At 47.4% G+C, this 71917-nt stretch overlaps 2 protein-coding genes and 2 non-coding genes across 5 annotated transcripts in view; 2 read left to right on the top strand and 2 right to left on the bottom strand.

Annotated features, from left to right (window-relative positions):
• The window catches only part of Blimp-1 (PR domain zinc finger protein 1), a 159645-nt gene extending 149741 nt beyond the window's left edge, over positions 1-9904 (top strand). For both annotated transcript variants that reach the window (XM_089569161.1, XM_089569160.1), the window contains 2 exons: positions 4738-5110; positions 5763-9904. In XM_089569161.1, the coding sequence (XP_089425287.1) occupies positions 4738-5110; positions 5763-7753 (2364 nt within the window). In that variant the 3' untranslated portion in view covers positions 7754-9904. The remainder of the gene's footprint in view (positions 1-4737; positions 5111-5762) is intronic.
• Positions 9905-23900: 13996 nt separating this feature from the next.
• TRNAW-CCA (transfer RNA tryptophan (anticodon CCA)) lies at positions 23901-23972 on the bottom strand. Its single transcript has one exon. It is a non-coding gene; the product is annotated as a tRNA-Trp (tRNA).
• Positions 23973-24951: 979 nt separating this feature from the next.
• TRNAY-GUA (transfer RNA tyrosine (anticodon GUA)) lies at positions 24952-25041 on the top strand. Its single transcript is given in 2 exon segments — positions 24952-24988; positions 25006-25041. It is a non-coding gene; the product is annotated as a tRNA-Tyr (tRNA).
• Positions 25042-48978: 23937 nt separating this feature from the next.
• Positions 48979-59238, bottom strand: LOC149359921 (protein lin-28 homolog). The gene is made up of 2 exons (XM_089572041.1): positions 59069-59238; positions 48979-54192 (listed from the first exon to the last, which is right to left on the bottom strand). Exons 1-2 carry the CDS (start codon positions 59227-59229, stop codon positions 53874-53876), a joined length of 480 nt encoding a protein of 159 aa, XP_089428167.1. The 5' UTR covers positions 59230-59238; the 3' UTR covers positions 48979-53873.
• Between the last annotated feature and the right edge of the window lie 12679 nt (positions 59239-71917).

Raw genomic sequence — 71917 nt, 5'->3', positions numbered from 1 at the left:
GATGGAAACAACTTTATTACACACACACAAAAAAAAAATCTTCCAGGGTGGTCCCCTACTGGTCCAGGAGTCCACGGGCTTGTGCTTCACGTAAAGCCCGATCCATAACCTGTGGCGTGCCCAGATCCAGACTTTTCCACTACCTTTGGGAATGTCCTTCCCCAAAGGCAGTACCCCTCATCCCCAATCCCACTCATTCTTCCTGGGAGGCTGCTTTACGGACGGCATAGTGAATATTGTCACAGAATGGTCGGAAAAGCGTTTGATTTGTGTCAAATTAGGTGAAAAAATGTGTAATTAAGCACTTAAGATCCCCGAAAGATGTATAATTTAGGTATCGATATAGCCACGGGAATGGTGTTACGTCACATCCACCGGAAGTCGTCACGGCATGGTGTCCTCAGCTTTCGCCTCTCAACACTTTACTTGCCAAAGTGTCCTCTCAATTTTTATAGTATATGTGAAAGAATAACACTGTAATGGCTTTTATAGGCCCACATTAAAGCCATGGTGTTCGGCTTCTGAGCTTAAAGGGAAACAACGAGCTTAAGTTGAATTTGTGAAAGTTGCAGGTAAAGCATGCGAAGTATTTTTGGGCTAGGATTTGAAATATTGACGTAATTGCCGATTAAAATCGCGGCGCCCTTCAAACTTCTCCGCAGAGCACAACGCCAAGTGGGGGGGTCGCATGATGACGCAATCGAAGGCATCTGTACATTTCCAACGTACAATAAATGCCACCAAAGACAAATCCGGCCGAGTGTTGTTTGGCAGCGTCCAACGAGGCACGTCAAGGTGTGGCTGACGACAGCGGTAATTTGAAATAAAAAATTCCGTGACGTCACGCTGGACATCCCCGCGCTCATATGGTGCGTTGAGGAGAAACGCAAAATTCAATCGTTGATTACAACACTATTTTAAATGGCAGTGCAAAAACACTTGGCATGCTTTACCTACAACCTATATAGATTTTAATCCTTGAATATCGCGAAATTCTCAGAAAGTGGTGCAGTTGCCCTTTAAGGCCGAGGGTTAGATCCCGGCTTCGGCGGTGGCATTTCTATGCAGGCGAGATGCAAAACCGTCTGTGTATCGAGATTTCGGTGTAGGTCAGAGAACTTCGAGCTGGCCTTTATACATTTGAGAGGTTGCACTATAGGGTGCCTTGAAGCTCACAGGGTCGCCTTGGCTCGTTAACATTTATTTATTCAAATTCTCAGGAAGTCCATAGTCCTTTCCAATGCCTGAAAAATCTGATGCTTGTGACGTAACATTTACACGGCCCCCTAAATGAAATAAAATTACAAATCTATCAGGGACGGAATGATGCCAACCATGTGATAACTCGTCGGAAGAAAGCGCCAGGGAGAGATAACTATAAAATAGAAAAGAAAGCAGGAACTGTGAAGAGCATACAAAAGTCAGAACATTGCTTGGTGCAAAGTTCAGCGACTGTAAGTTAATGATCTGTCATGGGCACCAGTCACTGAACGGAGAAAACAACGGCGCACAATTCTAGGCGAGGTTGTTGCAGAAGGAGTGTGGTTTCAGGATCTCTAGCCATACCAGCAAACTGTATCCACCGTGATCAACAGCGTCAAAGTTATGACTTTTTGGGGCTGTGCTGTCATCAGCGCTTTGTTTCGTGATTAGCATTGTTAAATGAACGAATGTCATCCGGTTTCTTTGTCTTATCTTTTTGTTCACCTTCTGTTCTATCACTTATCTCCGCCGATCACTCAGTCAAGCTTAGATAAACTGACCCTTGCTACAAAAAGCCCCCCCCCCCCCCCCCCTCCCAACCGACTTCCAAGGCAGGGTAAATATACGACTAATTATATAACTCCCTCTGATCAGATACAGGTCAGGTAACGTTACGAAATATACGTTATTGAGAGTGTAACAAGGTCTTCTCCTCTTGTTAAGACCAAGCTCTCTACCCGAAATTTCAACTTTACAGACGTCCTTCGTAATCATCCACGGAGTCTTTGTTTTCTTGTTCCATTAGTGTAAGAAGAACATCTTCATATAGCACATTATGCTCAGACAAGATGAGCCGTCAGATAACTCAAACCTTTAGTTCCCGCCCTTGTCATTAGGACCACCCGACCAAAACTTTAATAGCGCTTTTCCCAGCGTAGTTGGCAGGGCGTCCCCTTCTACGTTTATAAGAGGAGTTATCCTCGGATTTGCCAAAACCTTTTTGCACCTCTTTGGCCGCGTATGACGGAGAAAGAGAAAGCCGCGGACATGTCGGTACATGAATTACGCGTCCAGCATGTAGTGGAACTGAACGGCGCAGAAATATAGAGCAGCCAAACGAGATACGAAAATAACGTACGATACCGGCCATGAACTCGCGCTAGTCTCACAAATGCGATACGCGCGAGAGCAAACAACTGGATGACGAGCTGGCAGAGGTGTGTTCTCTTTGCGTCCGTGGACTAAAATACACGGCATGTTTGTCTTCAGTGATAGAAAATAAACAGAACAGAAGAGCACACACAGCGTTGAGAGAAATCCAGACACATAGAGCACAGGGCGTGGCACACCCGAGCTTTGGGCCAGAGAGGGGAAAACCGGCCTGAAAGAAAAAAATAAAAGCATCAAAAAAGCTCCGTGCCGGCGGCTTGCAGGGCCGCTATAGCAGTGCCGGCGCTGATAGTGTTTGGAGTGACACAATTCCACGATAACCGCTGCCGGCGCGGAGTCAGTGACACGCTTATCGCTCTTCAAGGGCAGCGCCGTGAAACGACGCAAGGTTACGTCAACAAAGCGCGGCGACCGTGAACCCCGATTTCGGCCGCTGCCAGCTTTCCGTCCGGTTGCGACAGCGACGCCGGCGTCGTGTTTAAGCGTCTAACGACTTAGTGACACATAGTCGGAGCGAATGTCGGTCAGGCCGCGCGTTGAGGGGAAGCATGTGGTAGGCCTCGGATTGCCTGGGGAAATGCGCCGGCGTGGAACCAAGCTGGGCCGTCGTGTTTGGTGAGAGGAGCGCCGATCATCTCGCGATCAATTCACCGGCGGCCCTGACTTCGGAGAACGCATCGAAAGCTGTAGGCCTCCATCGCTGCTTCGCGGTTTCTTCTCGCAGTTTCCCTTTCCTTCTCTCTCTCTCTGTCCTTCTCTCTGTCCTTCTCTCTGTTCTTCCTTCTCTCTTCTTTCGCTTTATCTTTCGCTCTCTTTCCTCTCACATCTTTCGAGTCTCAAGACGCTGCTGGCAGAGTAGACTGATTTTTTTTTACCCGATTCACGTTTGATGACGATGGACATGCTGCTTGCTCGTTTGCTCGTCCTTTCCTCATTTCTAGAGAGAGGCTGCGCTCACAAAGTCGTGAAGATTACGCTCACAGAATAGTGAAGATTGCACCGTTGTGCCCTGTCCAACATTCGCCTCGAGCGAACAATACTGCAGCGGCACCCAATTTTCTCTTAGGCTCCTGCACTTTCTTTATTCCTCGCTTAAAATCTTAAGCCACCATCCCTAGTATGCGGCCTAATATTATTCCACTTCCTTGGTACCTGGTGCCTCAAGGAAAACCGTGAAGACTCAGCAGATGGAAAAGTTGGAACGTTGGGTGTCAGAGCTGCTATCGCATTTCTGCAGTGTGTCTCGTTGGCCTTACGCCCGTGTTTAAGCATATTTGCGTCGTCATGGATTGGTAAACAAACTTTCCTGGTAGCTTCAATCAACAGTGCACTGCGATGAATAGACTCAAGTCTGTACTAAACCTCACTGCTCGCTGCCTTCGGATATCGAATGCGCCCGCTTCGAAAGTCGGCTTCAGTAATGTCTTCAATGGGCCAATTCGCTTACGTCTGGCCCAGCTAAGAACCTCGGGCATGGCAAAAGGAGTAAGGTAATTTAATCAGGTTAGATAGGCTTGACGCCTGGTCCACGCTTCTCCCTGACAACGTCTTTTGATAAATTTGCAGAAGAATATACAAAAGAAACATTTGGTCACTAGGCATACGGAAAAATGTCGGCTCCGGTGTTGAAAGCCTTCCTGACACATTGAGCTCAGTGAATGTGCGCAGTCGCTAATAGCGATCTTTTCATCAGAGGCGAGCTGGCTTCTCGAAGGCAGTGACACGATTTATCTTAGTGGCAACACAGCCATAAGAATCAGGACTACTTGTAAAGAAGGCCTTGTTAAGATTTCATCATCATCATAATTTATTGGATCCTTAAGGACCCTTTACAGGGCATTGCATAAGGGGGGATGGCAACGTATATGGAACAATACACGGAAAACAAAGTAAAAGAGTCAAGTCGAAGGGGCACGCGGATCCTATATGCACCCTATGAAATTGCTTAGGCTTTTTGACTTCTGGGATTTTGAGTTCTGTGACTGTGCACGCGGGGTGTGTCTTCTGTGGCATGTGACTTCTGTTCGTGTGTATGACTTTATCCTTATCATTCTGCTCTGGAGTAGCATTCCAGGTGAATTACAAGGCTAACATATCGAGTTACCTATCTCCCTGCCTTTCCTCTTCTATATCCTCCTCCTATATGGAGTGCGTCATCCTCCCACTTCTTTTACTGTAGCAGTGGAAACAATGTCTTACGGATTGGTTGAAGGAAAACCCTATGAGCAAACCGCCCACTACATCCCGCCTCCCTGCTGATGTCCTTTTAACTACATGCTTGAACTTTTCCGTTATGGTCACCTCTACGACGCCCACCAGCACCGTCACGAGAGTAACTTGACTCCATGTTCATTCGCTTCGCAGGTTCTGGGCGTCTGGAGCACGGACTACATCCCGCGGGGCACACGGTTCGGCCCGTTGATGGGCGAGGTGTACCGCAAGGATGAGGTTCCGGCGAACGCGAACCGCAAGTACTTCTGGCGGGTGTACGACGGACCAGATTCGTTCCACTACGTGGACGGCTTCGACGTGTCCAAGGCCAACTGGATGCGCTATGTCAACCCCGCCTACTCGAGCGAGAACCAGAATCTGGTCGCCTGCCAGGTCAAGCAGGACATATACTTCTACACCATCAAGCCTATCTACCCCAACCAGGAGCTCCTGGTCTGGTACTGCCGGGAGTTTGCGGAACGACTCAGCTACCCCGTCACCGGAGAGCTCATGCTCCAGAGGATACGTGAGTTCTCTATCTCTACCTTCCTGCATGCGAAAACTTTATTTTCACCGAAGCTGTGCTTAGCAATCAGAGGAGGTCCAGCCCCATCCTTTATGCGGCAATCACTTTCAGCTAGCCCCACTCGTACGACATTATGCACTTAGATTTTAGCAAAGAAAGTATCTTTTACAAGTACAAAGCTTTTGGAACGCTCTTAAGACACTATACGAATTTGTGTGCTTAGTCAATGAATTGGGTAATTGGGGTTCTCTTGCGTTGCTAATGCGTAGGAGGTTCTAGACCACCTTATGACGGCCTGAAGACGTTCACAGAAACGCGTGAAGTGCCGTGGAGACTTTTTGACTTCCTCTAAGTGCAATGTGTTGCCATGCCTGCTTTACTGAGACGAGGCACAGACGAAAAGTAAAACAATTTTTCTTGAACACTATATTAAAGCACACACATTGGACGCCTCAGAGCGGGAGCAGCGTATTATTTGCCTTGCTTGCATCAGTCCCGTGGATGCAATTAAACCATGAATTTACTAAATAAAAGAATTGCATTAGAACGAGCCGTACCCTGAAAAGTGCACGTGTGTAGAGCCTAGTTTCGGAAGTGCGCCCTAAGGGCTGGAGCCCCGGTTAAGCCCGCCTCCTTCGCTTGTGTCGCGCAGGGGAGCAACTGCAGCCTGCGGACAAGGAGGACGCCTACTTCTCCCGGCCGCACCAGCTGACTCCGCCCGAGGGCAGCACTCGCAGCGACGAGGGCTACCACAGCAACGGCGGTCCCGAGGACGGCCTCACGCCTCCCGAGGACAGCAGTGACAGCGACAGCGACAACTATGTGCTCGACTTCAGCGTCAAGGCGAAGCGCAAGCAGCCGCCCACCGGCGGCGACAAGGCGGAGAAGCGAGACGAAAAGTGCGAGTCGGTCGCCGTCGTCGCTGCCGAGCAGCAGCCGGACAAGTCGCCGCAGAATGAGTTCCGGAAGGTCAAGATCAAGATGCCCAAGGCGTACCACTACCGCAGCGGGCCCAGCACGCCGCCGCCCGCTGTCACCACCAGCGACGAGAACCCGAGGCCCAACAGCTCCAGCTCGCCGGACGCCCCATCGCGGCGCGACGACGACAAGCGGCAGGGCGCGCTGCACGAGCCAGCGAGTCCCAAGTACGCCAGCGCGCCCCGGTTCACTGAGGACGTGCTGGAGCGCAGCGCGAGCTCGGCCTTCTCCACCTACGAGGGCATGGGCCAGAGGATCTCGCCGCAGAGCCCCAAGGGTCCTCCGGCTCCTGGCATTCTCGAGAACCTCCTTCTGCAGCGCTACCAGGAACGCGCTGCCGCTGCTGCCGGTCCCGAGGCGCCCGCGCTGCGACGCGAGTCGCTCAAGGAGCCCGTGCGGGTCATCGTGTCCAGTGAGGTGTCCCCGCCCGCCGCACCCGACACCTCGGGTGAGGGCCACCAGCCGCCGCCGCCGCCGATGGTCTACCCTCACAAGAAGAGCATCCGCTTCCACCCCAGCAGCGGCGGCAGCCCCGAGATGCACAGTCCCGACTCGACGGACAAGGCGCACCAGCAACCGGCCGTGTCGTCTGCCGTGAGCCCCGGTTACGGCGTGCCGGGTTCGGCGCCGGCGAACTACCTCTACATGAACGGCATCGCGCCCATGTTCTCGCCGGCGCACTTCAATATGTACGCGTACTCCGTGCCCGAGACTGTGCACTCGTCCCTTGCCTCCCCTTCGGCGGCCATGGCGCCCTACCCGAAGTTGCCCGAGTTCGGCGGACACCACAGCCCTCACCACGCGATGCTTCCGATGTCGGCGGAGAGCGGCAAGCTTCCGCCTTCCGGTGGCAACTCCCCGGGCGCCAACAGACCTTACTCCCCAGGCTCCAACCCGAGGGGCTACAGGTCCTTGCCGTACCCTCTGAAGAAGAAGGACGGCAAGATGCACTACGAGTGCAACATCTGCTACAAGACCTTCGGCCAGCTGTCCAACCTCAAGGTGCACCTGCGCACCCACTCGGGGGAGCGACCGTTCACGTGCTCCGTGTGCGGCAAGACGTTCACGCAGCTGGCCCACCTGCAGAAACACCACCTGGTGCACACGGGCGAGAAACCGCACCAGTGCGACGTCTGCAAGAAGCGCTTCAGCAGCACCAGCAACCTCAAGACGCACCTGCGACTCCACTCGGGACAGAAACCGTACGCGTGCGACCTCTGCCCAGCCAAGTTCACCCAGTTCGTGCACCTCAAGCTGCACAAGCGGCTGCACACGAACGAGAGGCCGTACACCTGCCAGACGTGCAAGAAGAAGTACATCAGCGCCTCCGGCCTGCGGACGCACTGGAAGACCACCTCGTGCCAGCCCAACATGGTCCTGGACATGGAGCTCGACAAGGGTCCCAACGGCTACGACTACGGTCCCATGGAGCTGTCCCCTCCGCCCCCCGGCATGGAGAGGCACCCCGCAGGCATGGGCCACCTCGGCCCGGCCAGTCCCGGCGACGAGTACCCCACGTTACACCACGCGCCCCCCAAGGAGAGCGACTACCCCTTCCACCGGCCAGACCCCAAGCCGGCGGTTGTCAGCAGTGGCGGCCCGGCGTCGCCCGACGACGACCTCTCCAAGAAGTGCCACCCGACGCCCGACAGGGACAAAGAGTGACTATGCGTGCGTGCGTGCGTGATCTTCACCGCGCAGTTCGTGGCGCGAACTCTGTACAAAGCTGAACACAAGTCATGGGCCCGGGTGGCCGCTCTCACATCACACGCACTGCGACGTCGGGCGCGTTCCCGCTCGGTATCGCTCTCTTTCCCTCACCGGTCTGTACAAGACCGTATTTATTGTATCGCGCGGCCGAGAGGCGGGGGGCTGCGGGACGGTCGGCTTCTTTCCATACACACATTCCAGGGGCGCGCGTCTCCTCTCCCCTTCCCAATGACCCCGGTCCTCTCTCTCCCTTTCACTGCCTTTCGTACAACATCCACACCCATCCGGATCATTCTCCTGGGCACCTGCGTGCACGCCCCTCGTGACACCTCGTGTCCAGCTTCATCGCAAAGTGCGGCTTGGTTCAAATCAAAAAGCGCTGTCCCTGCAGCGGTTCTAGAAGAGCCAATATCGTAGGAAATAGCGAACAGACAGACGAGGGTTTCTTCACAGGCCTTTAGGGACACGGCGGTGACACAAACGCACCTCCTCTCACTCCCGGTTCCCCGTCTCTTTGCCCTTCCCTTTCCTTTCCGAGTATCCCTCGAGGCTCACAGCCTGGGAAGTCGCTGGCTGCCGGTCAGTTGGCGCATGCGCACGAACATTCCGCTCTCTACCCATTTTGGAATTCCCACCGAGAAAAAAAATATATATGTAAACGTTGCTCTCTACCTGCGCTGTCAAGGGGGTGTTAAGTCTGTCCGCACGTTCATGGGTCATCGCGTTCCGCTTCGAGGAAAAAGCAGAATACAGGGCGCGAAAAATGAATCTTAATAGTCTTCTCGTGGAATGGTCACTTTCATTTTCGGAAGTTCCAACTGGCAAGGAGAAAAAAACAAACTAAAAGATAGTGTTGGACGTACAAGGATAAAAGTGTTAATTTACTAAAGAGGAATTAATAGAATGGTGACGCAGTTACTGGTGTTTACTGTAAATTAAATGTTTAGAATTAATTTCAAGTATTTTTTGTTTTGTCTCCTGCCAACTCATTGGCAATGAAAAAACTTCACTCACCAGTTTTTCACGAATGTGAGCGAACCAATTCTGCTCGAATGTGCATTCTGCCAGACTCCTGATCTCCCGTAAAAAATCATCAGTTTCAGCTTGAAGCACCGTACTTGCTTTGTCCAGATCAGAACCGCGAAAAAAAAAAATGTCGGATGAAAAAGCCACGCTGTTTACCTCCTATGATGGGTGGGCATTTTTCCGTACTTTCCTCGTTCGTGTCACACTGTGTTTTTTTTTAGTGATTTATTCAGCGCGTTATTGCATTTCACAGCCTGAGAGGGAGGAAGAAGACCCGCAAGATATTTATTGTCTCATGTCGCTTGTACATAAGCTAGCTGAACGAAGGCACACGGATGTCGCGTGTTGGGCAGGTGTAAATCTCGGTGCGGACAGACTCACAGACGCAATCAGGACCTGAGGAAACACATCGTGCACACACATCTCACAACTCTGCGCGTTTCCAAAATAAACAGACAAACAATTAAAGAACAACCCCATGTTTCTACCCCGTGTGTCCTTAGTCTCTCTCTGTCTTCTGGACACATTGGTTGATATATACTAGTAACCGTCGTACGTTGGAGATAAGATGGGTTATTTATCGTCTTCGAGAACGACAACTCGGTGGAACAAGTATACACTCTCTGTCTACGTCCTGCCCTTTCCCTTCCCCCTTTTAAGATCATAGATTATATAATATAAAATAATTTCTTATGCTATGTGTAACCGTGTTCGACACAAGTTCCGTTCACGCCACTACTGTGTCAAAATCGCTCTTATTCCTCTCTTCTCATAACATCGCAAGTGACAGATTGTGAAGCGCTCTGAAGCATTATGAAGCAACGATTTCAAATGATATCAGTAAAAAATTTGCGGAGAAAGCAGTCTTCGCTCCGTGCAAATGCTCGATTAGAAATAAACTATTGTCTAATTCAAAGTCGCGCAGTTTTTCAACACGCTCACCATGCCTCATAGTTTGCCTGGACATTACAAATCCGCTAATCACGCCAAGCTGCTTATAGCTTAAAATAGCTACATTTAAAAAAAATACACTGAATTAGCTAAAAACCGTCACTGGGATCGATCTCATGACAACGCTAACTGAAAGCGTTCGTCATCCTTTCAGTTAGTTTTTTTTTACGTTAAGAACTGCCCCAAGAATGAAGTGTCATTTGGTGGGCTTTTCCGATAAAATCGGCCTAAGTCCGTTGCCTCCAAGTAAACTGCTCGCATGGTAAGCTGCTGGTTCAGCACAATGCATCTGAACACGATTCGATACGATGGATATTAGAAATACGCCGGCAATGCCAACCGGTCGCGCGAACTAAGTTCTCGGCTACATACAGAAGCATCTTGCGTAGTTTGGCCTTCCCTATCGACATCGCTACCGAACTGTATCCGACTGGTAAGCACTTGCGCTCAGTCCCGAGCGTCACCTCACCTGTGTTCCACACAAGTATCTCGCAAAGCTTCGATGACACCTGCTTGGGAAGGTCAAAGCAAGCACCCAATTTCAGGGGTAAAGCTCACAGATCTCGTATGTACATTCCTGGGCTGTAGTTTTTCAAAACGTGCAATCGAAAATTCGTCACCGTCTTGTATACCTTCTGTGGTTCTTTCTTGTTATTGTCTTGTCTTTTGTTAATACACAGTAAAAAGACGGGAAAAAACTTCGAATCTTTCAATCAGATGGAAACCGTATAATATACGTGTCCTTGTTCTGACGCGACCCTTCCTACCAAGAGCCTGTTAGCCTTTTCCCCTCTGGCGTTTACTCTAACAGGAAACACGTCCTTGATGATCACCAAGTAATGAGTTGCCAAACCGCTCGGTAAAATGGACGCATTAGAGCCACTATAAGTGGAAGACCACTGAAAATTGCTGCCCAGGCTTCAGCATCAATGCTCTACCTCTTTAACCAGATAAAACTTGCGTACAACAATAGGTTTAACATGGATGCAGATTTACGTGCCTAGCTGTGATTCCTGCTGGAATAAACGTCACTGGGGCGCCCGACGACTATACATCTCCAACAGAACCACACACGGTAGCAATTTGTTTATGCAGTAGACGTCACGTGTTCATGGTATTCTTGTGGACATGGATGCGAGGGGGGCTTGGTTAAGTCGTCAAAACGTCACCTGTCATTGAACAAACGCAGCCGAATATCGTAGACTTATGTCATATTTCAGCAGATAAAGTCCCGTATAAGCTTACTTAATGCCTGCCAAGCGCTTTGGTGTTGCTATGCGCATTTCAAGCGATGCAAGCTGCTCCCTGTGCTGTTATTACTTCTTACAGCACTAAATAAGATTTGAATTTGTTTCCGACTGCTGGAACTACTTTATCGTTGACTTTCTAACGCAGGCTGACCTCTGTTATTTACAAACAAAATTTTCGAACATTGACATTTCTTTTACCTATAACTGTCAAAAATTTCGCAGTTGTGGCCTGAAAATGAAGATTCTTATCACAAAATTCGTGAATGTCGCATTCCGCTATCAGCTTCGTCCGGATCTATGAAACTCTGAGCAAAGAAAAGCACTTCTTTAAAGCGTAGTGAGATTTCGGTGCTCTGGTAACTACAGGAAGACGGTAACACACTTACTGGGTTGTTGTGATGACTCCCAAGCCCACCCGATCTGCATCCGTGGCAACGTTCCCCCCAGATGTCGTCAACAACCTGTGCTCTCATTGGTTTTAAGTGTTGTATCACATTTAGCAAAACGTCTGACTGTTAATCGTCGTTAGTTGGCTTTAATGCTGACGCTGTAGCCTGTTCCTGTTCGCAATGTTTGCTGACGTCTTTATTCGCTAAAGGGCTCAAATGATTTTGGAAATAAAATGAGAATATGGCATGCGTTACTTACTTACCCTGCTTTTCCACTAATTGCAGATCCGAAATGAACAAACTCGCATTCTCCTTCCATCTCTTTGTTCTCAGTTTTCTTTCCTTTTGTGATACCTTGCCCTCCATTACATTAAGACATCGGTTCTTCACGCCGAAACTTGGCGACGTGTTCTATTTTCTCGAAGTGTTCGCCACACGTGTCGAATGTGGAATCATAAGAAAAATAAATGTTTCGTGTCACACAAACCACCATCACTGGCTCAAGCGTGAAGTTTATGCGTGACGCTCGCACCAGGCGTCACCAGACGCTTACGCGAATCTTTGTAACGTAAAAAAACACCTCGTTTTCCCACAGTAAGCACTTTCTAAACAAGAATTTCTTATATGGGAGTAAAAACGAAGTAAGCTCTCCTCTAGCGCACACTCTTTCATAAAAGGGGGCGCGCTAGAAAATGAAGGGCGCTAGAGGACAGTTTACTTCCTTTTTACTCCTTTGTGTTGAGATTTAGCCTAAAGGATGCGGCGTCGACTGCGCACGCGCAGTGGCAGTGGCGCCACCTAGCTCCGCGTGCGCAGCCGGCGCCCGGTATTCGTTATACGACTCAGTCATACTCGCGAACAACTTTCTGTGACAGTGCAGCCATGGCTAGTGACCACATGCAACTGCTCCAAGGAGACCTGCTTCTAAATGAGCATTATTGCCGGTTTTTTTCCTTTCCTCTAGCGACTGAAGACAAAAGTGATTGTTTGTTTGTTTATTGGGGTTTAACGTCCCAAAGCAACTCAGGCTATGAGGGTCGCCGTAGTGAAGGGCTCCGGAAATTTCGACCACATGGGGTTCTTTAGCGTGCACTGACACCGCACAGCACACGGGCCTCTAGAATTTCGCTTCCATTGAAATTCGGCCTCCGAGTTGCTTTGGTACGTTAAACCTCAATAAACCGAACCAAACCTACTTATCCTAGAATACGGTAAGTTAACTCAGTGAACATAAAAGTTTTTTTTTTATCAAGACAATAACCATATTGCACGCACAAGAGAGCGCACATGTGCTGTTGGCACGCGCTTGCCCGCTCAAAAAAGCCGACTTGATAATACAAGAATTTTTTTTTTACTTGGCCTTTATTTGAATATGCTTCCTTCTTTCGAGATGTCCGAACTTTGCGCGAACTGTAATCGAATACTGCCAGGCAAACAACGCTCACTAGCATTGCGGCGCGATCATCTTCGCTGAGGTCGAGCGAGGAGTTTTCTAGTCTTCTACAGCAAATAAAACAAGCTTAAAACTTTTTCTGGGGCGTTTCATTCGATTTAGGATGTGTGTTTTCATGTGTAACGAGTATTTATTGCGCAAAGTGCTGCACGCGCTACCGGCACCAGCGCTTGCACGAGCAGCAATGAGCAGGCGCTCCGAACCTGTCCGGACTCCTGTCTCAAACGTTGGTTCGGTTTGGTTTATGGGGTTTAACGTCCCAAAGTGACTAAGGCTATGAGAGACGCCGTAGTGGAGGGCTCCGGAAATTCGTGCGTCACTTCCGGCGGGCGGCAATGGCGCCCGTTTTTCCAGTTTCGGTATTTGAAAACTCTGATTTTTGCGTGCCGTTGGAACCTTAACTACTTGAAACTGGAATACAATGTTTTTTGGGTAGCATAATACGGGGGTGTACTATGAAAAAACAACCTGTTTACGGTTTGCAAAATTTCGGTCAAGTAGGCCTTTAATGGTATTGGAATTACCTGCTGAGCTAACTAGGTAACTACAGCCGTTCTTCTAGTGCTGCTGAGATTGAGGTAGCAAGTTGTATTTCCAGCCGCGTCGGCCACATATCTAGTAGCGTGCATCTTTATCGTGGGGACTTCGAAAAATTTTCTCGTCTCTACCGCTGGCTCGTTTGCGGTAATACTGAGCACAGAGCTTGCGTATTGTGCTAACTTTTGTCTGGTAGCAAGTTCTACAGCGATACTGACTTGATTCAGCCGCGTATGATGCAACTTTCTAATCGTCTGCGGCGAGATCGACGAACTGAAAGCCATCAGCACAGGATTGCCGCAAAGGGTGGCAGTGGCGCCATCAGAGGACCTGCACAGCATGCAATGCTGACCTCGGCGCCCTTCTCGTCGTGGCGCTTTCCTATGCTAACGACAGATGACGCCGCTAACGTCCTTCGGTGAAAACCCAGAGTTGGCGGCTTTCGATTCGTCGATTTTGAAGCGGACGATAATGGGTTTGCATCATGCTCGGCTGAATCAGGAAAGTACTGTTGACAAACTTACCACGAGAGAAAAGTCACCACAATACCCAAGTTCTGTGCGCAGTTTCAGCGTAAACGAGCCATCGGTTGAGGCGAGAAAATTTTTAAAAGGCTTCACGATTAGGATGCACAGTACTGTATACATGGGGGAAGTATACTGGCGGACACGCACATGTGCTATGCAATATTAGTACATGCTCACGGGTGGTCAAAATTTGTAGCCCTCCACCGTGCCGTTTTGGTTAATTTGTCCTTCACTGCAGACAGACGCGTCCTTGACAAACGTAACCGCTAACGCTTTAGAAACGAGATGCATTGCCATTAGTAGAAAACACGGATATCTGCTCTCGTTCTTGAACTGAGTTCTAGCGTAAGCCAACGCTTCGAATTTCCGGCATCAAGAGGTTAGCAACATTTTAGAAAAATTGTATCAGAAATTTTGAGAAATGTTTCGCAGCACCCTATACAGAACAGAGTTGAACAATTTTCTAAAGCAGGTGTCTACCGAGATATGTGAGACAGATACTGCGTCATTTCCTATCGCCAAACCAAAACCATGTCATTCGTCTATAATAAATTCTCACAATATAGCACCAGTTTTCCCGACTACATTCGCACCAAAATCGTGACCGCGACCATTGTCGCACAGCATTCCGGGCGGTGTCATACGTTGCATATAGCTCACATGCGGTAGTCAAGTTGTAGGCTAGCTTGCGACAGGGATTCGAACCGACGACATTTGCACGTTCAGTTGTATGTCTTGTAACACTCTTTACAACACCTCTTAAAGTGCCACCGCAGTGACTCAGCACTTATGGCGCTCGGCTGCTGACCCGAAGACTCCGTCTTCGATACCGGCTGCGGCGGTCGAATTTCAATGGAGGCGAAATCCCCTGTACTGTGCGGTGTCAGTGCACGTTAAAGAACCCCAGGTGGTCGAAATTTCCGGAGCCCTTCACTGCGGCGTCTCTCATAGCCTGAGTCACTTTGGGACATAGGCCATAAACCAAGAAGGTGTGGCTGAGGTGTTCAACGAAATGTGACAGTTATTGCGCCATTTCTTTCCACCATACAGCAATTTCCATATTAAAATGGCGACACAACCGTTCGCCGCACAACGCTGTGTGTGGTGCCCGATCGTGGGTAGCATATACGATTTCTCAGGGTGAAAGCTAGCTCGCGACAGGTATTGGAACCAAACCTAGTATCCGTGTGTTTCAGTCGGGCCTTTATACGTAAGCGGTGCTATGTGCCCTATGGTTTTGAAGCGAAAGCTTCATTACGCTAAAGCCAGTTCGCCATGGCCTCAGGTTTGAACTTCAAATGACCTTCATAACCAAAGCCCATACAAAGTTGCCAACAGATCAAGAAAGGCGCATAACGGGCCCCCTGGGACAGTGGACACTTTGGTTGAGCTTTATGCTAAGAAACCGATGGAGCGCGGCAGCTGCGAAATTTAAGGAAAGGCGCATAACTGCCTCCCCCCCCCCCCCCCCCCTCTTTCTCCGCGGGGCAGTGAACGCCTGAATCGCGCCTATAGGTACGTGGGGTGATGAGAGAGATGTGCACTGCATGCGTTAACGCTGATAACATTGTGGCAGACACGCTACCCTGCAGCAATAGGCCGCAGCGTTCATTGGGCGAGCAAGCTCTCATGATCAACCATTGGCAGGTGGCATGGTGGGTGCGCTGCCTATGCAGTGTCCGGAATGCACTCAACGTTACAGACGCCAAGCCGCGTATGGTTGAACGTTACGCCATAGCTTTCACTCTTGAGCAGGTTCAGCAGTAGTTGTACCTCAGATAATTTTTTTCAACTTTTCTTCCGGCGACCGAAGACAAAAGTTTGTATTCAGGAACAATACGCGTGTTTCACGGCATATAGAGGTTGGCACCAGCCGTGTAATATGGCGGACAACTGGAAGATCGCGGACGTACACGCGGACGCCGCACAGCTTCAATGCATTGGTTTTTAGTGGCTTTTCCGCCCTATTTTCAATTGCATATGTGTTTCGTCTTTTAGAGCATTCAATTGAATAGTCGGCTTACTCAAGGTCGCGTTAGTATGACCAGTAGGGGGTACCATTGGTGAAAAATTATGAACCAATTGGCTTAGAATGTTTGGAGTGATATGAAACGATTCAGCGCGTTGCGGAGCATGCGATTTCTATCGAATCAAAGCGTTGCTCATCATGGGAACTCGCACCGACGACCTTTGTTTCCCCAAACTGTGACTTCTTGAATCTTCAAACGTCCATTACGGCCAAATTGACGTAAGGTAATCGAAGTGGTGTCAAACGATTTTTCTTCTTGCGCTGTATACGTTGGCATCAAGAAAGTAGATATTCGGTTATAACAAAAAATTTGTACCGAATACTTATTCGATATTTCTAATGCTTGATACTCATACGCTGCCTCAGTGTTTTTCTCTCTCATTTTTTCTCTCTGAGACCCATCGAAGACACTTATAATAACAGGTATTGCGCTTCTCGTTGAAAGCGAAGATGCTTGAAGAAAGTATAATGCGATTTCCAAAGCCGGATATTCACCTTATCCCAGAATCCGGTAAGTTACCTCAGCCAACACACTGAAAGTCGAGCAAGTGAAGGGGTCTATTGGAACTATCCGCGGATCTAACCAGGTGGTTTCAACCGTTCTTCGGGAGCTGCTGAGATTAGGGTAGCTGGTTTTATTTCCACTCGCGTCAACCGCCTATACATGCATGGGACCAGTACTGTCCATGTGTCACAGAATATAATCGTGTAATTAGCTGTCGCTCAGGCAGATACCAACAGCAGTAGGACTCTACTACAGGCCCTTTACCCCAATGGTCCCTCTAAAATAAGGAAATAGCAACTAAAACACTGATAGCGTTCGTGCTTACTTTAAATTATCATCATAGACAGAAACGCACGTAGAAGACAACAACAAACGACACACCAGCGCAGAAACCTCCTTATAAATACCGGTTTCCAGTCCGTACCCTAAGTGATCAACCGCCCTCGGATGTCTTAACAAGTAACAAACAATGCGCGTCAGGCAACCGTAGTACTGTGCGGTAGATGGAAAATGTGGACGGGGGTTTGGTTTATTGGGGCTGAACGTCCCAAAGCGACAGAGGCTATGAGGGACGCCGTAGTGAAGGGCTCCTAACCTGAGGTTCTTTAACGTCTACTCTCATCGCACAGTACACGGGCCTCTGGAATTTCCCCTCCATAGAAATTGCGTCAGCCCCTCCATCGAGGGCTGATGCAACCCTCAGCATCAGCCCATGAGTCCACGCGCGCCGACGGATGGCGCCTGGTGTCGAGAGCAGGAGCGCGCCCGCAGCCTGCGTGCGAGGGTAAAAAAAATCTGGTCTATAGCAATGATTTTAGATTACTGGACATAATTTTGCATTGGGCAAATGATTTTGTGGCTCCCGATGCATTAAGAAAATCGCATTTAATTGTTTATACGACTCCTTCTTGGTGTGTTGTTTATTGGGCAGCAAAAGCATTTATTTGCCGAGAAAATTTTTAAATTTTTTTTCCCGCCATCCGACTCAAAACCGTGACGTCAATACCGAAAATGGCCCCGTGATCCCCATCTTGCGCTGCATGGCGATGCAGCTTAGCGTCTGGGATCTACGCTTAAAATACTGTGTCCATGTACGCAGTTAAGTTGTGAAATCGGCTGGTGATATCGACACCTGTGTATCATTTCTTGACTTTTTCCAGCATATCACAGCTCCATTTTTTATTTAACCATTACCTTGTTACCTTTCTCGCATGAGTGCGGTAATCAATCGATACAGGCCAAGTTCAACCTGTCTTCGGTGTTCTTTTAAGCTTTCTTTACTGGTTGTGTTGGACTGCAGCTGGAATTTGCTTTTGCCACGTGGAGCCAGTTAGCAGGCGTGGGATGACAAAATATTGAGGGAACACAAAAACGTTTGGTGAGGTTAATATTGTGACGGAGTTGATGACGATGAAGCGGGCAGCGGCGCGGGCAGGAGCGCTCGTGCTAGTCCCGCAGCCATTAAATAATATCATCGCCATCTCTCATCACGGCTAGTTCATCGGCTTGCCTTCATGTAACAATTTATAACCGAGAAGAACCATTTTAAGCAACCAGGCAACAGGGTTAGCTTCTCAGCGGTCTAATGGAATTTGCACTGCACCTCAAAAGACCGAAAGATCTCAAGGAATGAGGTCAAGGGTTCTCCTTACTTCACACGGATTTAAAGCTCAACTGGTGTCATACGTGCTCCCCTGCACGGCTAAGAAGCAAACCGCGTTGTGTGGTTGCTCTTGGCAAAGACGCTACAGCCTTTGTCAAAAGTTTATAGCACAAGGGGTTCTCTCCCAACTCGGGTATCGGGACTCTTCCAGCACCCTTGGAAGTCCTAATTTCAGGAGGGGTGAGGACGCGAGTTTCTCCTGCCTTCAAGTGATTTGTAACGCTGTCGATATGTAACGAGGCACACGGAAAGGCACAAAGAAGCAAACTCCTTGGGCTCTGAACTTTTGACAAAGCGTGTACGTGACCTTTCGATACTGTGCACTTGCCCCAATTATTGTGACGTCATCGACCAGAGCGGTTGTTCAAAGGAATGACCAGTGCTTGCCGTCGACGCCGACGTCATCAGGAATGTGGTTGTGCAGCTTGGCCTATTGACGGTGACATCATGGTGTACTTCAGCGCTGACACCTACTGAGACCAAAACTATCTGCACAAAATCGTTCCTAATTAATTATTAATTCTGAGAACAGATGTTTCGAGCTCACTTCTATGATCACTAAGCCCGTACTCCTCTTTCGAGCAAAAAAAAAAAAAAAAAACAATGAACACACAACAACATTGTGCCTGTACCAATTTAAAAATTAAGATTTCCTTTAGCCCTTTCCACCTGTTTCTATCAATCGTCACCATCTTGGCCCGCCTAAAGCGGGTAGTAGAAGAGTATATGAACGCATTGTTGCAAGATGGACTTTGATATCAATGTTAGTATCAAACATACGACACTTGTAACGCTTGCTTCTGGTTTCTGTGCGGGAATAGGGGAAAGGAAGGTTACATCGGCGCTCTACGGCATCAATTAGCCATATAATGCATTCCTACTATTTTCTTTAATCGACGAACAATTTTCAGATCAGGGATTTTCTTCATCGAAGTTCTTCCTAAGCAAAATGGAACTTTGCGTTTTATTTTCTACTGTAAGAAACATAAGGCGCTCAATTTCGTTTCTTTCGCGTGCCGAAACACGCCTAAAGTAATTAACCACAATTAATAAAATTCCATTAAGGAAGGATGCCAGGCAGGGAGACACCATCTCGTTAATGGTACTCCCCGCTTGTTTACAGGAGATATTCAGAAGCCTGGATTGGGAACAGTTGGGTATAAGAGTTAATGGAGAATACCTGAGTAATCTGCGATTCGTTGATGGCATTACCTTGCTCAGTGACTCAGGGGATGAACTGCAAAGCATGATCAATGAATTATACAGGCAGAGCAGTACTGTTGATATAAAAATGAATATGCAGAAAACGAAAGTAATGTTCAACAGTCTTAGAAGGAAACAGCAGTTTACAATTGGTAGCGAGGTGCTGGAAATGGTAAGAGTGGCGAACAGCACGTGGTAGCGGTGACGGTAAGCTCTATGCTAAAAATCTCTCTTGTCACCGATGGTGAGGAGAAATGGAAAGGCAGAAAGACAGCAAAAAGTCCCCATAAGAAACTTTATTGTGAGAGTGAGTGAGTAGAAACTTTATTGATTTCTAAGATTTAGCCTGCGGTGGAGGACTTGTGTCCGGAACCAGAAAACAACTCAGCGGCTGCGAGAGCAGCAACTACAGAGGGTGGTCGTCGAAGATTACAATGTCGGCCGCCCTCGGCCACTCAGTTTGTAGACATCACTCAACTCCTGAGATAAGACGCATGAAAGACCGGCAATCACTCGGAACACCGTAGAAGCAGCCATGCGGGATCATCATTTTTCCAGAGCGCTCTGATCTCTTCTCGCCATGCAAGCAAAGTGATACACCCACGTACCGCCGGCGGTAAAAGCAGGACATAAGCAAAGAAAGAAAGAAACGAATAAAGCTTCGTGGCAGTGTAACACGCGAGTATTGTAAGCGGTTATATGCAGCACCGTCTCTACGTTGTTTTAGTGACCATAACATCGTGTGAGCTGCGGCAGTAAGCTATCCAATCAGCTCAATATTGCAAACGCATTGGCAAATTAAGGCCGGTCTTACAGAAGACCGTTGTGAAACAGCACTTTTGCAATATTGGGCTCATTACTTGTGCTACTTGGGACCGGAAGAAAGGTTCAAGACAAAGGCACGACTGTATCCAGGCTTCGATCCGAAAAGCCGAGCATCTGGACGGCAGATAATGTCTGTTGAAATCCCATGAGACACGATGTTGGCGTGAGATATGTAGCGCGCCTGTACGTTATATATACGGCTTTAGATTTCTTCCCTGAACTGTGGGCACAACGTTTCGGCCGCGGGAACATCGTGTGTGGCTTCTTTTCCAAGGTTTTCGAGCTTATCTTTGAACGTCGCGCACATTTTATCTACTTCAAATATTCCATCAATGAGAAAGCCGAGCATTTAGCGCTGCAGGCACCCACAAGTCCACAATGGATGAGTTGAGCTACAGCGCCGGCCCGCAACCACCTTGCCTATATACCTCGACTAAAAAAAAGGGATTTTTTTTTTATGTCATTTCGAAACGGTGATGTAGCATTCTGCTATGGATTGCTTACTAAAGATGACTAGAAAGGTGAATAACCTCCGGAGGCCTGGAGTGTAACTTTCTCACCCTGTATTTTCCAAGGCTTTTCAAATCATTCAGGTTCCGAAACATGACTAAAATATATTTTTCTGCATTTCGAACTTGTGGTTGTGTGTTGGGAAATGTGCAAAACAAAGAAAATTGTGCGAAATTTCTAAAGTACAGCCGCAAAGTAGCGCACGCTCTTCGCTCGAATGTGTGTTATGTGCGTTTGTCGCACTGTTAAGAGTGCTAATAATATAAAAGTGCGTAACCGCCGGTTGAAGTGAACGTGAATTTTCGTGCCTTTCCTGAGCGCCACCGTGAAACATACTGGCGCTTATTTCCACCTTTTTGAGAACTCCTGTAGAGGACGGTAATGATGCGACTTTCACCATATTCACTAGATAGCAGATATAGACATTGAAGTAATAGTTTTCGTTTCGCTTTGAAAATGCGTGTTTAAAGCGTTACTGGTCTCTTTATTCATTAGAAAAACGTGTTGAGTGTGCTTTTCGTATACACTGTACACTCCAAATGTTTGAGAGCTAAAGGTAACTTGCATGGATTTTCGTTTGACGTTTTTACTGGTTTTACGACGAGACGTTGGAACATCAATCGTGCATCTGGCCACCATGTGTTAACTTCGGCGCGGCGGGCAAGGAAGCGACTGTGTTGGTGGCATTTCATTCCGGTTGTGTCCAGCGAATGGGAACTTAATCGACCAACCGCGGTAAGTCTACGCAGTGCTGTTTTATAGCCTTCGTCACCCAAATTATATTGCCGCGTGTGCGAAACAGGTTCCTCCCGTATGCGACAGGCTTCCTGTGCCCTCGTGTAAGTTGAGCTATTAGCAGATAAAGCCATTATTGCGCTCTCGGCCGATTTCTCCGCTTGTGTGTGGTTCGGTGTTGCTCTTCACAAGCATCTGGCCTTGCAACGTCATGTGACCTTGCGACCTCATCACAACCTATCCACCCGATAGTAAGAAAACTGCCCACCGTGGCAGGTGACAGTTAAAATGAAGAGCAACCTGGGCCCACCGCTGATAGCACCTACCATTGCAGGGCAGTGGCGCAGAGCTTAACTGCTGCACCAGGAGGGGTATGAGGATTCCCAGGAATCTATGAACGTAAAGTACGGCATGACCTTCCGCATATGTCGGATTTTACCGCAATACTCTATCGCGGCATACCCTTAAGGCGGAGCTTAAGCGTCCCCTTAAATTTTCTTTACAGATTGATTGAGACGCCTGAGATGAGAGATGGATTGACTCGCTGTCTACCTCGCATATACAGCTGCCTTACATATACTGTATCGCATATGCATATACAAGCGAAGCTCCACAACGCGCCCAGTCTCTCCTTATGACGCCTTTGGGGCCCGATACAGTCGTCATACGTGCAGGTGGTGCTGTCGACAGCTATTTTCTTTACCTGGGCCGCGCCCACTTAGTGTGGCGTCTCCTGCGAATGAAAGCATGATGTGCGGTTTCAATGGCGATCATTTGTTAGGGGCCGCGAAATGAGCCCTATAATTTTTCTTTCTTTTTTTTGCGCCTCTTGGTTACTTGGTTTAATCATTTGCAAGAGCCAAGCCACGTTCGATGCATACAGAAACCTTCTTAAACCTGCGCGGCTCGGGCTAGCCATGAAGCAAAAATTTGCTGGTGCCTTCCGGCGTGAAGCTTTCTCTGTGTGTTGTCTATCGTTCACATGGTTTTCCTTTGAAGTGGCGCAGCTGCTCTTGCAATACTGTGCCCGGCTTTTTCTGGGCCTCACGCGGCATGTGCGCTCTGCTACCTCGCATGTGTGCTAGATATTGCAACCCTGCGCCTTATTTTCTAGTGCTCTAAGTTAGTGCCTCAAGACCGTGGTGAATGGGTTCGCGGTCTACAAGGAAAGTTTCTATAGGTTTGTGCCTGTTTGATGATCGTCGTACTATATGTTTGTTGTTGCTGTTAGTAGCTATTTATTGTTAAGAAAAATAAAAATGGAAGGAAAAGATGTTGCTATCCGCGGCATCTGCCATCGAAACCTGAAGCATCTGAGCTGCGGCTAGCGGGAATCAAAGAACAAGGAGAGGACAGGGAGAGGGAAAGAAAGGGGGGAGCGATAGTAAGAAAGGATAGGGGTAAGGCGGCAATATACACTATGTACAAATACAGAATATTGAAGTTTGATACAGCATAATTTTGAAAACCTTTGTTTCATAGGAGGTAAAACACACACACACACACACACACACACACACACACACACACACACACACACACGCACACGCACACACACACACACACACACACACACACACTGGCCCTAAGTTTTATTCCTCCTTTTAGAAACTTTGTGTATTTTATTGCAGCGGCGTTCTTAACAGACCTTAATGGCAGTTTCTAGTAAGATACGTGGCACGATTGCGCATGTTCTTGTCTCCAGGTGTTAAATGAATGCCATGCAATGATCTGCCTTACCTTTCGCATTGAATGCAGAGGATGATGGTTTGGTTCGGTTTATGAGGTTTAACTAGTTTAACGTCCCAAAGCGACTAAGGCTATGAGAGACGCCGTAGTGGAGGGCTCCGGAAATTTCGACCACCTGAGGATGACGGCTAAAAATTGTAGATATATATTATAGGATTCCCTGAGAAGCTTGTTACAAACCGTGTGCCACCTCTTGAAAATTGTTTTTTGAGGAAAGGAAATTGCTCAGGAAGTGGACACCTTAACCGCACGTGAGGGAAGGAATGAAGGAGAGAGTGAAAGAAGAAACAGGTGTCGCAGTAATAATACAGGCTCCGGAATAATTTCGACCACGTGGAGATCTTTAACGTTCACTAGCACCGCGCAGCACACGGGCGCCTTTTTGCGTTTCGTCTCCATCGAAATCGACTCAGTAGCCGATCGCCTTTACGAAACTCCCTTTCGCTTCAAGGTCAACGAAGTTGATGGGAGTTCCGAGTCCGTCGTGTGGCAGGGGCATTATTTGCTTTTGTTTCTTTTCGCTTGGAATTGGAGGATTCGAGAATTTCGATAGTTTAGAATAGCGGAGACGTACCGCCGTAAACGTGTCCTTTCGTGCAAGACGCCTGCTGCGCATGCTCGCTACAGTGCAAAGCCCGCAGTTATCAGAATATACAAAGATGTCAACGCCAAACTACAGCCATTATGTCGTCATATGCAATGCGAATACGTAACAAAACAGTCGAATCAAATAGTAAAAACAAAATTATATGACCCGGACGTGATTCGAACACGCAACCTTCTGATCTGGAGTCAGACGCGCTACCGTTGCGCCACCGAGTCAGCTGGTCACAAGGCACTTTAACATGTAAAATAAACTATGTCTGCATCATCCGCACATTCCGAATGATTTGTTGTTTGTTGTCTGAAGTTTTCCTTATACGCTCAGCAAATCGTTGTTGACCACGTATCACCTAATTCTGTTGATATGGCTGATGCAGTTGACGAGCAGCAGCGAAGCCGGCAAACCACAAACAAAGATTCCTTGTAACGCACGGTAACATCTTGCCATCTAGTGGCGGGGAAGACAAACTAGTTTAAATTATGTGGCCTAACTTTGTGCAGGTGGCACTGTCTGCTGCACAGTTAAAAGACCATGACTAGGTGTGTCAACAGCAACGTTTGTAAGCATTCAAAATCGGCATGTACATTTTATTCAACTTCCTGATAGCTTACAAATTTGCTCTCTAATTTGGGTACTCCGCGATTGGCAATCTTTTAAGTTGAGCGCTGCGCGAGATCGGTGCAGTAGCTTCAGCGTTATAGACCACAGGTGTGTTCAGGATGCGGTACCGCAAGTGTCGTTAACATGAGCCCTCAACTGCATCTGTGTGAAACACCATGCTTTGACGAAGCTGTGCATTTCCTGTAAGGGCAGCCTGCATTTGCTTGGTTTTTGTATCACAACGAACCGAACAAAAACATTGCATGCCGTGTTGTTCTACTGAAATGTCTGAACAGGCGGAGACGTTGTCATATCAAAGTATTCTTTGTAGCATGTCGTAATGGCAGTAACACCTAAGATTTAATTTCAGGTCTCGGATGTCAACTTAACGGGCGCTCAACTTCACGTAATGCTTGCTTCATTAACAGTAATTGAAAACGGATAAGTTGTATGCTACGCCTTTAATGGAATGTACATAAACCTGGTGCAGCAACTTGCTGTTTCACGTGTGAGCTGCGGGGAAAAACAAAAATTAAACAGTAGCATTATAATATAAAATACGTTTATAATGAGCACTATGATCGCACTCCGTCGTTCCCGTCGATAGCTCAGTTGGTAGAGCGGTGGACTGTAGAAGTACAAGCTATGGACATCCATAGGTCGCTGGTTCGAATCCGGCTCGACGGAGTTTTTTTTTTCTTTTTGTTTTGATAGATTTTTTTCATATATAGCATTTATGTGCTGCGTACTGCATGCGCTTTGGCGCACCTGTCAAACTTGATTCACATGCCGATGCTACACGCACCGCGTGCGGACCAACGTGAAGGTTTGTATAGACAATCTTGCCCTATTCCTACCTAAGAAGTGCTACTCAAAATTCGCTGGTGTTAGTTTTGGTTATCTATATAAGCTAAGTGAACTGATTTTTCATGAAGCGGGTGCGCAGACTAAGAGTGAATTATCATTCCAATACGACTAACTTTGCACCGAGTATGAAAGAACGCTATCAATACCCGTTACGCAGAGGCTCAAAAAACTATATTAGGTTCCTTATGCCACAAGCTTCAACACTATAAACGCAGTGACACACGGAGTGGCTTCTTGACATCTACCCTAATGTCATTCGCATTAATTACCTCGCTTTATCTGATTTTGCTCATAAAGTCTGTAGTCGCTCTTATTGCTGGAGTATATATACAGACTGTACCGCAATTAAACGCGTGCTTTAGAATGCTTCTCTCAACTAAACTGGTTAGTTGTTCGGTCTCAAGTTTTGCACAGAAATGGCATCTGGTCGTCAGAATTGTTTTAAGAGGATTCTGGTGTGGGCTAGTTGGTTCATGCTTAATAAACAGATTCACAACAGCGCTACGGAACGAAGACAGAAAGAACACGAAAAACACAGGACGGGCGCTAGCGCCCGTCCTGTGTTTTTCGTGTTCCGTCTGTCCTCGTTTCGTAGCTCTGTTGTGAATCTGTTTATTAAGAATTGTTTTCTCTACATTTGTTTAGGGTACTTGCCTGAATCGATAAAAAAAAAAGTCGGATATTCGCATCGTCTGCGGCGACGACGAAAAAAAAAAATATCGTTGTCACAGCGATTGCACCTGTGGCGCCATCTCGTTTGTCGCAACAGTAGCACGGCTCATTTGTCGTGGCCGCCGCGCGCAGTGGCCGTGGAGAATCGGCAACGGAAGGGGTTGGAGGGTGTTCTGCGGGAGGTTTATAGACGGTTTTCCAACTGCTTCATCAATTATCACAAAAAACCTAGTTTGGCCAAAACTCCACTGAATTCCATGTGGTTCAGAAAAAAGCGTCTTCAAATCTCCCGCAAAACACCCCCACCCACGTCTCTGCCGAATCTTTGCGGCAGATAGACGAGATGGCGCCACCAGTGCAATCACTGAACGGCTGTTTTTGTTTGCTCGTTGCTGCAGACGACGCGAATATCCGACGTTTTTTGATCGATTCATACAAGTACCCCAAACAGATGTAGCATAAAACAATTCTGCCGACCAAACGCCATTTCTCCGTGAAATATAGCTCGAACAACCCACCAGTTTAGCTGAGAGAAACATTCTACGACAACGCGCTTAATTGTGGAACACGCTGTACAGAGTGTATAGTTTTCGGTTTAACCATGATATAAGTACGGTGGCTAGAGGGGCCCTCTAGCCACCGTAATATAGTGCCTGTTCCGTATTTATCTGTCCGTGTTGGAAAAAATTCTCCTGCACAAACTACTGGACTATATGGGCTCAAACGCCGACTACAAGGTAGCTTGTGATGGTCTTCGTCTTTCAATATGTAATTTAACATCTAAACTTGCCTGTATTTTTCAGGAATCGGCGAAAAACTGCATTCGGCTGCGGCAGAACTTTTCGTCCAGGCTAGCAAAGAAGCCACTTTGACAGGCTGCGCCATCTGGCGAGCGGTGAGGCAACCGATGTCATGGCTTGGGGCGGGACATAGAGTTTCTTACTATTACCTAGAGGGAAAGCTGGCGGCGCTGCACTTCAGCCACCATGGACGCTCAAAGCATCATGGGGCGGTGAGCTACTTGTTGCGAGACAGTCGTAGTTTTTTGGGAACACAGAGTGGTACTACTAAGATTTTTCATTCCGAAAACGCTGTTCGTGTGTGCGCAGACGACTTTCGCGTGAACGCAGTGGGCAAAACTCATAGTAGTGAAAACGCGACGACACACGACGCCAATAAAAGGTTTTACTTTTCCGAAATGCCATTAAAAAACCTCTTATAGTATTTAAACAACAAAATCTTTTATAAAAACATATTTACTTTTAAAAGTGCGCCTGTTAGGCACGAAATATTAGTTTTTATAGTGTTCATTACTAGGCCAATAGGAGAGCGAGTCGTCTTTAATTTTGGGCAAACTTTGCACTTAAATGCTTTTCTGCTCGTTTGTTGCAATCATTAGACAAGATTTTCAATGTTAGGACGTTTGTAGTTATCAAGCAGCTTTATTTCTTGATTATTTTTTTGCTAAAAGTTGCAGTTCCGCAACAAGTAGCTCACCGCCCCATGATGCTTTGAGCGCCCATGGCGGCTGAAGTGGTCTCGAGGGGTCGCCATGCAAACTCCCATAGACGGGCTGCCAGCTTTCCCTCTAGGTAATAGTAAGAAACTCTATGGGGCGGGAATGCGCACCTCGCGCGGTTTCTGCGTGTCGTCTGCTCCTTGAAATTAACACCGCTCGCCAGATGCCGCAGTCTGTCACACTGGCTTCTTTGCTCGCCTGGATGGAAAGTTCTGCCACAGCTGAATGCAGGTTTTCGCCGATTCCTGAAAATGCAGGCAATTTTAGATGTTAAATTACTTATCGAAAGACGAAGACTATCATAAGGTACCTTGTAGTCAGCGTTTTGAGCCCATATAGTTCAGTAGATTGCGCAGCGGAATTTTTCGTAACAGGGACAGATAAATACGGAAAACGCGGTAAGTACGGAGTTGAACTCGGTCGAAGCTGAAAATTGACGAAGTAGGGAAACCAGGGGTGTGGTGCGTGGTGGTATTGTTGGATAAGCAGCCTAGTACTTTGTACAATATTTGAGGTTTTGCTCCGCCAGCTTACACAAGCCTCTGGAAACCGGTAAACACCACCTCCTCGGCGCCTGCTAGCTAAGCACTATTTGTGCACTGCCACCAACTGGCTAGAGTCCGTTATGCAGATTTTTCAGCTCCATGTTGGACACTTCCTTCGATACCGTGCATAAGCGTAACGGAAAAGTATCATGGCTACCGCGAGATTCATCGGTAGTTCTATCGCTCCCATCAATAACACGCGACCAAGTGATGCCCTGCCTTAGAAGTAACCTTGTGCTTATGTTTTTTGTCAACCGGCTATTTCATTTAGCTTGAGTCGCTACTTTTGGTAACGGCGAAAGCAATTCCTTCCGCATGCACAGTACTACCATTTGCGCGTTAATAACTGGTAAATAAATTGCGTATGCTTACAAAACTGCCGATAGGGACAATAAATGACTTTTTACCAGACAGGATTATCTATTAAATCGCCGAAAATTTAATTCCTTTGTCAAAAGTGACATTCGCCGAAAAAAACGACCGAAACTTGCGTTTTGAAATAAACACAGAAAGAAGTCCAGACGACAATTCCTGGTAAGGAAATCATTTGCTAATCTCATTTGGTGGAGCATGTTTTATTAATTAGGTGGCAAGAGCCATTTTTAGATAAAGACAGCGCAGAATGCATAAAGCTGATCTAGTTGTCTATACAGCACCGGTTAAACCCCATCCCAAGTATCGCCAAAACATTACGGTAACGTTTTTTTATTTGTTTCGGTCAGGAGTACGTAAAAGGTTGCGCAATTTTCTGATCTTTCTGAGACGTTACAAATAAACTTTAAAATAATCACATGTTAAGCGATTTGGTATTGTATCTAAAAATTGCCCCTCGACCTGAATGCTTCCCGCTGTGTAATCACATTTGATTTTGGCTCTTATAACATTAGCTTTTTGTACATCATGTACTGGAGAAAAACCATCCTAGACTCAGAGCTGTTTTGCGTGCAGGAAAACTACAAGTTCCTTATAAATGCTTTCTTTTTTTTAAGGAATGATTTGAGTTAATATATTTATTTTTTGTCTGCTTTTTAAGCCCCGAAATAAGGCCTTGAAGTAAGCCGATGTGGATACTGTTAGTTCTTGGTTGTGAATAAACCATATTGCAAAGCACCTTGAAGTCTTTTTCTTGACATCATAAATGTTTTCCAAATGGTCGTCAGTATGAGCTGACTTCATGGACCCAGTTGCGGTTCAGCACATGCAGGTAAGAACCGGACGGAAGAATTCCGTTTCCTTTTGAAAAAAACATTCTTTTCAAAAGCATTCTTTGAAAAGCAATTCGTTCTTCGGCGCCATTTGAGCCAATCGGAGCTTTTTGACTTCAAGACAATTTAGGACGTATCAGTTAGAGAATTAGTTGGATGCTATGGCATCGAAGAACCAAATGAGTTCAATAGAATTTTCTTTCGTTTTGTTTTTCTCGACGGGGGGGGGGGGGGGGGGGATTTCGGTGCAACAGCTGTGTGCGCACTATAAAGCGACTCAAAAGTGCTGTTCGGTAGGTGCTGCTCCTGGCTGGAAAGTTCTGCTGTTTCAGCGCGCTCTTTTGAAAGTGGAAAGGCAAAAAGGAACAACTGCAACACATGGAAAGCGGATGAGGTGAAAGATCTTATGAAAAGTTAAGGAACTTTTTTAGCATTTAAGGCATGCTTGTATTTCTCTTACTAACTCACCCATCGTCCGTTCTACGCTGACTTTTCCAAACACCTCTCTTTCCGTCTGCAGCGAGAGTTATGCTGCCCTCTGTCAGGTTTGAGGCGAACCATTCTGCGCGCTTATTTAGAGTCATGCTCCGTAGGTGGCGCCTTCGACCTCGAGAGGAGTAGAGCCCTAGCCAACGACTCTAGAGAGGAGAAATTGCCGGTGGCGGGTGGTTTGCCTTAGAGCACTGCACGGGCCTCAATCTGAGGCCCGAGCCCGGGCCCGCGACCTGAAGCCCGAGCCCGGCCCAGGCCCGCGGCTTCAAGCCCGGGCCCGGCCCAGGCCCGCTAAATTATCGCTGTAGCGAGCCCGGCCCGTGAATCCCAGAGTCAAGCCCAGCCCGGGCCCGGCCCGGCCCGTTTCACAGTTACGCTTGAGGTATACCGCTCACTCTGAGCAAGTTGACTGCTACTGGACCGATAAGAAACTGGCCGACAAAGGTTCTGAAACCACAGTTTGGCTTGCAGAAAGCTGGTTCTTTTTAACCCAGAAGGAAGTGATAAAGAGTTGTGGTCGGCAGGCCCGTCTTTTGGAGAGTGATCTCGTGTAGGTGCGCAATGATAAACTCGGGGAGTTCGGAAAGCCAAACAAAAAGAGCTGCATACGCGCGTAGTCGACTACTTTGCATTCCCCATGATTTTAATCAGTTATATTTTGCCGCCTGGACGTATAAACATTAAAGCTGCCTAGCAAGCAGTGGGATGACATTTTTTTAGTGGACGCGATCTCAGAGGTTGAACTCATAGCCGAACTGGTCGCCTTTCAGCAGAGAGAGAGAGAGAGAAAAACTTTATCATGGCAAGTGTGTTTAGACCCCCCTTGGGTCCCTGGACCACCGCACGGTCCCACTCTACGTCGTAACGTTCAGGCGGTGTTTGTCCATGACGTCGGCACCCCGAAGCACCGCAGCAAGCTGCGATGGCGGGTCCGGAGACGAGAGCACGACCTCCCAGTCCTCCCAACTTGATAACGCGGGCTGTCCCTGCGGGGGAGGATCAGCAGGGCAGCCGAAAAGGATGTGGGAGAGTGTGGCGTGAGGGTCGCCGCACAGGGTGCATGCAGGGGAGGTGCCACAGTAGAGAGATAGCAGCTGAGGGGATGAGAGAGAGCGGGTCTGGAGGCGTCTCCAGAGGATCTGTTGGGAATGGGTAAGGGAGGGGTGTGGAGGAGGGTAAGTCCGACGGTCCAAGCGGGGCATTTGCGTGAGCTCTGCAAAGGTGTGCGCCCGCTCTCTCGAGAAACCTGGACCGAGGCCGTCCTGAGCCCGGCAAATCAAACCTCGGGCCAATTTATCGGCAGCCTCGTTTCCTGGATTCCCAGAGTGAGCCGGCACCCACTGGAGCTCTACCCTGCGTGGTAAGTTTTTGGAGGGGGTGTTCAACAACTTCCAAGCAGGGGCGTGAATCCTGCCTCTCGCGAAGTTGAACAGAGCCGTTTTGGAGTCGCTAAAGATATAGTTTGCATTAAACAAAAAGCTGAAAGGGTTGAGTATTTCACGGTGTGTGTTTTAAAGACTGTAAGCGTCCTAAACTAATATGCTCTTCCCGAATGCATTTTAATAGTGTATAGGTATGTTTTGGGGTGATGAACGATCAATTGCCAATTAAGACCGACTGAATTTTACTCTTATTGGTAGAGCAGAAGATAACGCGCGAAGCGCGTGATAACACTTGACATGACAATGAGTATGAAGAAGCGAGGAGGGATAGACTTATGAGATGAGATTTACAAACTCTCAAGGGATTTTGTGGCTATTTCATTTACGAGACGTTCCGGTCAGCTGATCAAAAAGAAAACCAAACGCGCTTTAGTTTTTGAATTTTACCACATGAGAAAAATATAGCTATAAAATAAAAGCTATGTTTTTGGTGCTTAAGGGCCCAAGGGGAGTCAGGCTGTGAGAGACACCGAAGCAGAGAGCGCCGTATCATTTCCACCACCTGAATTTCTTCAACGAGCAATGATACTACAAAATACATGGCTGTCATGCTTGCCGCCGAAATAGAAATGCGGCCGCCGAGGTTAGGAGCAAACCGTGGTTCCCCGGCTCAGTAATCAAGCGCCTTGACCACTAAGCCACCGCGGCGTGGAAATAAGGAAATAGATAAGTCAATGAATAAAGCTTAGTTTTTTTCTCAGCGCGTACCATGGCTCATAGCTCATCTGTGTCGCTGCTCCAATGCCGCAGTTGTGTACTTCACTGTGCAATAGTGAGTGAATAGTTGGAAACCAGCCGTTTCCGTACGGACCCAAGCCTGACTCGGGTCTGCAGCTTTAAGCCCGAGCCCGGCCCGGGCCCGCAACTTCAGGCCCGGGCCCGGCCCAGGCCCGGGAAAACAAATCATGTCCCGGCCCGGCAAGGCCCGGCCCGCGGGCCGGGCCGGGCCCGGGCTTTCGGGCCGGCCCGAGCCCGTGCAGTGCACTAGTTTGCCTGTTATTGGGCTCAAAAATGAAGCAGAATCAAGCATTTCAGCTCGCTACGTTTCTTTTCGTTTTCATGTCGAGGTAATAAAAACTGAGAAAATCGGTGAACTTTATTGAGCCAATTGTTCTCGCATATTCAGGCAAGAACAAGATAGAATAACTGCAGTTGCCTTTTCAATACCGGAATAAATACAATTGGTTTCTGGCTTTACCCGCCGCGATGGCTAAGGCGCCCGTCTACCGAGCCGGAGTAACCGGGTTCGAACCCGACCGCGGCGGCCGCGTTTCGATGGAGGCGAAGCGCAAGAGGCGCCCGTGTGCTGTGCGATGTCAGTGCACGTTAAAGATCCCCAGGTGGTCGAAATTATTCCGGAGACCTCCACTACAGCACCTCTTTCTTCTTTCATTCCCACCTTCCTCCCTTCCCTTACGGCGCGGTTCAGAAGTGCACCTTAAAGATCCATAGGTAGTCGAAATTATACCGGAGACCTCCACTACAGCACCTTTTTCTTCTTTCACTCCCACCTTCCTCCCTTCCCTTACGGCGCGGTTCAGGTGTCCGCCGAGATATGTGAGACAGATACTGCACCATTTCCTTTCCTCAAAAACCAATTTACTGCCATTGAATCTAATTTGTTTTGAAACCAATTGGAAACATTGGGTAAAAAATAGCAGCAGACCGTGTAAGCAGGTAGCCAGGATTTTTTTTTTTCTGGAGGGGCCCGCGGTAAGTTCTTGCATGAGAAAAGAGTGGGCGGGAGCAGACGGCGCTGCACGTCATCCACAATTGAGAGGCGCAGGAATGCCGGGAAGGTGAGGTTTGGTATTTGGCTTGGCTATTGATTTGCACAAAACATGGATTGGGCCATAATACGACTCTTCTCCCGTCAGATCACAAAGAAATGCTGTGAAAGTTTCCATAGCAGCCTAACACTTTCGTTAAATTTATCGAAGAAGTGTAAAATGCACTCTTATAATAATTTTATATGTGCGCAGGGAGAACATCGCGGCGCAGCTGCCGAATCAAATCCACATTTTAGGCCCTCCATTAGCCAAGCCAAATAAGATTCCCGCGGTGGATGAAGTGCTGCTTAAGAAACTCGCATAGACGGTGGCGACAGCTTTAGTGCCTCTAAGTGATAATGAGAAACGCTGTGCCCCCTTGAGTACCTGCCTGCATGGTTTGAGAAACTATTGGACTCAAAGGTGCCCAAAATCCAATGGGTTTCATTTGGAATTACCATTGGTTCCCGAGGGGCTCCCAGAGGCCAAGGCACTAATCACGAAGCGGTAACCACATCAGTTTAATTTTATAGTTTTGAAAGGATGACACGCGAAACCAGAAGAAACAAAAGAAAGATGGCTGAAAGGAGCGTCGACACAAAGGCTGCGTGTGCCGGTTTTGCGGGCTTGAAAGGTGTATACTTGAAAGGTATATAACCGGTATATAAGAAAGGGCAACCGGAGGATGGTTGCCATGGTGGTTGCCCTGGCAGGAAGACGGCATGGAGAGAGTTTAGGTATGCGCAACCGGATGGTGGTCTCCGAGGGAGGAGGAGGAAGAGTACGACGAGAGCGCAGGAATGGGACACGATCCGTCTGCGGTGGCTCTCTAAACACGAATTCCCCTACATGGGAGTAAATAGGGAGTAAGCTGTCCCCTAGCGCACACACTTTTTTAAAGGGTGCACGCTAGATGACAGCTTACTCCCTTTTTACTCCTTTCTGCTTAGAGTGTGCTGCGAAACGCGCCCTCCGAGGAGTGGCTCAGCGGCGCGGCTGTGTTGGCGACAAGTCCAGCTTTCCTCGGCATCACTTTTAAGGCGGAAGCCTTTAATGCCTCATCGTTGTCTACAGAAGGTTGTCAGCAGTGGTGTCACGCTTTTCGGTTGGTCGAAATGTTTATGACGTCAGAGTGCGCGGATTCGAAGTAATGAGGTCACCCACGGATGCCTGACGCTCCCTTTTGGAGCAGACGAGAACAAATAAAAAATAGTTGTAGTCTGCTCCGACAGGGGGCGTAAGGCGTCCGTAGGTGACCACATTACATACCTCATTACTGCGAACAGAGCCATGGATACATCCGAACTCATCGAAGCAGAGAAAGAGTCGTGCTAAAGAAGCAGTCAAAGTCGGCAGTCAAAGTGGGTAGTTGTAATGTGTTGTTAAATAAAACACTAGAACAGCGCAAAAGTCTCGCAGCCAATGCTAAACAGTACGCCACAGGCTTTCGCCTTGCAGCACTTAAGAGAGCCAAAGGGCCTCCTGAATTTTTTAAATTGTGAGACAACTGTGCAATATATAAGGTACTGTTAGGAACATATTTATGCGATAGCATTACAGCTCCCACTCACGAGAAAAACCTATGTCCGTCAGGTGGCCCACCTGCCCGCCGAGTTGTGAGCAGCCTGTTTACCATGGCAAGTGACAAAAGGATGGGGAACTTCTTAACCACATTCTCAAAGAAAAAAAGGCGGCAGCATTCAGGCTGCCCGCTGCGGTGTCTGCAATGAGTGCCTAATGTTATTGCCATTTTCTATCAATGAGCGTGCCAACCTGTGACGTCACACACGCGAGGTTACCCGTAAAATTCGCTCCGATTGAGGCCACGAACTGAAAAATCTGGGAATTTATTTGCGCTGCAGCAATACGTCGCCCGGCTGCAAAATTTGGAAGCAATGACAAAACTGCGGAAAACTTACTACGCAAGTTTCAGAAAAATTCGTAGAGGAGCGAAAAACGCTGGAGTTGCTCTTCAAAACTGGCATTGAAAATTAACGGGGTGCGTTTTTCACAAGGGTGAATCAACTGTAGAATATTGCGAAATGCAGTTGTGAACATATTGATGGAAATGCTGTAACCTTCCGATGCGTAGTAAAATCTTGCTTTTAAATTTTGTCCTGCGCTCGCAGAGTAAAGACTACGTTTACGATAGTAAATAGAAAAAAACTACAAGCTTCCAGAGGAGGGCATTTGCACACGTATGGATTGTTATGGTGCAGTCTTACGATATGTGAAATATTTGAGTTCATGAATAACTTCCCTTTGAAAAAATGCGCTTGTCCAGATTTTCTGGGTATGAGTGGAGAGGAGTGTTGGCAAACGAACGAGTGTGTTACGGAAGCTAAAAATAGCGCTCTATAATTATACATAAATTCATGTCGCTCTCAAATTATTTACGTCAATACATAGCGAAATGAAAATACAGGAGTAGCTGTCGTCGAATCTCGACTTACACATGACACATGAAGTAGTTCAAGGCATAATAAATGAATAAGAAAACAAGCCTCTCCCGCACCATTACTGTATCGAAGCGAGAGCCATCCTGTTAATTTATTTATTATACCCTCAGGGCCATGACGGCATTAAAGAGGGGAGTGGTTACAAAAAAAAGGAAATCAATTTATTAAACAGGAGTTAGTTAAAACAGCCAAGCTATAAACATGACTCCTACACATACATTGTTAGCTAAGGCGTTCAGGGAAGAGAAAAAAAAGAAGAAAAAAGCAGACAAAGGAAAAAAACAATAACACAGTAGGCATCTTTTTCATTTTGTCCCCCATCGAAACGCGGCCGCCGCGGCCGGGTCTACCTTATATTTCTAGCTACGGCAGTACCCGTACACGAAACTTCCTGTGAGGTAGGCTGCACAGGCGTCGTATTCCGTAGACGGAAACTTGCGTTCCCTCGCTGGCCACTGATGTTATGCTGGTAGGCCTGGGACATAGGGACAATGTGGGCCAGGCCAACGCATTCTCCCTATCTTCGCAATGGGAGCCCCTTGGACACCTCTGATCACTTACTCGTCGTGATTAACTCTTACAAAAACTTCTTTAGACAGTCTATATAGCGTCCATAGCTTTTGTTACTAAAGTATGTGGACCTTAGAGAGATCCGAAAGGCTAGTCTATAGACAATAAAGATCCTATAGGCAGTCTATAGAAAGTTTAAAGATATATGCATATGCCATACGCTTTTAGTAGACTTTTTTCTATAGACTGCGAATAGACGGAAGTAATTATCTATAGGAAGGCAATACACTCTATAAGAACTCTATAGAACGACTATAGATCATTTTTTTATAATGGCATGGCGGCAAGTTAAGGAGCTATGGTTTATGTCATAGGGCGGGCTGCTTTCTTCGTTGGCGGATGCTCGTTCTGGAGTGCCCCGATGCAAGTGCGCTTCGCGCTTTTTAGAGTGATGTCATCTATTGTTTATAGTAGTACGAAATGTTTATTGATACCAAAAATAACTCTTGGAGATGATGGTTACCTGACACCTCTACTCTGTGACTCAACTGGCGAAGGTTGCTGCCCTTGCTCTCTCGTTGAGCGCTTGTTGGCCCTCGAGGCCCGAGCTGTACAGGGCGGCCTCCTACCTTTTCATCGTTTGCTGTGCGATCATGTCTAGGTAAACTGGTTTTAAATTAGTGTCTGAGGAAAGGAAATTCGCACCATGTGTCTCACATATCTCAGTGGTCACCTGAACCGCGCCATTAGCGAAGGGAGGAAGGTGGAGTGAAAGAAGGAAGAGAGTAAGAGGTGCCGTAGTGGAGGTCTCCGGAATAATTTCGACCACCTGGGGTAACGTGCACTGACATCGCACAGCACACGGGCGCGTTTTGCGTTTCGCCTCTATCGAAACGCGGCCGCCGCAGTCGGGTTCGAACTCGGGTACTCCGGCTCGGTAGTCGAGTGCCTTAACCACTGATAGAGCAACCGCGGCGGGCGTTCATGTCTATGGTGTGATTCTTCTGGCAGGAACACACCATGTGGTGGGGGCCTACCATCTTGACATGGAATTTGCATTGCGCCGAGAACGAACCTGGGGTTATTACATTGAGTGTCCTAGGGTTGTTGAAGGATCGTGTGTGTAGTTTTTTTAGTTGCATCTCGTTATTTAGTGAGACCTTTAGCAGGAGGGGGCACTTCCTCCGCTCTATAGCTTGTATCGTTGAAGTATCTGTGTGTGTGTTGTGAGCGGATGTCTGCGTCTGTGGTCTTCAGGGGGGGGGGGGGGGGGGGGGTCTGCCAGGGTCCCAGGGAAGAAGCACTCGGGCTGAGCCATATGTGCTCACTCATTCCCTTCGATGCCCTGGTGACCAGGTATCCAGTATCCAGATAGCGTGTCTGCTGCCTGTCGGGTTAGATGTTTGGAGAATTTTGGCTGCCTCAGGGGCTATTCTTCTTGTAGCATAGTTTCTGATCGCTGTTTGGGAGTCCGGGCGTATGTAGAGAGAGTCGTCTTCTGCGGCCGCAGCTGCAATGGTCACTTCCTCACGGATGGTTGGATTAGTGTTTCTGACAGATATCGCATTTGCTGTCTTGAGCAGCTCGTTGACGACTGCGATGGTGGGGATTTACTGAATTGGTTCGGCTTCCCCGTTGTGGTATTTCGTCTGTATTGGTTTTCCTCTTACCTTGCGTCTGTCTTCGTGGAAGTTTGGATTCGTGTTTTTGAGATAGGCGGGGGTGTGAAGTATCTTCTCTACTGCTTAGGTATGTTCACCCTTTCTTCCGTGTAGATCTTGAGGTGCATTTCAGCGCACAAGACGAAGCTGCACCAAAACGAGCAGGCAGGTCCTACGCGACCTCAGAATATATTGTTTGGTCTCCGGACGCCATTTTTACGCCTCTCCAAGCAAAACAGAACAAATTTGTTGGCGTTTTTTTTTTTTCCTTGGCATGTCGCTAGTAGAGCACTGCTGTCTTACTGCACGGACGGAGCGTGCAAAAAAGCTTAAGAGGACAAGGGGCAATAGGAGAGAGCTTGATTTTACATTTTGACTTAATAAATTATTCCCTTTTTTTTCTCTCTCTCTTTCTTTCACCCAAACTCTTATCCCTTTTCAGTCCATGCCCTACTTGAGGCATCCTTGGTGAGGAATCCTTGGTTGCTGCTACCGTCCCCCGAACGCTCCAGCTTCTTTTGTTGATAATCTTTATGACGCCATCAATTCAGTGGTTTCTCGTTATCCCTCAGCCCCCATTGTTCTTCTCGGGAGTAAAGTTTCCCACAGGTTCTTTGTCTTCCTTCCTCGCACCATAGGTGCCCCGCCAGAGACGGGTTGGTTTAACTCGAAGACTGAAGGTTGATCTTCGCACCAGCGGTGCCCCGTCAGAGACGGTCTTGTGTTCAGTTGAGACGCAGGGGAAAGGCGAATACTTGAAAGATTTATATACAGCTATTTACATTGCATATACAAGTTAAGGCACTAGACACATTAAGCAGCAAAAAGGACAAACCAAACAACAAAAAGGTGGATCTGGCTAATACTAGGGGAAGCCCCTACTCGGCGTTGCCGAAGATGCGTTGCATCTGACCTCAGCGCAGAACCCTGCTTCCGGCTCCGGGGCCCAGTTTTAAAGACTTAAAGGCCCGGCCCACATTCGGTAACTTCCAATCATGTTGCGGCCTTAACATCATTGGTTCATCCAGGGCATGGCCAGCCCTCCAGCTTCCGTAGGGCAAAACGCCCTTTCCACAAACCCAAACGCACGGTCGTGTCAAATGAAAATAAACAAGTATACATTCGTGCTCGGTACCGCGTGTCGGGTGGACACCCGTACTTCCCGGCGCGTTCGCGAGCGGCCGCGTTCCAAGAAAGGAGACGCTCCGCTTCGAGTGCCCCCAGCCGCGTTCCGATGACCCCCGCGAACGCTACCGATACCTTACACGCCCTTCCCAAGATTGTACAAAGGGCCCAAATGGCACTTTTAGAATTACAAACAAAAGTGATCGGTGTCTGACACGAAACCACCCTTCGGGTGACATACCGCAGCTACACAAGCACTGGCATCAAACAAACCAAAAGCAAAAAATGTACACGGGCACCAACACAAAATTACGCAAATTGCACACTCAAATACATACAGTGGCATGCCTGCCGTGCGCCGTAACACAGCGTCCAAGTTGATGGGCTGTACGCAGTTCACCAGCATGCACACCCGCGTCCTGCTCGACATACACACACCGACACTCGCAACTAGAGCGTTCAGTAGCACTGATACGGGCCACGTGAGCCTCCTTGGTCGCACCGAGCGTCCCTATGTGCGTTCGAGCCACCACGCGTCTCAACACTAAGAACGCCTAATGGCCACTATACTCATTAGGTTGGTGCCACAGCGGGGCAAGAACTCGAAAGCCGGTGCCCTCCAGGATCAAAAACATCCCGGTTCTCGATGGGTCTAAACCCGTGACCACACAACGCACCTAAGGGCACGCTCTCTCCGGCGCGCCGGTACGAACCGCGTGCTGCACAAGGAGCATAGCCCCTGGGCCGTCCAAATATATCAGTACGGTCAGTCTTGCTACATTTGATGTTGCGACCTGTAGCACGGAACATACTGTTCCTCGCGTCGACTTTCAGCGTGAAAGCCACGCACCTGCCTCCTGCCACTCCACCTCGCCCGGGGCCATCTGCACCTTTACTGCACGAGCAAACTTTGAAACCGCCGCTCCGTGCCTGATCGGCGCTTGCCGGCTTCGTGGCATAGTCTGAGGCTGCATGAGCTCTCTCGCAGTCGCTTGATCCGAATATGTTTTGTGGCAACTCGCCACGCATCTCCTTGTCCTCCAGGGACCTGGTGGGACACACGTCGAGTGCGTTCAACAAATGCGTGGCGCTCGGTCCCGTCGGCCCATCAGGCCAACCTTCGTTCTTTGCCTCGGATGGAACGCTCCTGCCACTATCAACGCTATGGGGCACTTCATACCCTATGCCCGACACAGTGTGCGGTTGCGGCGTCGCCAGACTTCCTCCTTTCACTCGCTCGCCGATCTGACGTCTGTCCTCACCGACCGTTTCCTGCTGCACGAAATGCTCTTTTTCACAACTTGCTTTGGACTGCGTTTTCGGAATTGTCAGAGTGACTTCCAACAATCCTGAACTCGCGTCCGCGTCCCTGGTCTCATTAGGGGTTGAGCTAACCTGTGCAGCTGGATCGTCGGAGTGCGCGTTCACCGCCTCGAATACCGCGACGCTGCGTTCCGTCACGATACTTTCTTCACGAGAGATTACAGTTTCGTGGAAAGCTGGCTCTCTCTTTACTTCTCTCTGGCTGTTTTCTTTCCCTGTGCTTGACAGGCATATGCCTTTGCCTTCCAGCACTGGCGACCTCTCTGCTCGGGACTCGGAGCAGTTCTCCCTGGCTGATTGACTAGCTCTCCTAGACTCCTTGATCTTAGAAATCTCGAGCTCTACCTGCTGGCGTCTCGCTTCTAATACCCCCAAGACATACTTAACATCCTGAGGTTCTTCCTCGCGAAGCAGCGCCTTTCCGCCATTTACTTTCGCAAGTTGAGCCTGAAGGTCCGCTAAACGCGCCTTCGCTAACTCAACCTGGTACCTCACATCGAGTGAGGGCCTGCATGGATAACTCTCCATACTGCCGTCTGTAGCCCTCAACTGTCCTACCGGCTCGAACACAGGGACGTGAACAATGCGACCAAGGAAACTCACGGTTTCGATGCGTCGATCCGCATTGCCAGCTCCTTGGCGTTGGAGTCCACCGCCACTTTCCCCGGACGCTGCGATGAGCTGTCGCACGCCGCTGGTCCGCCGCCGGTGATCGTCGAGTTCCCGACGCGCTGCTTCCTTGACCGGACGCAGTCCCGCGTCGCTGGACTACTGCCGTGGTCCTTGCGTCCTTGCCGCCGTGTCTTCGCAGGTCCGTTCACGAACGCTGACCTGTCGCCTTGTCGTCACCTTTCTCCCTGCCTTGTCTTCTTCCTGCGCCGTCTTCCGATGGCCGCAGGATCCTGTCGACTGCGCCAGTAAAGTTTCCCACAGGTTCTTTGTCTTCCTTCCTCGCACCATAGGTGCCCCGCCAGAGACGGGTTGGTTTAACTCGAAGACTGAAGATTGATCTTCGCACCAGCGGTGCCCCGTCAGAGACGGTCTTGTGTTCAGTTGAGACGCAGGGGAAAGGCGAATACTTGAAAGATTTATATACAGCTATTTACATTGCATATACAAGTTAAGGCACTAGACACATTAAGCAGCAAAAAGGACAAACCAAACAACAAAAAGGTGGATCTGGCTAATACTAGGGGAGGCCCCTACTCGGCGTTGCCGAAGATGCGTAGCATCTGACCTTAGCGCAGAACCCTGCTTCCGGCTCCGGGGCCCAGTTTTAAAGACTTAAAGGCCCGGCCCACATTCGGTAACTTCCAATCATGTTGCGGCCTTAACATCATTGGTTCATCCAGGGCATGGCCAGCCCTCCAGCTTCCGTAGGGCAAAACGCCCTTTCCACAAACCCAAACGCACGGTCGTGTCAAATGAAAATAAACAAGTATACATTCGTGCTCGGTACCGCGTGTCGGGTGGACACCCGTACTTCCCGGCGCGTTCGCGAGCGGCCGCGTTCCAAGAAAGGAGACGCTCCGCTTCGAGTGCCCCCAGCCGCGTTCCGATGACCCCCGCGAACGCTACCGATACCTTACATCGGGGATTTTAATTTTCCTAATATCATCTGGTCTGGTTCTTATCCCCGTCTCAAATCAACGTCTTCACAGTGCCAAGATTTCCTAGATTTCTGTTCAGCTTTTCATCTAACACAAGTTGTAACGTGCCCCACAAGATACAATGCACAGTCAAGTAATACGCTGGATTTAATACTTTGTACACACCCGGATTTCGTATCTCCTATCACCTACTTACCTGGCTTGAGTGATCACTCACTGCTTTATTTCGACCTCACCATTTCCATCCAACGTGGTAGTTCAGTGGTGAAACCAATTCGTGATTACAAAAAAGGAAATTTTGATGCTATAAACTTTAAGCTGGCCATTTATTTGGACTCGTATCTTGCAGAATTCGACCAGCGAAGTGTCCAAGAAAACTGGGACCTCTTTTGCAATAAAATAAAGGAACTCACGAATGCACATGTACCATTAAAACATATCCGGTCTAACTCAAATGCTCCACGGTACACGAACACACTCAGACGCCTTTCCAACAACAAAAAAAAAAAGACTTTTCCGTTCCGCAAAGCGTCTGAACAGTGCCGATCGCTGGGAAGCGTACTGGATGGCTGAAGTTCATTACCTCAAAGCGGTGCGTGACGCTAAAGACTTTTTCTTGAATAACACTCTTCCTTCAATGTTAAGAAACAGTCCGGGAAAATTTTGGAATATTGTTAATTCACGCGACAATAGTGCAATTTCGCTTAACAATGACGACGGTGAACCCCTGTCGTCATCTGAGTGTGCCTGTACATTGAATAATGTGTTTTCCAAGAACTTTTCCTTATCAACTGGAAGTACGCTTGAAACTACTGTACAATATAATTTTCCTCCGATGCCTCCCATTGTCGTTGATCCTGCTGGAATTGTAAATTTAATTGATTCATTAAAAGTTTCCTCCTCGTGTGGCAGTGATGGCATCAATTCTAAGTTCTTGAACCAAACCAAAATGTACTCGTCTGTATTTCTTGCTAAACTATTCCAGCAGTCGCTCGACCAAGGGATTTTGCCGATGGACTGGAAAGTCGGGAAGGTGGTTCCTCTTCATAAATCAGATAGCAAATCATCCCCTTTAAATTATCGACCCATATCACTAACCAGTATTCCGTGTAAATTATTGGAGCACATATTATATTCCCATATCTATCATTTTTTGCACTCCAATTCATTTTTTACATCTGTTCAACATGGCTTTCGCCCTTCCTTCTCATGCGAAACTCAGCTTCTTCATTTCACGCATTCATTACACAGCATACTTCATCGGAATTCCCAGGCAGACTGCATATTTCTGGACTTTTGCAAGGCCTTTGATAAAGTACATCATAAGCTCTTAATGACTAAACTGTCTGCTCTGAATCTTGATCCTGCGGTACTAAACTGGCTTGAACATTTTCTGATTAATCGCTCCCAGTACGTCTGTATTAACGATTGTAATCCTTCCTTAACCGAAGTAACATCAGGCGTGCCCAAAGGCTCCGTTTTAGGGCCACTTTTATTTCTAATATACATTAACGACTTGCCAAGCTGCGTCTCTTCTTGCATGCACTTATACGCTGACGACTGTGTCATTTACCGCGAGGTTCGTAATGATGATGACATACTAATAGACGATATGCGAAATTGCTTGGCGGTCTGGCAACACCGCGCCCACAACTTCCGGTTTCCATCTTGGCGCGGTCGAGCTCGTCGAGCTGGTGCATCGTTTGCTATGCGTACTTTCTTCTTGCGAGTGGAATTTCAACAGGCAAGCTTCAGCTGCTGCGTTGTTTTCACAGCTGATCTTCGACCAAATGTAGGTGCTTTCAATAAGCGCCAGCTTACTCTTACCGCATCCTTAGCTTCGCTTGAAGTCTGGCGCTGATGATCGCAATAATCCGCACTCGAAAGTGGGTTGGAAAGTCGAACCGTGACCGTGTGCTGTTGTCGTTTTAATGCTCGCATTAAAGCACCAGTTCAAGCATCACGCATTATCATGGCTATTTTATTCCCAAGTGGACGCGAATTCATCTGGTAGGGTAGCGAGCGGTTATTTTGCGGTGAGTGCGCACGTGTGTTGACAAACTTCTGTGACAGTGCGAACTTTCGTTCGCGCCGATGCCAGGAGCTTCGTGCATTGCAGTATAATCACACAAGACCCTCGACCAGCTGCGTAATTCGATTCCTTTACTGTAATGTGCAATGCGCATCCGCGGTTTTCAACGTCACCGTTTCAGAGCCCGGCGTCGGTTGATTTTCGCCACAATTCGTTGAAACCGCGTCCTGCTCGCAGTCAGTCGACATTAACAAGAGGAAAGTGGGCATGCACATATAATTCAAAATATTGTAAGCAAAGACGCAGCTTTTTTTTTTTTTTTTAAGATAAGCACTAAGCCACCGCAGCGGCTTGATTAGAGAAAGATGTCACAGCTGTAGGTGCATGCACGGACTCGATACGCTGGTCAGGCTGTGTGTGCAGGGGCGAAATTAGCATGTTCGGTTGCTTCCGAAACTTAATTAGCTTACTCCCAAACTTGGACAAATGGCTTTGTTGCGAAGCAAGCTGTTGGAGCTTGCCACAATGATAATAAAATCTGATGGCCTGAAGCGTTTTCAGAACACTGTTGCATTTACTTTCTAGCTTAGACATGCGTCCCTCCTTCATAATAAAGTAGCTATATTATTCGCTTCTTTTTTTTTAGATTTTGGTCGCCGCAGATATCGAAGGTATAGGAATCCTCAAGAAATAAACCATTCGCACCTCAGTTTTTATACGTATAGGGTGTATTGCTTCACAAAGACTCCTTAACGCGCATAACATATGCGTATATGGTCCAGAGAGTTTGCTCGCCCTTCTAAAACTAACTGAACACGGGAAAAACTTAACTGAACACGTAGCAAACTAAGCAGTAATCGGCATATGGTTCTTCGAGTGAACTTATTTCGCCACGGCACAAGCGATTGGCCCGCTCAAAAAAATTACCTTCTCTATTACGTTGTTCAAGTATGCGTCTATATATATTCACGCCCGACCGGAGAGTTGATAAATGCACGAAATCGGCTTCTAATTTTGATCAGAGACAACAAAGGCTGTGGTCCTTATCTTAATTTAAACGCAAATCACCTCGAGAGATTTGTCAAAAATCAGCGCAGAAAGCGAAAGCTGCGCACTGATCCGCGTGCTGACACATGATACCTCGCATGGCGTTTTATGTTACTAAAACGTTGGGACGGAGTAAAAAAATAGAAAAGTGAAAAGCTTGAACGCACCTAGTTCTGGCACGCATCGTAGTGTCTTTTCACAGTGGAGAGGGTAGCGCAACACTGCATCGGCATTTTACTTTTCAAACGAAGCGCAGCCGTTTTAACCCAACGCTGGGCAGCGGTTTCGTTTTCTGTACCGTGCCAACATGGAGGACTTAGTTCTCGGAGCGCCGAGAGATGGCGCTGCGCATTTCGCATATCGTCTATTCTTCAGTCCGATTTAAGTAACATTGCTCTTTGGTGCAGAAAATGGCGCATGGAACTAAACATTAACAAATGTAAAATAATGCGTGTCTCTCGACAAGGTGAATGTACCTCGGTGTACACACTTTACAACACTCCACTTGAGTCCGTGCCTTCATATAAATACCATGGCCTAACCATTTCTTCCACATTAAACTGGAAAGCTCACACTGACCATATTATTACTAACGCCAATCTCACCTTAGGATACTTAAGACGTAATTTCAGTAAAGCCCCTACTTCATTCAAGCTTCTTCTTTATAAAACCCTTATGCGACCCAAACTCGAATATGCTGCCTCCATCTGGGATTCTAATCACAACACTTTATCTCATGCTGTTGAAATGGTGCAGAATAATGCTATTCGATTTGTACTTTCTAACTATAACCGAACAGCCAGCATAACGTTAATGAGGTCTAATGTCGGTTTGCCGTGTCTGTCTTTGCGCCGTAAAATTTTTCCATTTGCTTGTTTCATAAAATTTTCTACCATGATTCTCTGCATAGTGAATTCATTATGTCGCCTAGCTACCGCTCCTCACGTGTCGACCATCGCAACAAGGTTGCTCTTCCTAAATGCCGCGCTAACACCTTTTATTATTCATTCTTGCCAAACACATCTAAAGACTGGAACCACCTTCCCGCTGAGATCGCATCCATATCAGACCACACTCTTTTCAGGCAAGCATTGTCCAATCATTTTTGTGATGTCACCTAAGAGTTTATTAGTGCCTTTTTTTTCCTTTCTGCCGTTTTTTTGTTGTTGTTATTGTTATTCATGTCCTGTGTTGCTTTTCGATTTACTTTTCTAGTGCAATTATGTTCGTTTTCTCGCTTTTTTAGCCTTTCACGCTGTATGATTTATTTTGTATTTTGTACTATATACCTGCCGCTTTCATGTTCTGTTGTTTGGTTTTTGTAACCCACTCCCCTCTGCAATGCTTCGGCGATTGAGGGTATGCGAAATAAATAAATAAATAAATAAATAAATAAACAAATAAATAAATAAATAAATAAATAAATAAATAAATAAATAAATAAATAAATAAATAAATAAATAAATACCCTTTATTATGTACAGATGAATAGCAACCTGTGCCTCCCGATTCTTGGCCGATCCCCCAGTGTGGGTATTTGCCATTTTTGAAAGGCTAACTGCAACAACAACGAAAGTGGCTGATCTGGGCTGGCATGAAATCGAGGTGGCGCTGACCCAATATATCTTACTGGCATCCTCTTTCAATGAATCGGGGCGGTGGCTAGCGTCATCTTGCCTACAAAATCAACAGGCGTTTTATTTGTTTAGTTTTTCTTTGTTCTAACTTTCAATTCTGGTGCGTCTCTTTCCATTCTATTTTCTATGTTCTGAAATATATTATTTTGAATTCATTGTTGGTACGTGCAATTGTTCTATTCCGCTCTTACACCACCAGTGTCTTCTCTTGCTAGTCGCTATTGCTGATGTTTTAATTTTGCATTCACTATCCCTAAACCAAGAGCTTCTGGAAGGATGACCATTATCTGGAAGTACAGCTTTAGGATCTACCAAACATGTGGAATGTTCCTCCCGCATGCTACAGAAATATCATCGCCCTGTTCACACCTACGTCTATACTGCGCAGTTCAATGGCGACCTGATCTAGCCTCGAACAGGAGGGCATTGCCTCTTGTCTCTTCTTCTTCCGTCCCGTCCGTCAGCGCTGTTTTGTCGTACCGTTCAACATGAACCAACCAGGCCGACTCAGCCCTGTCCTTAAATTATCATATAGCGTTTCCTTCAGGATTTCGCTATTTGCATCTCTGTATTAACGCAATGATTCTTATTTGTAAATTTCTTTTGTCTACAGTCAGCAGTATCAGTTTCGCAGATTTTCTTTTTGATTTTCGTGGTACTGTTGTCGCATGTGTAACCTGTCGTGCTCTTTCCAGACTTTTTCCTTCACCGAGTGTCCACGTTTTCTCTGCACAAATGCATGGAGACTTTTTACGCCCGCATCTTTTCATCCATTCTTCTTATCTCTCCTCAAATGATGTTTTGCCATGTGTTTCCCGTGGTTCAACGGACGACCAACCCATATCCACTTGTACAGCTTCGTTTGTTATCTTTCCATTGAACTCCTAGAAACATTCTGCCAGTCGTTTTTCGTTTAATTTCTGGTCTTTGTAGCGTACAGGATTTCAAGTGCGGTATCGCGTTTGCAAATTACTGGGGCGGTTGCCCCCCTGATAGGCAAAGAGAGGGATGCGCATATTTTTTTCATATTCTACTCTGCTTCCCAGAATAAATGAACGGACGCTACCATGAACATTATCCTACCTTCCCTGTCCCATTTGTGGAAACCAGTGCACGCCTATGCAAGTGATTCAACCTGGAGGCGAAACGCAAAAGGCGCCCGTGTACTGTGTGATATCTGTGCATGTTAAAGATCCTCAGGCGGTCGAAATTATTCTGGAGGCCCCTTCACAGCGCCACCTCTTTCTCGCTTTCTTCTTTCGGTGTCACCTTCCTCCCTTCTGTCAAGGCGCGGTTGAGGTGTCCGCCGAGAAGGGAGACAGTTACTGCGCCAATTGAGGTTGTGGGTGGTGCTCTTATCTGTAGAGGGCGCGGAATGTACGCTTTTTGCCCCGATGCAAAGCAGAAAAATATGTGACCTTGTTTTAGGGCGCTTACCAGGTTTCATAGTGGTGCCTACATTTTGTCCATGGCGCCTTAAGCTCTTTAGGTCGTTGCTGTTGGCCTCAAACAAATGGCGCATGACTACCAGCTTTTTTAATCCAAGGCGGCAGAAATCAGATGATATATCCGAAATTTGAGCAACTCACTTTTCGTGACAGAAATGGTTGAGGATGGTAATGGGTTTCGCAGGCCATTGCTCCCCTTCTACCTTTACTTTGCACCTGCGCATCCTGCACGCGTTGCGGTGTGGGATCATGGCGAGAGGTTCCAGTCAGCACTATAGATTTTGAAAGACTGTTTATATTAGCTCTTAATGGTGATGCCTTTCAGGATATATATTAAATTATCGAAAGTTTTGCGTATCTCAGCTCCTCACGTTAACACCTTTGCTTTGACCTCTTTCACCGTGGTGGAGGAAGAAGCTGATGCACCTTTGAAGGAACGAAGAATGAGAAAAAAAGTTGCGAATTTCAAGGGAGAAAAGACAGAAGTGACCGGTCCGTAGTTGTCACGAGATCTAACGCAAACTGTTTTCCTCGCGAATAAACAAGATGTGAATTATATTTGAGATTTTCTACATACGAAATATAAAATATATATTACCTGGGACGCTCTATTTATTTTATTTATTTATTTATCTACATATACTGCAGGCCCGTCTCAGGCCCATGCAGGATCCGGGAAAGTACAGAAAACAAATACAAATTGGGAACATGTGCCAAAAAGACTGATTTGAAATCAGAATAAGTTATCGTGCCACTTGTGCTAGGCAAAACAAAGAAAATGCCACATATTACATAAGTATCAAATTTTATTACTAAATATTTCACTAGAAGTACTCGAAGCTGTGTCCTCCAATAATTTGTTCTAATGAGAAATTGCAAATGGGAATAATGTTTTCGCATGTATGTTAATGTAGCTAATGAGTGCCTGCTAGGTCCCTCAAGATAATGCGTTGGGTTTAGCTTAGAGTGACCGTGGTAGAGGAGGAAAATAAATTGTAATCTTTTAGTAACTACTTGGGGGCTGCGGACTAATTTCGAAATATTGGACAATTACCCATTTCGTCCACATTCATGGCAATGCCACAGCGTTGGCCGCATAGCATATCAGCGTCGCTATGCTCCGCAGCACAGCGAAACTTCGTCCGATGTATCGCGTGTGTATGTAGCCGTGAGGTGACTAGTCTTCAAGATCCAATCACTTAATTTTGGGGAATTTTTCTTCGCAGAAAGGAGACCAGAAAATACAAGTGACGACAAAATGTTCCAAGTGCTTAATACAGATTTTATTCCCCGGCATACAAAGTGAGAACATCTTCTGCGGTCTTGTCTTCGAGATCTGAATGACATATAGTTCTCTAAAACAACAAATCAAATCCACTTCATGTTTTGTTTTTGGCAGACTTGCGAAAAATGCAAGACCATACTGTTCGGTTGTGCCAACAAAGAGAACTGCTCCGAGAAAAACACAGCAAATCTGCTCGCGAGTGGAAGCCTACGAATATTCGTGCTAGATATTAAGCACGCATTTTCAATAACAAGCAAAAACTATATTCGAAGTGCCTCTTTTGCGGCAATGAAGCACTGACGGTCACGTGAACCTGTTCAGTCATGCATACCGATTGTTTGAGCACAGATAAGGGTAATTTATTGCAAAATATAAAGTCGTACATAGCTACTCGTTTCACAAAGAACTGATCGACGTATAAAACTTAACACAAGCCTAGTCGAAAACAACACAAAAATGTTGCTTACACACTGCGCCTCCCACATAACAAACTTGCAACTTCTTCTTCTTGAATAATTGGCAGAAAGCACACCGAAACGCAGGAAAAGGTCATTTTCATGAGTTCGTTTTTTACAAAAAATACCGTTTCTTGCCTAGTACTTTATTTCCAGCATTCGTTTTCAACCTCAGGTGATGCACGCTCAAGCTTTTCCCGGCAAAAGATTCCTTTGACACAGCAGGGACTGTTTTTAGTCTTTTCTTTTTTCATCAACGAGAACAAAATGTTCTAGAGAGTTTTCATTTACTACAGTTGCCCATAGTACCTTTAAATATCTACAGACATCGAATAACACTTCAGAACGCGAATGTTCAAGCCACTGGGACCAGCTCGCATCGTGTATTAAAGACGATCTCTTCTTCTCTAAAAACCTGCTCGCGTATGTCTTTGGCAAAGAGCCCCCTGGGCTCAACACAAGAAAAAACTGGTTGCACACACGTTACAGTTGATTGGTTGAATGAGCATCACTCGTCAAAAAGATGACTCGATGAAAGTGCGGGTTGCTGGGGCCAGGGTACAGTACCACAAAGGCACACTTCGTTTAATCCGTGCAATCAGATGTTGCTGTTGCAAACATTGGATGCTGGAAAGTGAATTTCTGCTTGTGGCTGGTGTTAGAGCAGCTGGCATAAACCTGAATACGAATATCAACCAATCAACAGCTGCTGATCTATAAACTGTGCAGCAAATAAGCTACACAGACAAGAACAAATCACGCCTTAGCCTATCCAGTGGTGACCATGTGAACGAAACAAAAAAAAACGTCATTTAGGATCCTTCATTCGCAAAGCGTTTTTATTTGTGGCTGATTCGTCAAACAAGTCAGAAGAGGAGCTGCGCTTAGTTTGAGCAAGGGCTCGTGAAGCAGGCGTTCAGTTTTTGTGGTGCAGTAAACTCTTGTATACTTATTTTATTTTTGGCCGCTGAAGATGCGTCACTACAGAGCGCCATCCTAGATGGCTATGCCTGCATGACGCCGATTTAACGCAGTGACTTGTATGCTGTATGTTATATTATCGGCTTAATATGAACAATTTTACAACTTGTCTTCCACCCACAGACTATTGGTGTTCTATTATACATTCACAGTTTTCATCGCGCTTGTTGGTATGGCAGGGTCATTTGGCAGTTGCACATCAACTTTTTTTTTTCTAAATGTAAAAGCACACAACAGTACAACAAAACCAAGTTCTGTCTAGATGGTCGTAGACTATCTTAAGGATTATTCTTGGCCTCCGGATTTAACTAAAGTGAAAACAAGATAACCTAAATGTGCTGCACAATGCACACGCACGCCAGGATGTTGATGTAAGTCCCAAATATGGCTGCCATTGCTGAGCGTTTTAACTGCTGATACACATGGGTGCTTGATTAAATACGCAATTCTAGAGTAAACAAAGTCATATAAATGCGTATTTATTTTTTAGTATCTTTAGACAGTCTAAACAACTAGACTGACTGCATGAACGACTTTATGAAGAGCATTTGCACAAAACAGGGACTAAAATTTTTGCTTTTCCACCGTTATTTCACCGTTAGTCTTATCACTCTTCACCGGAGGTCAAGAATTTGAATCAACAAGCAATATAATAAACTTTCAACAAACATTGAGTCATCAACAAAACTAGACAAATAGAATATAGGCAAGCAATAGCGCTAGCAGTATAATGCAAACGCACAGCACATGCACTACTTTCGTAAAGCAAAAAAAAAAAGATTACGTGATTAAGAGTAATCAGAAACGAAAGAACTCTTCCACTTTGAGACTCAAAGCGTGATGCAAAGCAGCGTCTGAGTAAATACAACGAAAGACTTGATTCAAAAGGCTGTCACGACCGCAATGTGACTTCTATAATCGACGTGCGGATTCACGCCTGCTCAAAGCATTCTCGCACATATGCGCACGCACACATGTACACACATACATGGCTCTTTTGCACACCACTGCACACAATGGTTCAAAAGAAAGCAACACCGTTAAGACTTTTAAAAATAAAGAGAAACGGCCTCAGAGAGGCCCTACACAGCTGTGGTCACCAAGCAACAAGGTTTGTCTATACGGTCTGTACAAGTTACCCTCGCAGTCAACACAGCCTCTTGCAAATGCAAGGAGACAGAATGCATCCCTGGCAGAACGACAGAGTACGCCTTGCTTCACAGATTAAACATACTGAACCTAAACATGACGTTAAGTTGCGTCACTGGCACGTAAGGTTTGTCACGTGGCATTCGTTACGAAGACTTCTAAGACAACCCTGGCAAATTTATCGACCCACACACGCCGTTCAACAACAGTTAAATTACGGTACGATGATTGTTAGCTCAGCAAGTGGATGTCTATGCTTTTGTGTCTTGTGTAGGCTGAAAAAGCTGCCCTTATGCAGTGACAAAGATTACTCAGGCGACCATGTGGCAGCCGGGAAGATAATTTTGCACCGTTTATCAAAGCGAAGTTAGAGTTTTGTAAGTACAACAATGAAGTACTGCAAAGACCACTGCAAGCAAGTCTCCGTTTTGGTCTATTTCATTTTTCTAAAGTTGTTCGCAAAGGCAGCTGCGTCCACAAATTTGCTGTTGGCCCGCTGGATATATATATAATTCCGTAAAAAGTATGCTGGTCTCCCTGCGAATATTTCAGTCGAATAAATACACTCAAGATAGATCCCTAGAGGTGATATGTGGAAGCGAAATGCACTGATTGGCGGATACCCAGCGCCTAGCTCGGGTTCAAAGGCAGACTTTTATTCACAGCCGGTTGTGTACAATTTCATTAGTATCCTTGTACACAAGGGATAGAAAGCTGCCGATTTGCAGACTATGAATGAAAACTGGGAGATTGTAAGCCAAGTGTTTTTGAATTTTTCTTCATCCATTGGCTGACAGACAATTTATTTAACTCTGTAAGCATGCATGGAATACCACCCGATTCTTACGCCTCTTCGTAGTATGTACTAGAGCAGCGCAGGCTGACAAGCTCGTGTGTTAGAGATGCTTGAGCAAATAACACATTCTAGATTGGAGGCGTATGAGCAATACATCACTTCTGGGTAAGATAGTGAATTTATATTTTGGCCAGAAGCATGGAATTTAAAATAACTGCACGGATGTCAGGCACCGCCTAAAAATACCGCTGTGAACGAAAATATCTCCTGTTAGCATAATGCTTTGCTGCTGGATTTCATTCTCCATAGTACCTCATTTATGAGCCACCTTCAAAGGCTTCCAGTATCGCCTTCACAAAAGCACGATTCCGCTTAAGACGACGAGCTGTGACATGTTGGCAGTAGCTGTTTGTCAGGATGCATTTTCTTCACAAACATGCTAAATGTTTAGCTTATTGTTTCGGTATCAGCCAGGAACGGCGGACGTCACAAAGAGAATGAGAAGAGGCTGACGATACGAGACACTTTGTGACGACCTCAGTTCTCAGATGCCAATATTATGAAACGGATCCTACTAGTGCACACTTCCCAATTCGTGCTGTGCGGGAAATTACCGACGCAACACGCAACACAATGTCGTTTTGATTGAGTACACGAAGGCGTTTCTGCTAGACACGTTCGCAGCTAGGTATGCCTGGTACTACAGTCGTGTACAAGTCAAGAACGAAGCTGAAAATGCCCCTTTAAAGGAGCCCTCCGGCCAACAGCGTCGACCAATTCTCATGAAGTCGTGGTTAAGCCCCTGTGCAGGGAGTGGCAGATTAGAGAGGATTAATTACAGCTTAATCGGATTAACCGCAGCGTCCTGAAAATCTGTCCTCGCCGTTGGCAAGAGGATCTTCTATGAGGTGTACCTGCAGCTTTGTTCTTGAGTTGTACCTAACTGCAGTCCCTGAAACAGCACAGCAAGCAATGTTTGACATTACAACCATGCTCAGGCATTTGTTTCTCTCTTTGGCGCTCCTGTTTTGACACTTTTCTCATCTGTACAGGTGGTTTCGAGGTTCAGCTCTGGCGTGTACATGCTTCTGCCAGAACAGCATGAGCGCCACTCATCGGCAGTTCCTAGTATCAGAACAGAATGATGCAAGGACTGCTCTCACTCGGAGTAGTCGTGCAAGTATACCGACCTTCGTATTCCTCTGAGCTTCTTTTCAGTGGACGATCAGGGAGCACTACGGCCCCTGCTGACTACTAGGAACACCGACAGGATTAGGCTGCGCTGACGATGTTGCAAAGCTCACACATTCGTGGCAGCTTCCGTAAAAAAAAAAAAAAAAAGCCAAGGAAACTTTCTCTCTACAAGGTATTCTTTTTTTTCCTCTGTGTTTCTCATTTCTTTTCCTTGCTGCCTGGCGAGGTCCGTGCCGTCAGGTGGCGCGATGAACAGCCCGCGTCAGAGAGGACGAGACCGCGGGGCGTCGCTCGCCTCAGGGCTGCTGCTGCTGCGTCACGTGCTTGGCCACCGGCGCGCTGGTGTTGTTGTTGTCCACGGCGTCCGCGTGGTTGTCGAGGTCGGGCCTCTCCTCTGGAAGACTGCTGTCGCCGTTGGTCCGGGCGTGCTCCGGCGGCGCGTCGCCGGCCCCGGCGGTGGCTGAGGCGAGGCTGCCCTTCGCGCGCTTATCCTCTCGCTGCGGGCAGTCGGCGATCAGGTGCTCGGCCGACTTGCACTGGTGGCATCGCTTGGGCTGCGGACCCATCGTGCACTTGGCCGCGATGTGGTTTGCGAACTCGCCGCAGTTGTAGCACCTGCGCCAGAGCGAAAGATGTTTGGTGTCAAGGCCGAAATGCGAGCACCGACCACCTCTAAACAGAACAAATCTTTCACCATTTTACGTTCAGACATCATGCCCAAACACCGCGATTCGTCTTTCCACGTAAATGGCCCTGCGATGAGTAATTTAACAACTTATTAACGTTTCAATTTCTTTCCTTCTCTACAGAGAAAATGGAGCAGGAGTTGAAGGCGCATGGCCTGACAGGCTTCTGCCCAGATAGCAAAATTCGATACACAGTGTGCACACTGGTCACGCAAATAATGGGTACAATGCTCACATACATAGACATACAGGGTCCGTCCTGAAAGTAACGAGACAAGTCGCGGCGTGACGCGCGCATTCACTAGATTGGGAAAGCGCTTTTGGGGGAAGGAGGGTGAGCCTTCAGCTTCACATGCGACGAGCTTAGTTGGCTGCGAGCAGGCCAAGCGAGTGGACGTCTTCGAGCGTGTACCAATGTTTCGCCGCTGCGTCGAGGAAACCATGGAGCGAACGTTGGAACAGCGCTACGCGGTGAAGCTTTGCAATAAACTGAGTAAGTCACCTACTGAGTCAATCGACGTGATCAAGAAAGCATGTGGGAACGATGCAATGTCCAGGTCGCGTGTTCTAATGGCACAAAGCATTTACAAACGGTCGTGAAGACGTTCACGACGAGCAACGGTCCGGGCGCCCGTTGATGACGGTAACGGACGGTAATGTTGACTGTGTGGTCCTGAACATCTTCACGGCAATTTGTAAATACTTTGTGCCATTGGAACCCTTTCGATCTGGATACTGCATCATTACCACATGTGTAAAATGTTTCGGTAGATGATTTACTCAGTTCATGGCAAAGCTTCGCCGCGTAGCGCTGTTCCAAAGTTCGCTCCATGGTTTCCTCGACGCAGCCACGAAACAGGGGTGCACACAAGTTTGAACACGTACACTCGCTTGACCTGCTAAGAAGCCAACTGAGGTCTTTGGATGTGAAGCTGAAGGTTCTCCCTCCTTCCTGAAAAGCGGTTTCCCGATCTAGCGCATGCACGCGCCACGCCGCGACTTGTCTCATTGCTTTTAGGACAGGCCCTGTATATTTGTGGTCGAACCAAGAATCACCATGATATTTGAAATGAATATAAGAAATGCGAAAATACGAAGTATTTAGAATGAACTTCATGCATCTACATACACAATACATACATACATACCTAAACATACACATCTATATCGATCTGCGTACCCGAAGAATAACGCGTAAGAGTGTCCGCATTTGCGCGCACTAGCCATATTGACTGTCCAGCTAAAACAGCGCATCAGTTATGATTGGATCAGCTGATGGCGTTAGCACAGTACTGACGGAGGAAGAGTTGGAGAGATAGACCAACTATTGGCCGCGGCTTGCGGTACGAGCTCGCTGATGCTAGTAGAAAGCTTCAGGGCTCAAAATCGAGACCGATAACGACGTCTCTTTCACGGCGGCCGGTAATGCGGCGGCAGCAAAAAGGCCGGAACGGACGCGGAGTTGTCGTTATCTGCAGTCAAATGTGAGCAGCTCTGGTATTTTCATTACACGCGTCCTGGCTCCGCTATGGTGACGACGACTAGACCAATAGAACTGCCCTGTAAATTGTATTGTTTATGGTTTATGGTGGTTTAACATCCAAAAGCGACTTAGGCTATGAGGGACGCCATAGTGAAGGGCTCCGGAAATTTTGACCGACTGGGATTCTTTAACGTGCACTGACATCGCAGAGTACACGGGCCTCTAGAATTTCGCCTCCATCGAAATTCGACCGCCGCAGCCGGGATCGAACCAGCGTCTTCCTGGTCAGTAGCCGAGCGCCATAACCACTGCCACCGCGGCGTCTCTGCACGGTGTATTTGAATGCAGATAACGACAATGTATGCGGAAACACGGGACATGCATAAAGGACGAACTGATTGGTTACTTCTGTCTTTGTAGTTAGGATCATGCATATATAAACTACACTCGAATATACAGGACAAGGGGCCTCTTTGCGTACTTACACGTCCTTGTGCATTGCGGTTGACATTTATAGTATTGACAGCAGCACTTTTTTTTTCTTGCACCGCGCACAAGGTTGCCATGCCCTTTGTCTTGAGCCACTCCGTATGTTCGACGCCTGCTCGGCATGGCCGGTATTCTATACATCACCACTGCGTGGTTCAGCGTCATTACATTACACGAGGCCGGCCGGAACAGCTCCCATAGAAAGTGAGTCGATGCATCCTACGTCATTAAACAAGATTCCCAGAGGATCGTACATATTGCCGACAGTAACATATGGCAACGCCGTCGCCTTTTCCAGGAACGTGGAGAAAACAGTGCACAATGTGCTGCTGTCTCCAAAGCAAAAAGTAGAAGACGCCGCGCTCACGATGGAAAAAGAAGCAAAAGAAACCAAGGAACCAGCAGAGTTATATAACACGCCTGTAGTTGTCTCACGCGAGTACGATTGATCCAGGAACGCAAGAGCTCGCTGCCCAAGCCTGACAACGGGATGCATAGAGTGCCGCGCGGTGTCCACTCGAGAATTCCTCACGGTGCCATTAGAGGGTTCGAGATTTATGGAGTCTTCGTCAAGCCTCGGTAGCGGTCGACATCTGGGCGAGTGGGGCGACTAAATAAACAAAAACGAAGCGAGGATCGGACGAGAAGACGTCGAATGCGCGAACGTGCGCGGATACGCAGCCGTGGTTGACGTCAAGCATGCATCGGAAGCACGTACGATAGGCACGACAGATAGAGGAGAGTGTGAACGAAAGCGATCTGTAGTTGAGGAGAAGGAAGATAAAGTAACGGAAAACGAGACGAGCGGAAACACGAGCGATTTTCGTCGAGGTCCATGCGTCTCCATACCGAAGATCGAAAGACTAGTCCGCAGTAGTCTCCATCCTGTCCCTTTCCATGCGCGCGCGATCGGGGCGAGACACATAGAAGCCTCCGTGAGCCCGCTGTTTGTAGTGCACCCTTGTGTGTCGTTACTTAGAGACACCCCGACCCCGGCGGACAGCAGCGGATCGACGCGGCAACCATTAAAGCGGGACAAGACTGTGTGAGGACAGCAGGACTCCCCCCTTACCACGGAGTGGAAGAGGCTGGACACGGTTGCACGCCCACTTTTATCGCCTCAAACCAGACAAGGGCCCACGCAACCGCGTGTGCGTGGAGTGGCAGATAAGCACGCATGAGAGGGAGTGAGAAACCTTTTGTCACACACAGATATCGCGGAAACATTTTTACTGTGGTTTTGTTATCTCTCGTGCGAGTGTGTTTTTAATATGTGTTGGGACTCCTGACTCCTTCTGGTGTCCATCACTGCCCTGGTTTTGAGGCCTGCACTTCCGCCTATTTTGTTTTTCTCCCTTTGTTTTTTCATCAGTAGCCAGCTCTGCTTTTCCATGTACTTCTTCATTCAATCACAGACAGGCTATGGCTACATGCTCTCGTTCTTAAGCCCAGGCTTAGTATTGCCACGCATCATTGTAGTGTCCTACAACGTGACAGTATTCATTCAACAGCCTTCAAATTCCATAGCACTGGGATAATTGTGAGTATCTTGCTTTGCAGCGATACTAGTCTCGAAGTCTGTCTCGAAGTTCTTTGTGTACATTGAAAGTCGTCACCATTGCAAGGAAGTGTTATGCATTTGCCACGAATGCAGTGACCCTAGTGCGATATTTCATTTTTGTGCTGGTTTAGAGCCCTGGAATAAGGATTCCGACCCCAAAATATTTTCTCATTGTTTTCTCTCTCTCACAGAAAAACAGTCGAGCTCACGAACTGCAGAAAAGACTGCCTTCGTTTATTAACCAGGCAGCCTCTTTTCGATATGCCCATGTACTTCGCTACACAATTTCTTGTCTTTGCAATGGAAAATACAGAATGCTGTAGGTCCCAGTTCGATGTGAGCTAACGTGGGAAAAGTATGCAGTGGCCTGCGCTTATTCGCCACAGCTTAGTGCCGATAGGGCAGTCGGCGATATGAAGTTCTGTAGATAGAACGCGGTCACACCACTGACACAGTTTCACAAGTATGGTCGGAACGTCAGACCCTTCACACTGTCCGAACAAGCCGGCCCTCCAGTGCATATCATAATAAATGATATCCAATAATTATATGATAATAAATGCGCACGCTATAGGTGCACCTGCATGAGGGCGCACCTTTAATGGACGTGTGCTGTGTCTTCTGTTCTTGTGTATTCTGCTTTGCACCAGAATGCCTCTCCTAGAGATGTGCGCCGTCTAGCTTAGCAACAAGCTCTTCTAAGCGTATGTTTCTGCAACAGTAGGATTTCTCTATTCCTAGAGCGAATTATTTGATCGTCCACGGCTCGGGAACTGCGTCCTCTTTTCTGCATTGTGTTCCTTTCTGCGCTAGAGTCATTTGTCTGCTGAAAAATTGGAGAGCACACTTAATCTGTGCCCTGACGCGATAGCCTTAATGAGTTATTGCTCATATATGCGGAATTGGCCATCCTCTACTTTACATTCAAAGATCGCTGGGAGTCCTGATACATCTACTGGCGCAGTGGTGCAGCGGTTAAACGATGCGCCACTGCCTAGGCAGGTGGCTGTTTCAAACACATCCACTTGTGGGGCCTGTGAGAGACAAGTTGCTCTGCGAGAGCAACTTCTCGTGACCAATCATCAATTTAACTTCCACCTGCCACGGTGGGCGATTCGCTCATAATCCGGTGGGCAGGTTGTGATGACGCCACACGGGGTACCCGCCACGGTGGGCAGTTAGTGATGACATCACAGGGGTTTTCCGCTGAACGGGAGCGTTAAAATGAGAAGGCATGAGCGTGGGGTGTGTTGTGTGACACGTGCCCCGTACCTGATCTTGCGGAAGCGCTTCTTGGACATAGGCCTGCGGTGGGATCCCTTGCAGTCACAGCCCTGGGGCCCCGACACGGCCGTGGCCTCGACGCCCTTGTCCGAGGCCTTGCACTCGAACTCCACCTCTTCTTCGTCGCCCAGGCTCCGGAAGCCGGACATTTGGATCACCGACTGCGCATGCGCCGAGAAGAAGAAGGACAATTCGTTACGCCACACAGAACTGCGAGCCTCACCATAACGATCGCAAAATGAATGTCACACTTTTCTCGCTTCTCTAAGACGGAGGAGCGACAATTGCATACACTACAACGGTCACGTGGTACACGATCACCTGATCACGTGACCACACAAGGTATGTTCACGAGAGTGCCCGGTGACCGGCTCACCCGGATAACCTCCTCACTGACAGGCAGGTGAAGAGGGAAGTCATCGGGGAGGACATGCTACGCCCTTTATCCAGCAGAAGTACCTCTATACAGTCATCACTGGGAAATTGCCCATCCTTCTATCCCGGTGACAAACAGCCTTCCCATTTCAAAAAAATTCAAAGCGTATGGCAAGGTAGTGCTACGCCCACAGAAAAAAAAAAGTTTCGATTAAGCGCAACATATTTCCCGTGTGCGCCGATCATCTTCTCGTTAAAGTCACGTATGATACCGTAATTTGCTCTTTTCTTCAAAGGATTACACCAACGGGTGTAGAATACATCACTTTCCTCCGACGCGATACGTCGCTGGAAGCGAGCAACCTCGCAATCCGCGCCTAACCGCAAACAGAGTTAGCCTGCGGCTCGCCAACTTTTCCTGGGCAGGGCCCAGCCTCCCGGTTCAGGCAGACGCTGAAACGCGTAACTGGACCTTCTCACAAGTGACCTCGCATTGACAGCTCGCTATTTTAAGTAAGCGCAAGAGGCGTACCTTGTCCAGGAGTTCCGGTGAAGCGGAGGTATCATCCATGGTACCAAGGTTAAGATGAAGCCCTTCTGATACCACGTCTCAAGCAGCCAATGAGCAACACCAGCCTTATCCTAGCCTAGACCACAATGTGATGGGACTTCGGTAGCGTCACGAAGGTGATCTTGAGTCAGGAAGGCTGCTTCGTATCCCGGTACAGAAAACGTTCTGGTACAAGCCGATCGAACGAACGAGCGAGACTACGTCTTGCACGTCTTTGTCTTCTTCGTTAGCACTTCTTCCGGAAAGAAAGTATTGTTGGCTTCGCTTCCTAATATCATATCTTGTGCGGACGACGGATAAGTAATGAATTGGTTCAAAAAAAGATACAAAAAGAAAAACAATGCAATTTAACAAATTGATGTTTAGTATTCCACTAACGTTGATGACTATGTGGGCTTACAGAAAACATAATGGCTGAGTGAGAAAGAGAACGAAAACTGTTCGTGAATTCTGACAAGTGCCATGTCCTAAGAGGAAGAAGAAGAATTCTAACAAACTTTCTAAGAATTTTCAGAAAGCCTATGATTCCTCAGCTACAGAGGACAAGCAACAACAACAACAAAAAGAGTGGGCCCTTGAAAATGGAGAGATCACTGCTTGTTTAAATCGCAAGAATAGTTTATCATCCAATCCGAGTCGGAGGCAATTTCTGAAAGTAAGGCTACACAAATAAGCGTTACTAATTCTTACTACATCCAAAGCGTGCAGACATCTTCCCAGTGAAAAAAAAACTTGTGCTTGGTATACTGCTTGAAGGCTAACATTACATGACCGACCTGCAGAATTATGATCTTTCTTTCACCGCTTCAGATCATGTTGTTATGCATCGCACAGCACAAGAGCTTCAACGCAAGTCTCGCTTCACCCACGGTACGTTCTCGTCAGCTCCCTGGTTTGATCGTTGCGGGCTGCCGTACACAGTCAGCTGTTACCGATCACATCATATCATATTATTTCATGACACACACCAAACCATATACCGCTCGATGCCGTTTTACATTATAACACATCATATTATGCATTATACCGCATCATGTATCATATCAAGCCACGTCTTGAGTCCGCTGGTATTTTTCATATGAGACATGCCGGCGACATTATGCCGACCTTTACTGATGGGTCGCACAGGGCGATGCTATCTCGATGAGCATGCAAGTCAACCATTCGTTCGAAAGGTAGCCGTAAGTTCGTTTACGCTGTTTCGATTTCTGTGCGAATCGGTACAGTTATCGAATGGTTTTTGTTTTTATTTTTTTGAAGCAGCGTTCTCCATCGCTGTCAGGTAGTTGTGCTCTGTAACTGAGGGACAGAGCAGGCGTCACATAGACGTATTTAGCTTCTCTGACTCTGACTGCTATGCGCGTTTCCATATTTGAAATGAGATACTTTCTTTAAGTTAATCTGCGTATGCAAATATCTCTTGAGTTTCTCGGTGATGCTGTGAAGAAGAGTGCTCCAAAGTGCGCAAAATATGTGTCGCTATGTGCATCACGCAAAATAGACATTAATCTACATTGTCGTGATGACACGTGTCTATGGGGCATTGTGGCAGTACGATAACAAATGTGAAACATGCGCTCTGGACGCTTTTATGCAAGTAGGAATTGCTAAAGTCGATTGGTTGCTGTCAAACTATACGCATCTAGCCCATCGACGATGTTGCCAGCGCATTTTTGACTCTATACCTGATCGCCGAAGCCACGTTGTTTAACTTCCCAGAATAAATTCTCACTATACTCTAGTCACGACCTAACTAAAGTGCCATCCTGTTTTAAAATCAAGCCGGGGTGCTGTCGCTAATGTGGGCAAAATGCTTAGTAGCCGCGTACATGTCTGGCAGTTGTTCCTATGCGATCCTCTGCGATTTAACTTCACGCTCTAGGCTATGGTTCTCAGCACCTTACAGCTGTAGCGACTTCTTTTGCCGCATAGTGCGTGCGCAGCAGAATACGTATTTCAATGAAAAATACAAATAATCCCATAGTACAATGTGGAAAACTCGGCGCGTACATGGGCACCGCGAGTGGGACGCTGATTTGAACACAGCAGTCATACTGGAAGACTGCTCAGGCCGCGCGCTTTTATAGGCTTCACTATTCTTGCAAAGATATACAGGAGCGCAGCGTACACTGCGTTGTTTTCAACCGCGTTTTAGACTGCAGGGGTGCAGCCTTATGTAATAGTATTAGAGAAAACCGTTTATTACAATTTACCCGCGGTCTGACAATGATATATACATTTACTACATACGCCCAGGCAGCTGCTCTGCTCCACGTTATTAGATTTGCGAAGTGTCCGAGGAAAAGTGATGAACGCGGGATCCTGCTGGTCGGGTGGGCAACAAACACTGCGCTCTCCGCGCTTGCGCGTACGGGCCGTCCTCGGAAATGGAGCGCTTCCGGAGCGGTTGTTTCAAAGTTCCGGTCACCACTTCCGAGCTCTCCGCGGGCGGTCGCTCGGGCGGAAGTCGACGAGACTGCTTACAGCGCTTCTCCGTCCACCACGATTAAGGCTCAACGCAGAGACCCCCGCCTTTTACTTCTTCGAAGAGAGGCAGACTGCGTACACATAGGGGCAACCCTGCGAAAACGCGTATATATCAGCTACACGCACATAGCCCGTTTGGTGCGTGGCCTGCAGGCTTGGCTTAATCGGATTCTGTCCATCTGAGGAACTGCGCTGACTCCCAATTTATCTCGCTTAGGGCAAGGCATATTGTCAGTGTTTGTCCACACAAAGGACGCCCGCGAAGACGACGACGTTTTCTGACTGCGGCCGCACGTAAGCCTCATTAGGTGCTTAGCAAAGCCTGCTATACGCGACAACTGGAAAAACAAGCTGACAGTGGAAGGCGTAGTTAGCATAACGCCCTCACATAACTGCGTTGTGCGAATTAAAAGAGAAATGACTGAAGAAACGCGTTCAGGGAACGAAGACAAAGATGAAGTTGCCAAGAGGATAACGAAAACTTAGGTTAACAACAACAACAACTTGCGTTGCCTGCATCGAAGCAGCAGAGCTGCAAGGGGTACGAGAACCACATCCATGGTCTTTATTGTTAGGAAAAATCGATTTTGTGGCTCTTTCTGGGTACGTTGATGTTTGCCCGGCAGCAACGGGCGTATCTATTGCCTACGAAATGGCATTTGCAAATTTTACCTCCACTCAAGGTAAACTCGTGGCGTATACACAAAATATCAAATAAAATGACTCCGTGATTACCTTCTGAACTGAATGGCAGTATAGCAGAGCCTCTCAGATTCGCAGCGCAGCGTCTACGCACCGCAGCTTACTTGCGAAATTGGCCGGTGATGGCGCCACCTGTATTTTATCGGGTTTTTTTTTCTGTCTTACAAAACCTTCGTTTTTAGTTAAAAGAAAATAGGATAGTGCAGTGATCAGCAAATGAGAGAAAACACAGGCTACATACTGCTCTATGTATTCAGGAAACAAGATAGCGAAACTTTAGCCTCTGCTAGCGGACAAGCCGTACATATAACAGAAAACATAATGTCACATATAACATCGCGCGCCTTTACAAAACAGTGCGATCCAGTGCAAACACAGAGCCCCACAGAGGATTACTTCATTTCAAGTCGGTTCTTAAATTCGAAAACTGTCAAGCTAGAAGTGTAAAGAAACGAACATCAGCGACGACGAATAAACACGCCTCCACGTGACACTTACTAGTTCCGTCAAGGCCTGTTCGTAATCCGAAGTCCCCGGCCATGAACATCATTCCTAACCACAAACCACACATGGTCTACAAGGATTACCTCCAGCTACCTGAAGCAGCACAATAAACACATCTCATCAGCAAGCTATCCATGCCACACAATGCACAGATCGTGCCTTGGTCGAGCCCGCTCTTGAAGTGGCGCCAATCAGGATTTGGCATCGCTTGTGAGGGCACCCGCGCGCATTCGACAGTAATCCGAGCAAGCGGGCCACCACAACAAGGCGACCAGATCGGAGCGACCGGCTTCCTAAACCATGCTGCTGTGTTGTAAATGGAGACGGGGCCTCACTGCGGTCTGGCCCCGATCTGCGGAACTGCATCACACCGTCGCCGAGTCCTGCCAATCTTGCCTCGAGATCGCAAAAAGCGTCCGCGAGTCTCGGCCGTTTCAAAGCTCGTTCGGGATCAAAGCGTCCTATGCCAGGCCTCGCGAGGCGGTAAGAACCCTCAAAAAGACGGCGCGGCTTTGGAAAAGAGGTCCGGTAGGGAAGGAGGAGGGTGGCATAGCAGAAGCTTTCATACAAAATCGAACATATACAACCGAACACAAGCGGCAGAAGTGATGGAGATCGTCACAAGGTGGCAGCGCACAACAACGGTGGTCACTCAGCGACGGTCCACCACCCCAGACACCGAGTGCCAGGCGGCCGGCCGGCGGTAAGCCGATGCAAAGCCGTGGATGAGAACGGGGGGATAGGATGGCCGCGGAGAGGTAAGAGTAGAGATGAGGGAGAGAGTGCTCGAGTCTTACGTCCCCCTGCGACCCCTGTACTAAACCCCGTGACCTTGCTTCTTTGGGCGGCTGGGCCGGCAGCTGTCCACATCTGGACCGGGGCGCGAGTGACCGTTGAAACGCGTCCTCCCCCGCCGGCCGCCAGTCACTCGGCGTCAACAAGGGCGCAAGCATACACGCGACGGCCGTCTTTTCCTGACCCTGTTTGCCCATTCCCCTGCTTTCCCCACGCTTGCTCGCCCTTTGGGCTTCCCTAGCTCCCATCCAAGTACCCTCCTCTCCCACTACAGAACGACGCCCGGCGGCTTGTTTGCATCGCTCTGTTCATCACCTTCCCTAAATCTTTGCCCTCCCCTTCCTTCCCCTCAACTTTTACGAAGACAGAGAACATCAGCGTTTTCCTTAGAACTATTTTTTCTTTGCGGCCATCGGCCAAATTGCTATCCACTGCCTGCACGCTGGCCAGCTGGGACAAGCGAAAAAGCGAAAGTTGATGCATGCCAAACTCGATGCAGAAAGGAAGGCGAGGGGGGAGGGAGGGGGGTGCTTTCAAAGATATCGGCGCACGCGCCCGCTTCTTCAAAAGCGGCACTGTTTACGCTATTGCCCCTGCCTCTCTTTCTTTTCTCTCCCCAAAAAGCGTGCCGCCGCCCCTGACCTCCACTGCCGCTTCCCTCCTGTTCCTTTCAGGTAGCCCTCTTTTCCCCAAGCCCAGGGTCAGTCGGCAGTCTTCGCCATTCTGCTCCACTCTTGCGCGCGCCCTCTTCATCTAATGATGGACAACACGGGGTCGCTTTGTGTACCCGACTCGAGCTTCGGTGAGGAGAGAGAGCGAGAGAGGGCGCTGTCTGCGCCTGTCGACTGCCATAACCTGAGCCGCCGCGCTTCTTCGAGGCCACACGCACACGTGCCTGCGCGTGCCTCGGCGCGTGCGAGACGTGAAGTTGTGCATACAACCCGCAGCCAGCTGCTGCCGGCCTGGCAGGTCGCGGTGCGGCCGTGACCCGCCTTTTCCAGCTTTTTTTTTCTTCCTTTATTCTTCGTTCACGTTCGTCTTATATGGCCTGCGGCATGGAATGGCCAGCGTTTCCTGGGGTTTTCACGGTTAATGTCAGTTGCCGCAGACGAGAGCAGACGAGGCGAAAAGCGCATGGAACGGCTGAAGCTGAACTATCTCGATTTCGATTCTAAAACGAGGACAATAGATTTTGCGTCTATACTTCAATAATTATTTTTTAACGCAGAAATGCATTCTGCGGCTCACATGCCATATTTGCACCATTTATGCGTGTGCGCTGCAGATAGCTCCTGCATCAGAAGGTCCAAGCTCCCCTGCATAAGAATAAAAAGGTCACCCGTGTCTATAAAGACGTATAGTGCATACGTTACCACTCATTGTCTCTCGTGGTTCACATGAATATCAACCAAGAAGATCGCACCGGCCACTGGCTCGCATCTTGCAGTCACATCTGCTCATTCCAGTCAGGTTGGCATTCTCCCATGACGGCACGATGCCAGTAAATGCGGTCGCTTGTTTCTTTCCTTCTTCTAGAACTAAATCGAGCGCTTATAAGTATGGGCAGTAGTGCTGTAGTAGTATGTAAGATTTTCTTAAGGATCTAACCCGCACTTCCTTGACTCTTTTACCCCGACCATGTGCCCAAAGTGGCTTACACATTCTCTTTCCTTAAGCTACACTTTCACAGTCTATAGAGATGGCGGTGATGAATTTGTGATGCACTTGTTACAAAATAAGGCCATTTTGACCGAAATTAATCAGGAGCGCTCCAGTGAAACGTACCTTATAGCCCAATGTGCACATTTAATGCGTAAAAATTCCTCATAATTCCCACAGAAGAAAAATAGCGGTCACCTCTCAATAGCGAAAGGAGAGTTGTATGCTGCGCTATGCGCTGCGCATGTCATTAGGAAAACGTGGGAACGTATAGAAAGCACGCAGTGGAATATCCTGCCTTCTGGTTATACGGAAAGGACGCTCGAGTACAATTCTTTTCAGTCTGATGAAGAGAATGTCTAGAAGAGGAGTCACGCTTAGCAAACTCGCCATTACAGGTATACTGAGCAAACTATAGCAGGTATAGCGTGCGTTCATTATTTTTCACTTGGCAACCTTGTGAGGCCCCGCAAGGAACACACCTTCATCAGTTCCAATGAGAATTTTCATTGCCCCGCTAACCTTGCCGGGCCTTCGAGAGATGGAGAGCTGAAGGAGCAAGGACGTCGATAAAGAAGCTTGAAAGGCGATTCGTAGCGAAATCCCCGGGATCCTGGCAACCTAACGAGCCACCTATAAGCTGCTACAGTGGCCCACGATCGGCTGCGAGCAATTAGCGCCTGACACGAGCCAAGATCTCGAAGATCTTCTATTTGCTTTCAGACTGAGTGTTGTTCTTTTTTGCAGCGGAAAGATAAAACTTGGTTTGTATATTACGTGAGGTTTGCCTCGGTGCTTGCTCTGCTGGAGCACTGGTCAGTGAAAGCAGCTAAAACGGGTCTGGCAAAAGAGTTTAATACGAATGTACAGAATTTGTTTTTGTTGATATCACCTACCTTTGTACAAGATTATTATGGTGCATAACTAAAAGAACACTTTACGACGAAACGATCGAGAAGCCTGAACGCTGGTAATTTGCTAAGGACTTTACGAAGGTTTATTGTTAGACGCCCGTTAAAATAAGATCTGCTTAAGAAAGGCTGGAATGTGAAGCGTAGAGGTCGTGCGCAGTGCTCAGGGGAGTAAGTTTTTGGTTGGAAATGATTTTGCCAACATAACAACACATGAACCCCTGCACAACTGAGTTATATCCCTGCCTCAAATCCATTCGAAGAGATGGTGCTGGAACCTCCAATTTACCTGACCCGTTGTGTGAGTGTGTGCGTGTGTGAGCGCGCGCTTACGTAAGCGAATCGATTTGAATTTCCTTAGAATCGACCGGTTCATTATTTTCAGAGAACTGAGCTACAATTCACGACACGATGGCTGGTGTACTGTACGATTAGAGCTCGATTAAAATATTTCGCGCATATTTTAATTGCACTAAAACACAGGACGAGCAAATGAACAAATATGCAAACAAGCCTACAAACAAAAAAAAATGTGTATACGTTTGCGACCAAGCGATAGAGACTTGGCACTGAGGAGAACGAAAGCTCGGCCTACAAATCTGTCCTGCAAAGAGTCTTTCTTCGCAAAGCAAACGAAAAAAAAAAATGAAACAAGCAATGAGAACAAGCGACCACTGTGATCAGGATGTATGTAAAGACGCACGAATATCAAACCGAGCAAGACCAAACGTGAGTCGATGCTCCGAGGGAATGGAATGGCAGGTATACGATTGCAGATGATTGAAATGGAGGAGGATATCTTTTTTCCCCTTACATATACGTCCAAGACCCATTAGCCTGAGAGCCTTCTTCCCAGCTGTTCTTCCATAACTCTGCCCGCGATACCGCAGCTCGAGGAACTGTGTCTCCCTCTTACTTATACGCCGGTGAATAAGAACTGCTTTCCCTGGCCGCTTGCACTATTCTCTTCTCGGCTCTCCCGAGCGGCTCAGTGCAGGACGACCGTCTCAGGTTTCTCGGAACGCCCAGCATTGTCATCAATTCTCCCTGACTCGATTCACCGCCGCGGTCGCAGCACGCGCCGTAGGGAAGACGAACGCAGAGACGGCAGATGCGAGGCCGGCCGCGCTGCCGCAGTTGGCGTCGTCCCTGGTCGGATTTCTGCCGGCGACGTCAGGAATCGGAGCCAGCGACTTTCACTAATATGCGAGCAAGTGGGCGGGCTCAGATTGCTTTGTATGAACGGCGGAAGAGGGAAGGATATCTTATCTCAGCATCAAGGAAAATCAAAGGCTGTTTTTGGACATATCGAACTTAGAATAGGCAACGCGGCCTATAATACGAGGACAACAGACCGTTGGAAAGTGCCAAAGTGCCGTACGAACTATGGGTTTCAGAGTCTTAGGAATAACCTGCCTCGATTACTAAATGAACATATGAAAGCAGAAACAGATATTTTAGAACTAAATTTCCGGAACCTGAAGGCATTGTTTTACTAATTTGCATGTCCCTAATACACACTACGCATTTCATAAACAAAACACCTTGTAGAGGTATTTCGCCACTGTTTCATTATAACTGTATTTATTCCCCGACCGTGACATGAGCTCAAGTGAGCTCAAAAATGTCAAGTTATAATTTTGTTTGTTTCTGTATATTTCTGTACATTTTGTTCAGTACATTTCTTTTTGGATTGTGTTGCTTCGTTGCCGTCAATGCCAGGGGGACCAAGATTTTTTTTCAAGCCTTAAAGGAACGGCTTTTCTTCTTGGCCCCTTTCACAGTGTGTTCGTTATGTTGTGAAGAACAAATAAAATGAATGAATGAAAATGAATGAATCTATACAGATAGGTCGATCAGTTCGGCTCAACTCAGCTTTACTCGTGGAGATTTTGTTTATTTACAGGATACCTGCGTCGGCACGCGGGCATTGTAGCAGGAGATAAAACTTTAAAGGACGCGGTGAATATTCCCAGAAGTAAGCAATCGGTATGTAAAAGAGAGTGAACGTACAGTTAAGCCGAAACAAAGTGAAAACAGTTAAAAGACCATTTTACCGGACATTTCACTCGGTAGAAGAACCGAGCACCATGCAGGCCGAGGTGAAGCTTGTACCCGTTAGTAGGGGATCGAACCCAGCACCTCCCGAATGCTCTGGCTAATAGGCCACTCCTTCTTTTTTTTTCTTAAATGTGGCATTTATTACAGAGGATTATGTTCTAGGTATGTAAACTATTTACAAAATATTTAGAAAGCAGTAGGAAATCCAGATGCAAACACGCCACGTCCAGGAAACACAGCGCTAGAATGTAGGCAAGACTGAACAGATCATCAAGACGGAGCCCCACTTAGGTTTGAAGCTTGTCTGGGAATGCACTTCCCTCAGATTACAATCCATTCTGCCGAAATTAGATTTTGTAGATACAACGCATTCACAATGTCTGTCCATCATGCGAGTGTTCCATAGGCTTTGCAGTCCAAGAAAAAAGAACATATCTTGGATTTCATCAACATATTGCAGAGCAGCTAGGTATCGAACGGAACGAGCGGGAAAATTAATTCGCCTTTTCAACGTCCCCTGTAGAACAACCCGCAACAGTACAGCGTCTTTACAAGTGAAGAAGCAACGCTGAGTTTTTTTTTTTAAGCATCACAGCGGTAGCATTTAATCAAAAACACAAAAATGCTCTTTTCGTCTAGCCATGTTTTAACTGGCAACGCCTCTGTGAGAGAGGCATTTTAAGCACCCTCTTGAAGTACAGAGGGCAAAACGCATATCTAGAACACGCTCTGAGCGTGTTTCGGGCGTAACACGCGATAACTAGTGATAAGATTTGGTTAAAAATGGTCTGGATGTAAACATGTGCAGTTAAACTCCTAGAATTTTATCGCCATTTTTTGCCTTCTTGGTCGCAGCGGCTTTGGGAGCTCCGGAACACACAGTTTGGTTCTTCTAGGCATGCGTTTTGCCCTCTGTACGTCCTGTCCAGACAGGCCTGAGTATAAGTTCGCTGGTTTCTCATTGCGTCTATATCATTTCGCACGTCTTTCACTGTCCTTACGATTATGAAGAACGCCTATTGCAAATGTTACTAATTCAACCATGGCATAATAGACAGACCCTACACTGCGGTTCTCTATTCTCCCTTGTGGGAGGGCATGGGAGGCGCAACACGGCGTTCAATTAAACTGTTAAGCTCAATTTACGACTACACGTTTAGCTAATCGGTCCACTCTGTGCAAACGACAAATGTTTTAGAGCGTTTCCCCCCTATTATTAGTGCCATTCAATCAGGTCTCAAGATAATCTGTCAGTACGGAATAATCATTGAACAGAGGAGTTCGTTCATTAAACCGGGTGTCTGTCTTCAAAGAAAAAGCCAAAACCACATAGCAAAAGGTGCCAGGGGCGTAGCCAGGGGGGATGCTTATGGGGCTTCAACCCCCCCCCCCCCCCCCCCCCCCCCCCCTGGAAATTTTTTCGAACTGTCACCGACCGCAGCATGGCTTAAAGTACATATCGCGACTTCTGCAATCATAGTTTTGTTTTGCCCGGATCGTCTTTCTTTCCGCGTGTAAAGTTTACTACCTCTGATTGCGCAAGATGCTTATTTCATTATGTAGGGTGACTTTTGCTTATATACGTAGATTTAATGGAGACATACGGGTATTTAAATATCTTGTTGCGAGGTTTTGTGTATACATGCAGTGACTTTGTTTCCAGTGACACTTTTTTGTTCTTTATCAAGCTGTATCTTCGCATTTCTAATACTCCATTTTACCTTCGAACTTCTAATGTATATTTTGCAAAGCTCCTCGTTTATACATGTGCTCGCTGTTGCGACTCAAATTTCGGTGCAATTACTCACAATACATGACCGATGACAGCTGCTGCTGCGCAGTACACTGGAACGAAGGACCGTGTCATTGAGATTTTTCCCTGGCCGTTGCATATGTACAAAAATGTAAAAGGTTCTTAAACGCACAAAGATTCTTTAAAATATTTGTCCTCTACTTGCTCATTTCATGGCCTTTACGTTTTTCATATGTGCGGCTTGCACTGCCTTGCTGGTTTCGGATTGATACGAGCATAGTTCTAGACTTCGTGTGATATTTAATAAATACGCAAAAACAAGGAAGCATTGGTATCAGTTATGTCTGCCACGATTTTTAAGATATACGAATACATTCTTTTATTTAAAAAAATTCATATTTCACTTGTCTGGACAGTGCGTAGCGTTATCTAATACAGAATGGCATTGTCAATATGGCAACGCAGTTATTATTCTTGCGTTTGATCCCTCCACAAATTCTATGAGGAGGCCACGCTGCAACATGAGCCCCCCCCCCCCCCCCCCCCCTTCCCTCCCCGAACAAAATTTCTGGCTATGCCACTGAAAGGTGCGTATTTAAAAGTGTTCGCGGGAGTCGATCACGCCCCTTTTATCCGGTTGTGTCAAACACTGCTTGCGTTCTCTAAAAGTAGCGACACTTTCGGCAAAAAGACGACAGCAAGCCGCGCTTCGCGTGAGAATCATCTCTCTTTTTCTAAGCTCGTTGTGTACTCTAAAAAGGAGCAAAAAGAGAGTAAAAGAAAATGTGCATGAAGAAAATTTACTCCTTTTTGATTCCCATATAGTGTAGGAACCAAGCCTAGTAACTATAAATTACTACTGATCAATAAATCGTGACTCAAATAACATTGTTTGCTTTCTCTCGGTGCTCTATCCTGCGGCTGGCGAGCATGGTTTCGCGAGTTCAATTTCCGCGGCGCCCGTATTACGTGCAAAATGCAACAACGCCATTGCAGCGATATCTTACAGCGCCTTAAAG

The sequence above is a fragment of the Amblyomma mixtum genome, chromosome 2 (assembly GCF_055824585.1).
Source record: "Amblyomma mixtum isolate Tamu chromosome 2, ASM5582458v1, whole genome shotgun sequence".
NCBI lineage: Eukaryota > Metazoa > Arthropoda > Arachnida > Ixodida > Ixodidae > Amblyomma > Amblyomma mixtum.
This window is presented reverse-complemented; position numbering and strand designations above follow the sequence as displayed.

Coding starts and splice junctions, on each gene's coding strand:
- LOC149359921 (XM_089572041.1), bottom strand. CDS start 59,229: ATGTCCGGCTTCCGGAGCCTGGGCGACGAAGAAGAGGTGGAGTTCGAG. Junction 54,193..59,068: donor AAGCGCTTCCGCAAGATCAG/GTACGGGGCACG, acceptor GCTCTGGCGCAG/GTGCTACAACTGCGGCGAGT.